This window comes from Schistocerca americana, chromosome 4 (assembly GCF_021461395.2).
Source record: "Schistocerca americana isolate TAMUIC-IGC-003095 chromosome 4, iqSchAmer2.1, whole genome shotgun sequence".
Classification (NCBI taxonomy): domain Eukaryota; kingdom Metazoa; phylum Arthropoda; class Insecta; order Orthoptera; family Acrididae; genus Schistocerca; species Schistocerca americana.
Window position 1 is genome coordinate 484,930,049 of NC_060122.1, and position 72,089 is coordinate 485,002,137.

Below are 72,089 nucleotides of genomic sequence, written 5' to 3' on the forward strand. Positions count from 1 at the left end.
ATGACAATGCCAAACCACACATGAGTGCTGCGACATCTGCAACAGTCTGATGCCTTGGGTTCTCTGTCAACAATGATCCTCCATATAGTCTAGAATTGGTAGCACCTGATTTTCTTCTGTTTTTGAAACTTAAAGAACACCTTTGAGGAATTCACTTTTATAGTGAGAATAGGGGTCAGGTTGTGGCTACATCAACAAAGTCAGACATTCTGCAGTGATGGTATCAACAAACTGCTCTGTTGTTGGGAGGAATGTGTTCATCAGGGTGACTACATTGAGAAATAAATATGTAGATATGAAGAGTAACAATGTAGAATATTAATAACATTTGCTTTATTTGAAAAGCTTTAAGAATTTTCATACACAAAATCTGAAGGTATTACCTTTCAGCATGGCCTTCTAGTATTTACTTTATTTTACATGCACAAATTTAAAATGCATGATAATGAACAAATTAGTTCAGAGAAAAAACATATGGAAGATTTAATTATAAAATAATGAATGCAACTCAGAATTATAACCTTTTATTGGCATTTTATATTCATGAATAATTTGTACTATAATAACAGATATGAAACAGCATAGCTGCATACATCTGTATGATGAACAAAACAACAGTAAGTAAACATACTGTTATCCTTCCACCTTTCACTTCCATATGACTACATAATATTTGCTGCAGTAAAATATTTTCTCCAACTTGATTAAGTACAAAGAAATATTCACATGCATCATTTATCAATAATGTAAAGTATCACAGATGCTTGCAACAGTTTTGTGTAATAACTTAGGATAGTAATATTCTAATTATTCGAGAATAACATCGAAAATGCAGTATCATTGGCACATGTTACAGTACTAGACAACATTATTCACAGCCTTATTATTTCTGTTTTGGTTTATATGGAGCACAATACAGATGCCTTCTGTGTTTATAGAGGTAACTCCCCTGAGAATAAGTTGTAGTTTATTGGAATTCTGGATGATTTCATTCTAAGCAAATGCCATTTACAGTTACATTCAAACAGGAAAAGCAGGATTGACATCTGTGACTGAATCACCTCTACTAATGTATGAAGTTTGTTTTGTTTAATTAATTTTGATATAAATAAAAGTATTTTTGGGAGCAGTAAAACAATTAATTATTGGTAGAGTCCTTGAAAATGCAGTCTTCACTGGTTGAGTGGTGTGCTGAAAGGACTTCAACTTGAGCATCCTTTGCCTTGATACTCAAACTGTTTTCCAGCTTCCTGTCAAGCTTAAAGCCAGACATATTTCCAAGCCTCTCCAAGTTTCTCCAGGATGACAAAATTGTTTGAAGTGTTTCGACTTTAATGTTTGGTGCTTCATTTAAGAACAAGCACCGCAAGGCTGGTGCAGGTGGCAATGAAGTGAGCCTGAGGTCAGGGCAGCGATGAGCATGAAGACACTGCAGCTGAGATGCATGCAACAATAGCTGGGACACTGCATTTTCTGATACATCAGAACCAAGCTGTGCTGTTATGATGTCCAGTGAAAGGGGCACTTTTTTATTACTATCTGTCCACCGCACTGATGCACCTTCAATGCACAGTGTTCGTAAGAGGGGACACGTTATAAATATGTATGCCAAGTCTACAACTGGAGGCTCTGCATTCCATGAGAAGTGTACACTCAGCTTATACAATTCAGGAGCACCATTTAATGATGCTGCAAGAACAGTAGTGTCACCAGCTAGATCTTCAATATGGCATGGAGCTGCAATAAGAAACATACAAAATTGTTCATTAAAAAGCAAAGAAAAAAATGAGCAATAAACATTTTTATGATTGGAGAAGAGTATGTGGTTACTAGCTGCCAAAAGACAAACAACTGAGCAATTGGAGAACAGTTGAAGGTGTGGGAGAATCTATAGATTAGAACAGAGAGAGAGAGAGAGAGAGAGAGAGAGAGAGAGAGAGAGAGAGAGAGAGAGAAAGAAAGAGAGAGAGAGAGGAAAAAAGGAAGCTTTTTTGAACCATGAGCAATTTCTCTATCATTCAGTGGATGTGCATGCATCACTTTTCATTCATACTGCCTACCTATCATATTTTATCTTAATAAAATAATTAAGAAAGAAATGGAACTTACCTAAAATAAATGTCATGCAATAAAAACAGTGGGAGAGTACACCGTTCTCTTAAAAATATAGCATAAATGATATCTTTAAATTACAATATTCATTTCACATTATTTACAAGACAATTAACCATTTGACTTCTGTGGAACTCTCTACATATTCTGCTACATCTTTACCCAAGTACTGATTTTCTTGCTATTGCCAATCTGTATTTTACATCCTCTCTACTTCAGCCATCACCAGTTATTTTGCTGCCCAAATAGCAAAACTCATCTACTCTCATTTCCTAATCCAATTCCTTCAGCATTGCCTGCTGTGATTTCTTTTTAAAAAATACAAACATTTTTTAATTGAACTGGAAGTAGACATAATTAAAGTCATTTCAGATCAGTATAGTCAATTAATTGAGCTACAGAATAAGAAAACAGAAACTGGGACTGTAATTGTAGAGCAAACACTGACAAATGCTGGAAATCTCAAATATTAGAAATGTTACTCAGATAAGAAGACCTGAAAGTTGTATATAACAATGATCTGGAAGAAAGCTGGAAAAGTGTCATATCAACCATAAGTCATCACATAAACATAGCTTGTTGAAAAGTCTGTAGAAGGATAAATGCAAGAGGTAGTAACAAATGTATCACCACAGAGATCTTTAATGTTAGAATAGACTTAAAAGATTTGTTTGAAATATATCAGAAATGTAACAATCAAGCAGTCTGTGAACTTGCAGTCACAAGAAGAAACAATACAGCAGGATATTACAGCAAATAATACTCTAACATCAGATTGGAAACCTGTCAGATATTTCAAAGATAGTCACACACAAATAAGAACAGGAACAAATCAAAGCAGACAGACAGTGGGAACAGTACTTACTGCTCAAGGGAAAGAACTGATGGACCAATGTGAAGAGTGTTCCACTTTACAGCAGTATTATGTAAATATAGTTCATAAGCTAATGAAACAGAGTGAAACTTTGGCCTTAAAAAAAAGTACAGTTTCACCAGAAACAAAAAAAAAGCTTGTTTCTTTCTCCAAGAGATGAAACAGAAGTAAAAAGTATAATTATATCAGTGAAAAACAAAGAAACAGAGTGCATAGATGGAATATCTATAACAGCAATCAAATATTGCTCATGGCATCTAGCAAAGCCTCTGACATTCCTAGTAAACTTGGTAACTGAGAAGTCTATTTTCAGGATGTCTGAAAAAGATTAAAGCAGTGTCAACTTATAAAGTTAGTAACAAGAGGGATCCTGGAAACTACTAACCTATAATGATTACACCCATCCAAGGAAAGGAAAGTCAACAAAAGCAGCAACAGCAAGCTTCATGACATACATAATCATAACATTATAAGAACAGGAGAAAGTATGTAGAGTACGTCTGGCTTTCTCAAAAGCCATTGGCTGTGTATGTCACACTACTCTCTTTGATAAACTACATAGATATACACTACTGGCCATTAAAATTGGTACACCATGAAGATGACGTGCTACAGATGCAAAATTTAACCGACAAGAAGAAGATGCTGTGATATGCAAATGATTAGCTTTTCAGAGCATTCACACAAGGTTGGTGCCGGTGGCAACACCTACAATGTGCTGACATGAGGACATTTTCCAACCAATTTCTCATACACAAACAGCAGTTGACCGGCATTGCATGGTGAAACATTGTTGTGATGCCTCGTGCAAGGAGGAAAAATGCGTAGCATCACGTTTCCGACTTTGATAAAGGTCAGATTGTAGCCTATCGCGATTGCGATTTATCGTATGGCGACATTGCTGCTCGCGTTGGTTGAGATCCAATGACTGTTATCAGAATATGGAATTGGTGGGTTCAGGAGGTTAATACGGAACACCGTGCTGGATCCCAATGGCCTCGTATCACTAGCAGTCGAGATGACAGGCATCTTATCCACATGGCTGTAACGGATCGTGTAGCCACGTCTCGATCCCTGAGTCAACAGATGGGACGTTTGCAAGACAACAACCATTTGCACAAACAGTTGGATGATGTTTGCAGCAGCATGGACTATCAGCTCGGAGACCATGGCTGCGGCTACCCTTGACACTGCATCACAGACAGGAGCACCTGGGTGGTGTACTCAACGACGAACCTGAGTGCATGAATGGCAAAACGTCATTTTTTCGGATGAATCCAGGTTTTGTTTACAGCATCATGATGGTCGCATCCGTGATTGGTGACATCGCGATGAACGCACATAGGAAGCGTGTATTCGTCATCGCCATACTGGCGTATCACCCGGCGTGATGGTATGGGGTGCCATTGGTTACACATCTCGGTCACCTCTTGTTCACATTGACTGCACTTTGAACAGTGGACATTATATTTCAGATGTGTTACGACCCGTGGCTCTATCGTTCATTTGATCCCTGCAAAACCCTACATTTCAGCAGGATAATGCACGACCGCATGTTGCAGGTCCTGTACAGGCCTTTCTGGATAAAGAAAATGTTTGATTACTGCCCTGGCCAGCACATTCTCCAGATCTCTCACCAATTGAAAACGTCTGATCAATGGTGGCTGAGCAACTGGCTCATCACAATACATCAGTCACTACTCTTGATGAACCGAAGTATCGTGTTGAAGCTGCATGGGCAGCTGTACCTGTACATGCCATCCAAGCTCTGTTTGACTCAATGCCCAGACGTATCAAGGCCACTATTACGGCCAGAGGTGGTTGTTCGGGTACTGATTTCTCAGGATATATGCACCCAAATTGCGTGAAAATGTAATCACATGTCAGTTCTAGTATAATATATTTGTCCAATGAATACCCATTTATCATCTGCATTTCTTCTTGCTGTAGCAATTTTAATGGCCAGTAGTGTACATAGATATGGTATCAGGGCACATGGCCAGTCTTAGAAACTCACTTGTATAAAACAGAGAACACAATGTAGAATTGATATATTTTATACTGCATGTGAATCGTATGGCAGCGACAGTACCACAGAAGAAAATGTAGTCATATGTGCAGATCATATGGCACTCATTGTAAGTAGTGTCTCAATACACGACTTCAAAATAAGAGCAACCGTAGACATAGTAAGTGTAAATGACTATGTAAGTGAAAACAAACTCTCTATAAATAGAAAGGAAACAACCCATATGAAAAAACTTCCAAAGAGAATGACAAATTAAGAGAAAAACTAAATATAATACTAAAGTGCTAACTGCTTCCTAAAATTGAAAATTTTTCTTGGTGGATGAAGATTCATTTCAAACGAAGAATTGATAACTGGAGTTGACAACTATTTTGCAGGTCTGGAGGAAACTCATTTTCAAGATGGGATCAAGGCAATGGAACATTGTTGGACCAAATTCATTAATCTACAAGGAGACTAAAGTTTCAGTGATGTAAGTACTTTTTTTCTATTCCATTCCAAGAAGTTTTCAAACCACTCTGTATTTTGAAAAGTTCCTAATTTAACAATGCTACACAGTAAATAACATATAACAACATCATATTACATATTCATGGAGTACTCTTTCCTAACTATACTGGCATAATTTTCTTTCCAAGAGAGCTTTGATGAGCAACCCTCAACACAGAATTAACAACACTGAGGAAAATCAATCCTATTTTAACAGGAAAATGTGAATGATAGACTTATGCATCATTCACTGCACCACATCAACACTGCAACAAGTCAGTCTATCAACATGTAGCAGCATTGTTGGGACAGTTGAGGCTACTGCCATGATGGATACATACTACGAGTGAAGGTCAACAATGCATCAGCAAAAACAAGTAATGAAGAATGCTGCCAGGAAGCAGATTCTGGATTAAGTTGTGCATTTAATTAGTTTTTAAGAGGAAAGGCCAGCATTATGGATGTACTGTTTCTGGGTGACATGATATTCATTGATTACATTGTTATATTGGGCGTTGAAGAACAGACCTTCAGAAATTTACAAGCAGTTCCTCAAGTCGATATAATTACAATGTTCAGATGAATGTATGTCCAAAAATACTTCATTTATAAGCCATCTGCCCTAGTTGGCTTTTGAATGAAGATGAAATTGGTGTAACATTATATCATCGTACTTGTTACTTTACTAAATATTGAAGAAAATAAACATAACTAATACTAGAAATATCAGTGTCAGAAGCAATCTATCTTTAACACTAATGGATTTACTCACAGTAGTATTTAGGGTGGCAATTTTGGGTCCAGTTATCAAACCTACGACAGAAAAATATCACCAATACTGGTCTCTCAGCTCTAACAGAAACACTCACCCTGCTGTTTGTCAATGCTTCTGACATTTGCTCTTGCAAGACTTTCAAACATTTACTTGCAAGGAACAATCAGACAGTAACTGGCAGCAAAAATTCACCCCTTGTGTAAACAGTTTTGTGAGTACTATCCGAGAGTACCAAATTGTCCAAAAGCAAAAGACTTTCACATGATGCCCCTTTTTAATTTACTTAAAATATATACAAAATAAAAACAATGTTCTTCATGGTAATTTTGAAAAATAAAATTAATATTAGTTTTTTATTCTTCCTTTTCCACCCCAGAGAATTTCTGCCACCAGAAATGGAGGGTGAAACTTTAACAAAGCCAGCCACTCAGACCAGCAAAGCACCAGGAAAATTGTTAAATATTAGGTGAAGATTCCAAGACAGACACCAACAGGCAATAAGCCAAGTACAATATGTATTTGGGAAGATATAAATACATACATACTTTCTCAATTTAACAATAGTTATAAACAAAAATATAAATTAATTGTGTGCTTGAAGTGTGTATGATTATTTCCAAACAGTGTTCCGATACATAAATTGTTCAGCTCTGAGGTGTTTTATTTCATTTTTGCTAAAAATTATTGTGCTAATATAGATTAACAGGAAAGACATAAGTCATTGGACAGAAATGATAGGAAAAAATCACTGTTTGGAAGAGTGATCAGGTATAGAAAGTCATTTCCAGTGCATAAAACATGTGTTTTAATGCCTATTGATATGCCACAAAAAAAGGCTGGCAAGAGACATTTACACAGCATCCTCTGAATGTGAACTTGGGCTTGCTTTTTTGTAGTTCAAGTCAAACTGACTTACTGAGGACCATGGGAGGCATTAAGTCACTTGTGACATAGGCTACTAGACTTGTGTGGATAACTGCTGAAGGAAAAAATGTAGAAACAAAAAGAAAGACGAAAAAGTAATCTTAAAAACCATATGTATTTACCAGCACAATAATGCATCTACAGAGAATTTGTAAGCATTCAAATAGCTTGTGCAGTACAATATTTATTTTATCTTTGTTTGAAAAAGACTCTGAGCAACAGAGAGAATCATATCTCCAGTAACACATAAGTACTCAGATCAGGGTGGTACCGCCTACAGGATAGTTCAGTACCAAGTAGTGGCCCACTCAGTGCACATAAAGGGATTAGGCACTAGTAAGTCGAAACCAAGTACAACATTTAGCATTCACATTTCCACAAGTCACAAGGTTAATAAAACAAACGTCATAAAAATACGTGGTCTCAGCCTACTATATCTGTAATGTAACATACATGGCTCATGAATATTACACAGAGAAACATTCTTTTACTACAGTGTATACAGCACATTGTCTTATTATGGAAAACATTCAGAGTACATCACAGCACCAGCAAATCATTGCTGGCATGAGATGATGGATGTTTCATCTATGTCTCTCACATTAGTAAAAACATTTAACTTGGTTTCACTCTGGCCAACCTGCTTCCATCAGTGCATTAATGAGTCTCCATGCATCTAGAGTTATGGCATGGAAGCACTGTTGCAGTTTATGGGTCACAACAGAAGTGTGTGTTACAACACAATGATGCTTCATGACTGGAAATGAATAGTATATTATTAATCTTGGGTAAGCTAATCAAATGGCCATCTCAGGCATGTTGACTTTGCCAGATACAAAGTAGCTGGGTTTTACAGATCTGAATGTAATGAAAGTGGTAGCTTTTGAAAAAGTCTTCATTCCCTCAATTCACAGCTGTTGTAGTCCAGAGGAGAATGAATGTTGTGTCAGGGACAGATTGCACCATTCTATGTCAACATGCTATAGTCAATAGTAACAGGGCTAGTGAGTATTTGAGGAGACCATACAGTAACAGCAGTAGCCAACTTTACTCCTGATGGAAAGGACAGAAATAATCATAAAAAAAAAGAAAAAAGGCCACGACTTCTTGCATCATATGGTTACAGAATTCCCTGTAATAAGTCTCCTACTGTTTGTCTTTGAGTCTGTTCTATTTTATTTTCCATTTTCTAAGAACTGTTTTACATAATGTTTATTATAGATTACATTTGCTATTAATTTTCTTTTTTGAAACAGGAAAAGGGGGAAAAGACAGATAATAGTTTTACTTACAGCGTCTACCATCAATTGTTGGATCCCTGTAGGTATAAAAATCAGACATGGCAGCATTGCTGTGGTAAAAACGTAACTGCAGCTCATGGAGTGGCAGCTTTGACAGAACGCGAGTGAGATCTGCAGACGCTGTGTTCATGATGCGAGGCTGCACCAACCGCAACCTCTGTATGTGTGGGCAAGCATCGGTGACTGCAGCAATCTGTGAGATTGAAGGCCTCACCAGTGTTGCTTCTGTCAGCTAAAGAACAGAAACATTTCATTTGGGCATGACTACTTTGGATCATAAATCTATAAGGGCAAATAATTTAAGTAACATGCACATGGACGATAAATAGTTTGGACAAGAAGAGAATAGAAGCTTTCAAAATGTGGTGCTACAGAAGAATGTTGAATATTAGGTGGGTAGATCACATAACTAATGATGAAGTATTGAATATAATTGGGGAGAAGAGGAGTATGTGGCACAACTTGACAAAAAGAAGGGACCGGTTAGTAGGACATGTACTGAGGCATCAAGGGATCACAAATTTAGCATTGGAGGGCAGCGTGGAGGGTAAAAATCGTAGAGGGAGACCAAGAGATGAATACACTAAGCAGATTCAGAAGGATGTGGGTTGCAGTAAGTACTGGCAGATAAAGAAGCTTGCACAGGATAGGGTAGCATGGAGAGCTGCATCAAACCAGTCTCAGGACTGAAGACCACAACAACAACAACATGCAGCTACTTAAGATCTTTGTGACAATAAATAAATAAATAAAGCAACATTAATCACAAGAGTAAAGTACTTAACCATGCTATGCCAAATGTTACATTTACAGCTTGTTGTAGTACCAAACAATAATGGTTCACAGTGCCTTGTAAACTGGAGACTGTTTAAGTTTTTATTATTAGTACAGGATTTTGTAGTACTTCTGCAAAAACAATAAATATATAAGTTAAATATTTTATGAATGATAAACAATCATTTGTCAACATTTCAGTTTTCCATTACCTACACAGATATTGGAATGAAAACTTCATCTTCAGGATTTATAAGTTTCAATTGAGGCTTTCTGTCATGACCAGGTAAAGTAGTCACATCTGAATTTTCCAAGAATTTGCTTAACTGTTGGTCCATAATGAAACTGCTCCATTTTGTTTGAATTTTATTATATACACATCAACATGTTGTATACAATGAAGATAAAACAACACAGAGGAATTTCACCATAGACAAATCCAGAATCCAGTTCTGGTAAAATTTAGGTGCAGCAGTTTTTCCAGGCCATGATTAAAACACTTGATTGAAACTTGTACACCCTGAACACAAAGCTTTCACTCCAAAATATGTATTGATGAATAAAAATACAAAATTGAATCAAGTCACAGACATTTATCCATAAAATTTACAGCCAGCTAGCACTGTCTGTCTGCACCAAGGGAAGTCATTACGGTTTTTCAAGACCTTGTAATCAAACTCTAGTGCATCTCTCCCTCTCACATGACAATGTAAGTTCATGGTACAAAATATTAGTCACCACTTTGAAATAGCAAATTGGTCACTTTAGAGCATTGTTGGTGGTGTAGAATTGATGCGTTGTGATCCTCCACCATTGATGTAACTGCTGGCTGTAAACTGGTGTGTATGTGCCAGTTGGTTATATAGAATCAATAGAAGTAGCACAGAAAAATGGACTGGCAGGGATACATGACAGAACGGAAGAAAGAAGTTATGGTTGGACATGCTATAATAGTTGTTGCCTGATTCATTGGTGTATCAACATGGACTATCTGATGTATCTTCAAGCAATTGTGTATCTCTCACAACCATGTAACATGGTTTAACTGACAATGACCAGAGATGACTGTCACATCGTTTCAATCACATTTGGTTTCAGCTCTGACAGCAAATTACAGCTCTCAGTGAAGGCAGGTCAGTCCTCACCAGTATCCAAGCAAACATTCTACATCAACTTCTACACACATACTCTGCAAGCCACCATATGGTGCATGGCGGAGGGTACACTCCTAGTCATTTCCTTTTCTGTTCCACTCACAAAAAGAGTACGGAGATAATGACTGGCTGTATGACTCCATATGAGGCCTAATTTCTCTTATCTTTGTGGTCCTTACATTAAATATACATTGGCAACAGCTGAATCATTTTTCAGTCAGCTTAAAATGCCAGTTCTCTAAATTTTCTCAATAGTTTTCCTCAAAAAGAACATTCCAGAGATTCCCATTTGAGTTCCCAAAGCATCTCTCTAATATCTGCATGTTATTCAAATTTACTGGTAACAAATCTAGCAGCCCACCTCTGAATTGCTTCAATGTCTTCCTTTAATCTGGCATGGTGTAGATCCCAAACACTCAATCAGTACTCAAGAACAGGTCACACTAGTGTCCTACGGACAAACCACACTTTCTTAAAATTCTCTCAATAAACTAAAGTTGACCACTCACCTTCCCTACTTCAATCCTTACATGGTTGTTGCATTTCATATCGCTTTGCAGCATTACATCCAGATATTTAAATGATGTAACTGTGTCAAGCAGCCTATTACTAATGCAGTATTCAAAAATTATGGATTTGTTTTTCCTACTCCTCTGCATTAACATTTTTCTATGTTTAGAGCTACCTGCCACTCATCACACCAGCTATAAATTTTGTCTAAGTAATCTCGTATTCTCCTACAATCACTCAACAACACAACTTCCCATACACCATAGCATTATCAGCAAACAGTAACAGCTTACAGAGGGATTGCATGCAATGGACATACGTAGTCAGGTGCCTCACAAAAGGCCATTGCTAACAGCAGAATATAAAGTTGCACATTTCAAACATATGAACTGGACAGGAGGAGAGTAATATGGTCAGCACAGGCACTAGTTTGCCCTTTTCAAATATGAAAAGTGCTGAGTGTGCCGATGGCACAATGCGGCATTTAACAGCACCATGTGGAGGGTGTAGTTCAGGATGAACTAGGGCTCAGTCATTCAAGTTACTGTATACATGAATCTGGATATTTATTTTGGCAATCTCAGTAACTAAATGTTGTCCTTTCTTCTACATCTTCATGATGCTGTGGACTGCTGTAGATAGCAACTCAGAGAGTGAGACTATGTATTTGCTGCTCCACATACTTGCACCAATACAACAATGGGCTGTAGATGACTCCTTCTTGCCATATCATGTCATGTGGCTTGTTTGCATGGTCTCTGGAATGGAACAAAGCTGCTCGTTCAACTCAGTGTTGTATTTATCCCTGCGTAATTACCAGACATGCACCAGCTATGTTTCTGTTTATTTCCGATGCTTTGAACTTGGACTGTGTTTGCCATTTTCTCTGGGTGGATTTCTCATAGCATTATAATGGACTTATGCTTTATGCAAGGACCTTCAATATTTTGCATAGTCCACCCTTTGTGTAGTCACTGCCACCTAGTGCCTGTCACTGTGCAACAAACTCATAACTTGCAATTTCTTTCTGAGCTGTGTCAGCTCCCTTTGCCCACATTGCCTGCATGAGTTTAGAGCCACAGTACAGAGTGCACTGTTTATCTAGTGGGCATGGTGGTGGTGATGTCATGATCAGGGAAGTGAGGCACTATCATGAGGAGTAGTGAGCTGGGACTGGTGATGCTTGGGTAGTGACGTCCTCCTCTCTCGGTGGCAAGGGGGACACATGGCTCAAATTTGTGGTGAGGCATACTGATTCTTGGCACTGAGAAGTTTGTGTGTGTACAACAGCTTTCATAGTGTAGAGGACACTCAAGTCTTCCATAACTGATTAATTTGTCATGTGGTGATCTAGTTGTGCTTGGAAGCTGATTCATGGCCACAGAATTAAGCACCCTTGTTGCTTGTTTGCCTAGTGTGAACTCCCACTCCAAAAATCCCACTTCTTTTCTGAAAGAGAAGATCGAACCTTTACAAGTTCCAGGCATGTAAGTGCCTCACTGCCTTGCCTGTCTTGTTCCTGGCACCTTTGTAAATCAGAGAGGAGCAATGCAAAGTTGGAAATTTCTGTCTGTTTACATCTTTTAGTCCATGCTCAGCAGTACTTGTGGATTTATTCTTTTATCCTCCTAGCATCTTTCATGATATTTACTGTGCTGAGCACTGTAACTGCAGCAGTATTGAGCATGTAGTGATGTCCCGGACTTAAACGCACCTTTAGTCTGTTCCAGTGTGACAGACAGTGTGGTATGCTGCCTTAAGGGACACTTGGGCTGGAGTGCCTTCACAGCTGTACTTCTACATGCCATGCCAGCCTGCACAATATTAACCGAGGAGCTGCTGCTTGCCAAGTTATGTAATTGTAATCTGGTAACTGTTTTATGTAACTGCAGTTTTCCTCATTCTAGAGGCCTAAGTGATCAGTAGAAGTCACCACCCAAAAAATTTTTGTAATTGTAATCTAGTAGCTCTTTTATATAACTGCTGTTCTCTTCATTCTAAGGGGCCTAAGTAACCAGTTATTCTATGCCAGTTTGATATCCCTTGTTTTAACAGTGTAATATATTTTTAAACTTGACCAAGTTTTTTTAATTACTATGGGAATATACTACTGTTATAAACTCCTCATTCTTTTGGTTTGTAGTTTATTTAATGTGGCAGTCCCTGGTCCCTATTTTTTTCTTTTTAATGTTTGGGGCTGTAATGGCACATGCCTTAGGGACATTGTATTTGATTTGGTCACAGTTGACTGTATTTCATAGGCACAATGCCTAGATGCATACAGATTGTTTTTAGATATTCCTTACATTGCTAGGTCATCCATCTGATGGGTTCTGTTTATTATTTTTGATGTTACCAGTCAATCTTGTAAGAGAAAAAGTGTATTATCTGCATTTCGTGGTTTAAACCTCGTGCTTAGGGGATTTCTCTCTGCCAAACATTTTGGTGATTCATTGCTATCTTTGACCAATCTAGCACAGTTAGAATTCTTTGATGCTAAACATTTTCCTTTTTTTACAAAAAAGCATGGGAAAAGAAAGGGCCACAGTCCCAAATATGAAATTTGTTTCTTCACTCATTGAATTCTAAGGTTAGCTACAGTGTTGGAATGTTTTCCTCACTGGAGATATAGAGGCAGTGTCTAGATTTCAGTGCACCACTGAGCTGATTCAACATTTAAATAACTAAGGCTAAGCCATAACAGACTGAATTTTAGAATTAAAAGAAAATTGGTATGAAATGTCAGAACGAGAGAAACAATTTCTGATATCAGCAACATTCTCTTCAAACAGCAATTAAAAAGGGAGCAACAGTTTGGATACAAACAACAGTTTAAAGATGGTGTCTTTTATCAAATTATAACTTTTTATAGACAAGTTCATAAACTGGAAATCTTTAACTACAAAACATGACCAAATGTTATGATCATTTAAACCACAGACTGTATATATTTTAACAAAGGGCACAGCTTGGGAAAACACGAACAGGCAGAAGTAAGTTAAATACAATTTTCCATTACTTTTGACAGGAACATTACAAACTTGCCCAACTGGGCTGATTCAACATTTAAACAATCATGAAGCTAAGGCTCAATGGCTGGAATTTTATAATTAAAAATAAAACATGAAATGTTAGGACTAGATGGTGCCTCTATATCTCCAGTGAGAAAATAATTCTGGTGCTATAGTTAACCTTAGAATTCAAAGAGTGAAGAAAAAAAAATTCATATTTTGGTGCTCTGGCTTTTTCTTTTCCCATTATTTAATTTCGTTTTTAAAAAAGGAACATCTTCAGTATCTAGGAATTCAATCCTGTGCAAGCTCTGTCACAGTTAACAATGAACGGCCAAAATGTTTGGCAGACATAAATCCCTTAAGCATGAGGTTTAAGCCACACAGCACAGTAGTAATGTGCTGGTGATGTCATGGCTGTGGCCTACGGAGGCCACTGGATAACCACAGCTGGCCATCAGGACTGTAGCGCACCTACACAGCATCTTCTCACCAGGATTGAAGCTGCCACCCATATGTTCAGTGTGAGCCAGGGTCAACAGAGTGAGGCATGTTTTGCCTTTCTGAGCTGTGACAAATCATGAACTGAAGTTGAACAAAGCATTCTTTACTGTCAGCAGTGTTTCCACTGAGTCCTCCAGCCTGTCACAACCACCACCACCACCACCAACACCACTCACACCACAAAGTGCATCTACACTCTTCAAAATAATGGGAATGGCAATCACATTCCAACATGGATATTCCCATGTTCTAAGACAACAACAATTGTACTCACTAGACAGAACATATACGTTCCTGGTTTGATGAAGCCTCAGGCATCCTATCACACCTCGATTGGCCCTCTAAATCACCCAAACCTAACCCCATGTAAGATTTCTGGCACTAATTGGAATAGTGCAGGAAACTTAGATAACAGTGTACCAGCAGTCTGGTAAGGGATCTTGTCATCAATGAGTGGCTTCAGCTGGAAACTTGTGGACTCTCTTCCATGCTGGACTGACACCATTATCAAGGCCAGAGGCAGGTATTAGCATAATGTCTGCAGCACTGCTGTTCTGCTCACTAATGAACCAATTGGACCCAACTGAGTGCTGTGTCATCCTTAGCCAATGGTGCCACCGAGAAGCAGTACAAAAGGTCACAGGGTCAGCATGGCACTTTCTCAGATGTTGTCCAGTTAGCTGCAACTGCTCTGTCAAGTACTTCCTCATTTGGCATGATGACGGTTAGTGCAACCCTTCCCATTCCTTCTAGCAAGGAAAAATCCCTGGCACTACCAGGAACCGAACCCGGGTCTTCAGTGTGGCAGTCAAGTCACTGACCATTCAGCTACAAGGCAGACTGATGTATCTTGGGGGGTGCCTGATATTTGTCACGTGTACTTAGTATACCTGACTCCTTTCCTTGCCAAATGGCATGTATCAAAGATACAGAGAGTGTCACATGTTGTCAGAGTGATTTCTATTGGAGGTGACTAATTTTTTTATCTGATTTGGTTATTTCATGTGAGTGTGTCCCTCACCGCCAGTGGTAGCTGCGGCATGGTTGGCAGCCCTGCGTGCGTCAGTGGCAGTGGCAGTGCGCCCAGTGAACGCAGGCGGGGTGCATGGCGCAGTGCCATGACAGCGCCAGCGGCTGTCACCGCCGTGTTGTCCAGTAGCAGCTGGCGCAGTGAGGCACAAAGTGGCGACTCCTCCTCCCTCAGCAGCAGCAGCAGCGGCGGCTGCTTGCCTGCGCCTTTACCCACCGACTTGCGCTTTCTGCGCAGCCAGCCCAGGAGGCCTCGACTGCGTCCTGCAATCCAGAACAAATCCATGTGTAAATAACCACCCACTCAAAAAATAGTCAAAATGGTGTCATAAAAACACATGAAGAGAAAATGGGAATAATACTATACCAATGAAGCACTATGTGACTCAAATTTCCTGGATACCCATTACTGTTCATTTTAAATATGCCAGACCTACAGGGGGATTCAGCTGCCCTTACTTATGAGTTTTACACAACCCACAATACCTTCAAAAACCACACACAAGATTTTCACATTCTCTCCCTCACTATGTGCAAACTGTTAGTTCTACAGAAAAAATGAACAGGACCCTTTTGTAGGAAATTTAATGTGGTTAAATTTTATACTGGGATATGTTTTTGTTAGAGGCCATAGTCAAAGTCTATTCAAGAAAAACATACAAAAGGAATCTTCAAATGTGTTTTTATTGAATAACTCTATAACCGTGGCCTAGACTGAAAACGTATCCCAGTACAAAATTTAACCACATTGCATTTTCCACAAAAAGATTGTGTTTATTTTTTTTCTGTATTACTATTTGTCCATGTGTAGCAAGCAAGAGAATACAAAAATCTCATACACAGTTTCTGAAGGTGTTGTGGATTGTTTAATGCCCTTTGGTAGGGACAGCTGAGTCACCTTGTATATTGCTAAATGGCTAACATGATTCATGGCACTCAGTCTCAGTTGCAAGCTGCTGATCTAATGGCCTCCACATGCAACAAAATTTTAATTTTTCAATGTTTCGCATAATTATTGACTGAATTTAAAAATTTTAAATGCTGTCGTAAGCTACTCATTAAGAATCTAAAGTCTTATCTTAAGGGTTAAACGCAGTAAGGCAAGTTTACAGATAGAAACAGTGTACATATATCTTAAGGCAGCAGAACTCTCATTGCACAAATACCCACACTATAACTGTGTAGTGTTCGAGAATGAGAGCATTTAGCAACTTCCAAAAACTCTTTACACATAATAGTAGTAGTATGATATTCCGCCTTACGGCAGGTCTTGTCATGAGTTAAGCCTCTTACACTTTTGTCTGTCCATAGCCAATCTTTTCATTTCTGAATATTTGTCTCCTTTGATATTGTCCAGCATTTGATATCTTCTTTTTCCTCTTCCCCTTTTTCCCTCCACCATTCCTTCTGTTCCTACCTCCAATAAAAAGTCCCTCCTCAAACAATGTCTAATCCAGTTCTGTTTTCTCTTTCTGATGACTTTCAGCATTTTCCTTTCTTCTCTAACTCTTCTTAATACTTCTTCATTCCTTACTCGGTCTTCCCATCTCACTTTTTCCACTCTTCTCCATATCCACATCTCTAGTGCCTCCAATCTTCTTTCATCTTCCTTCCTCAATGTCCAGGTCTCCGCACCATACAGTGCAACATTCCAGATGTAACATTTGGCATGTCTTTTCCTCAGATCTTTGTTTAGTGGTCCACAAAGTAATTTCTGTTTCCTGTTTGAATTCTTCTTTTGCCATTGCAATTCTTTTCCTAATTTCTGTTGAGCAATACATATCATCCATTATTACACTTCTCAAGTAATTAAAGTTATTCACGTGCTCTATTTCCTCTCCCCCTATTTTCATAAGGCCTTTTTTGTCCCCTTTCCTCCAATTACCATGCTTTTCATTTTCTTCTTGTTAATCTTCATTCTGTATTCTTATAATTTTGTGTTTAGATCATCTAACATTTGTTCCATCTCTCTTGCACTCTCTGCCATCACAACCATGTCGTCTGCAGATCTTATACACTCCACTCTCTGACCACCTATACAAACTCCTCTCCTTCCATCAAAACTTTCATTAATAATGTTGCTCCAGATAGATATTGAACAGTGTTGGTGATAAACAACAACCTTGTCTTACACCTCTTCCCAGTTCAATTTCTTCACTCATCACGCCTCCTGTTCTTACTCTTGCTCTGTGGTTCAAATATGAATTTCTAATTAGCCATCTATCCCTCCAGTCAACTCCATGTTTCCTTAGGATACATAGACATAATAAACACATACAAAATTTTTTCCTGCTGACACATCCCACAAAATTAAAGAAAGATAGTTTATTGCTTACCAACATTTTTTGCAGTTTACGCAGTAAAAGTTCAACATCAGGCATAACAATTTAATTTAATGCTTCTTTTCTACCAGCTCTATTAACAATAGATTTTGCAGAGAGTATCAACATACACCACTGAATGGATCTGCAAAATTATATCAATATATGACACACAGTTCAGGAGATATAACACTCTAAACATTGAGATATGTGGAAAACTAGCTTTTGCTTAAAATGGAGCACAAATCAACCAGACTATTCTCATTCAGTGTTTGATCATGTGAGCACTTAGCGACTTCCAACAAACGTTAGACATAATTTAAAATCTTTACTAAGCTGTTTCTCGATTCTATCTCTAAGGTCAGATATGGAATGCTTTAACTCATTTGTAAAGTATTCAGAACTTTTAAGCTGTTTATATACATGGGAGTTCGATTCTTTAAAGAACTGGGAGCTAACTGGGTATGTAACTAACAGTGTGTCAGTTCGATACTGTACTTAGGATCAGAGTTGTGGGGGAAAAGGAGTGGGGGTGAAGGAGCAACTCATATTAGTTCCACTGTGAATGATGAAAAAGATTTCATTCAGATTTCATGACAAATGGCTCTGGGTACGTGCTATGTGAAAATACCCACTACATATTCTGGTTTTCTTCAGTTTAATACTGAATTGATATGTCTGTCTGTCTGGCATGGGAATATTTTTTCTATAACAGGGATTTGGGAGGGGGGAGAAGGGGGGATGGTGCCCTCCATTGTACCTCTCTGAGTATGCCCTTGTCCCATTTGCGGCTGTTACAGATACCATGGGAAAATCAATTCACAAAAGACTGTGACTACTATTCTCACAAATCCAGTAGATGGAGCACCTGCTCTTACAGCCAGATACCAATGATCAAAGCCAAGTTACTCATTCATTTGAAGTGACTTCAGTTCCCAATCAAGGTTTTGTTTGCAATAACAATAAACAAGGCTCAAGGTCAGAGAGGGAAGGAACAGGAGGTGGACAGAGAGGGGGGAGGGAAGGAAGTGAGCAGAGAGAGAGGGGGGAGAGAGGGGGTAGGGAGAGGGAGGAGGGAGAGAGGGGGAAGGAGGGAGAGGGTGAGGGAGGGAGGGAGGGAGAGACGCTGAAAAGAGAGGGGGGAGGTTAACAGAGAGGGTGGAGGATGTGATGGACAGAGAAAGGGGGAGATGGAGATTAGGGTGTGCATCTTCATCATCATCATTCATCTCCATTACGGTCGAAGGAAAGCAATGGCAAACCACTTCCACTAGGACCTTGCCTAGTATGGTGGTGATGGTGTCCCGCATCATTCCCCTATGCTCTGTCTAGGAGTATGGGACGACATCATCATCATCATCATCATCATCATCATCCAATTCTCACACATTTTTAGCAATTGTGAAGCATTGCTGGGTTCACTAGTATCGTATACTTGTATGAGCATTTGCCTATTCATGTATTTTAAGCAAATTGCAAGAGAAAATTCAAACTGTATAGGACATGTGTCAGGAATGGTAAATGGTAAACAGAAAGAAGTGCATGGCTATCGAGAATTTTGACAAAATTGTAGAATTTGAAAGGGGAAACATATTTAGGTGGCAAGTGCGCAGGTGAATATGGGACACACAAGGGTCTTTTGCAAGTATCAGATAATGGGAAGGTGTCATCCACATGTTCAGTTATTTTAATAGCATTTCAGTAGCCATATTTCACGTTCATGTAGGATGATTAGTGGGTGGAGTTCAATGAATATTTAGGGGTTGACGATTAATCCAGGCACTTTACTGTGCTAGTAAGACTTATGGCTGAATGTAGTGAGATAGACATCTGGGAGTGATAGAAGGTGTGCTGTGTAATTAATATGTGGGTTCTTCTGGAATTGAGCTTAAGGTTCAACAGGTTACTCACAATGGGATATTGCTGAGTAAGGTGAAACAGTAGTTAGGATATGAGAGTGAGATGCGTTCGATGCTGGAGGGTAAGAAGCACTTGCGGTCTAGTCAAAAAATAATCTCAACACCAACCTGAAGTAATTTGAAGAATCCACGATAAACCTAAATCAGGCAGAACTGACCAGAGTTTCAAATTCACTCCTCTCAAACAAGAGTTCACTGCTCCATCTCACTCAGTGTCTGGCATTATTGTTGTAGAGGAAGTGGTATGATGTTGCAGGTTTATTGCATGTGAGAGCATACATTTTCCAAAATTATAAACCTCAGCATACCTCATTGCAGTCTCACTTTTGGTCTCTTCAGAGAACAGATTACATCTGTTTTTATCAAAAACAGAGTTCACTGTGTTGTCCTGACAGAGTATAAAAAGTTTTAAGTGGGTCGAATATCACTATGTGAAAATAGTGAAGCTAGTTTTTGAACATAGGTATTTACTTTTAGATTTCCCATTTCAGACAAAAATTACAAATAAAAGTTATTTCTGATGACAACGTCTAACTTTTTATCTGTGAATGAGCAAAGGTACCTGGCATGAGATGCTGTCCAGCACACAGTTTCCCCCACCAGGCTGTTTCAGATTGGCGCACACTTTGCTGCAGAGCAAAAATTTATTCTGGAAACAATCCCCTAGGTTCTGACTAAGCCACTTCACTGCAGTATCCTTTCTTCCTTGAGTGATAGTCCCATAAGGTATGCAGCAGAACTTCTGAGATGTTTGGAAGGTAGGAGAAGAGGTGTTAAATGAAGTAATGCTGTGGGGGCAGGTCATAAGTTTCTTTGCTCGTGTTTGGGAAAAAAAATGAAATTATTGGTTACATATCTAAAAAATTTTACACTGTAACGAATAGTGACAATAGAGATAATCTTTTCAAAAATAATTTAGCTTCATGACAGCCACAACTGAACTGACGTAACTTTAACGCTAAGAAAATTTCATTTTACCCGTGAGGGAGAAATTACTTTTGATAAAGCACTGATCATCTAAGATTTCTGTATTTGAAGCACTCATCTTGATGGTAGAATTTTCAGTTTTCAGGTTAAGCTTTAGCACTTATCCTCAATCAACACAGGGTTGTTCTGTGACCCATGGCTCTGATTAATGAATGCTCCAAATTGAAAGCATCCGGAAAAATGCGACTGTATAGCAAAATATTTTTTTATGTGTGTAGACTGAAGCAGCAAGTGAAAATTTCTACCAAGGTCAGGAATCGAACCTAGGTTCTGAGCTTACTAGGCAGGTGCGATAGCCACTAAACCACCTTGGCACAGCAGTTCACACAACTGCATGGATTACCCTGGCACCCCTCCCTCCTCGATCCAATTCTCACTGCCACCCCAGTCTACTTTAAATTCCCCCTAACACATGAGCAGAATTTCTAAGGCTCTCCATGTCCTGGAATAGCACCTCAGCATCAAACGTAAACGGGGGATCCAGCCTTATGCCCAGGTGTAGGTACTTATACAAATGAAATGACACAATTTTGGAAACTTTACTAGTCTCATACAAACATAGAGCGCACACTACATATTCAGCTTACAGGTCTATAGAACCTAAGTACGGCCCTGTAACTAGGTATCGTAATTTTTTATTTATGAAAATGCTACTTTTCTAGAAATTGTTGGATGATTTTGTAGCCCATATTTCCCAAATATTGAACATAAATGCAATATTCTACAATTTTCAAAGATGGCATTTGACTGCAAGGTCTTTGCTATTATGAATAATCTACAAAATGCAGTAAAAAAAAGAAAAGGACACACTTTGTTATTCTCTATGGATACAGCATGCAGTAAACATCTGTAAGTTTTGTTACTGTAAACCTTATTCGAAGTTCAGTGTGAGGCATTGTCTAATGGAACCAGGCTGTGTTAAGTTTGTGAAATGTTTTTACATTGCAGTTTTATCTTTGCATAATGGAAACTTCTTATTCCTCATGGGAAATGGCAGACATGATTTTCTGTGATGACCTGGCAAATTCAAGCAATTGTCGAGCCTGTGACCTGTATGCTGAAGAACATCCACAATGCTGGATACTATCTGCATAATTATTCAGGTGTCTTTCCCAGTGACTAGCAGACTATAGGGCACATCGTGGCTCAGCTCACACCATTTGTACCACTATTGTGGAGGAACAGTTTTACAACAAGTTTAAGAAGACCCTGAAACTAGTGTTCATAGAATTTCAGCACCTATTGGGGTCAGTCCTCTTCTAGTCTGGTTGATCCTACATGAACAGTTGCTCTACACATACCATGTACACCATGTCAAAGCCCTTCAGCTACAAGATCAGCCTGCCAGAAAGCAGTTCCGAGAGTGGCTATTGCAAAGGCGTGGTTAGGTCCACTTTTCACTCAGAGATTGTTTATGGATGAGGCTAATTTCATGCCAGACGGGACTCTCAATTTTCGTAAGTAATATGTGCATACTGTTGCAAATCCTTAAGCAGCTGAAAAAGTGAGACATCAGCACTGATTGTCATTTAATACTTCAGCAGAAATTATTGGTGAAAGATTAACAGGACCTTGCATACTACCAAAGAGGTTCACTGGTGCAAGGTATTGTCCATTCATAACAAACAACTTGCCTATCCCGCAAGAGGAGGTCCCATTCCAAAAACAGCAGGAGATATGGTTCATGCATGATGGAGCACCAGCCAGTTTCCTCCGAAATGCTCGAGAATGCCTCACACACAAACATTTAACGGGCAATAGATTGGTCAGGAAGGTTCAATACAGCTCATCCCTCCAATTTTAATCCCTTGAATTTTTGTTTGTGGTGATACTTGAACTCTTTGGTGTATGCAAGACCCATTAATGATGTACAAACACTGCAGGAACACGTCATCAATGCCTGCCAGCACATCCATGACCAACTTGAAGTTTTTAGAGAGTGCGTGATTCCCTAAGATGTTGGACAAAAGCATGCCTTACTATGGAAGGACACCTTATTGAGCACTTTCTTTAGTGATGATTCACAAGTTCAGGGTGTATGTAATAGCAAGCAGATTACATTATAAGCTCAACAGAATGTTGTGTTCTGCTTTGAATACTCATTTATTTACAGCATTCTGCAGGTAGTTTCTAACCCAAAGAGCTTTCAGTAGAACAGATGTGTTTGATAGTAGAACAAATGAACATGTGTTAATAGCTTTTAAGACATATCTTTTAAAGCTCTTGTTTACTAGTCTTTTTTCCTTGTTTTGTTCCATCCTACGAAGGGCTGTGAAATATGAACTAGAATTTAAATCTGGCAGCTGTGTTAGTGGATGGAAACTGGAGAGACTTTTACAAGATGTTAGTGAGGATGTCTGGAATAGCACTGTGATGCAGCAGTTAGTGTGAAGCAACTACTAGAGTCCGGCCACCACGTGCGAGTAAGATGTATAGTCTGTTGCTCAGTGTATAATCATCAAGTTTTACACAAAAGTTGGCACCAAACTTGAGGTAATGAGTAGGCTCCATGATGGTTTGAGGTAAGAATCCTTTTAAAGCCCCAAGTTTATGAATGGCATAAAACGTTTGTGGCAGGACGGGTAGCTGTGGAAAACATACACCACCAAAGATGATCATGGACTAGCATCACACCAAATAATGTTAGTACCATACAGGACCTTATTGCCAAAGATCAGCATGTCAACCTTTCAGCTGTAGGAATAAGCTGTGGAAGTGCACAAGCCACAGTCATTGATAATGATTCTTCTGCATAACAATGCAAGGCGGCACTCTGCTGCTTTAACGAGGGAGAAACTGGAGGATGTTCATTGGACAACCCTGGAACATCCTTCTTATAGCCCAGATTTATCGCTCTGAGAATACTGAAAGAAGAATTTAAAGGACATCAATTTGTTGAAAATGCAGCAGGAGATGAGTTTGTGTGCAAGTGGCTGTGTGCGCGTCCCTCTTATTTCTTCGAAATGGCATCAAAAAGTTGGCAATTCAACAGAAAAAAAATTGTGCAGCAAACTCAAGATCCTATGTAGAAATCTGAAGTGGATGTAATTTTTGTTTTGGTTGGTATAATGAACTTTACACAAAACAATTCCAGTTCATACAGGATTTCCACTCATACCATCTCTCAAGATATGGAATACTTTATTTTTAACACACTATGTTTGGCTTGGGTTACAAGCCTTCCACGTGGTTCATTCCAGTTTGACACAGTTTACTCTTCTGTGACAGTCTCTTCATCTCCGAGTAGCACATTCTGCCAATGTCTACACCTATAGGGTGACAATTATTGAACTATGTATAAAATAAAATCGTCCTAACTTCTGAACGATGTGCGTTAGAACGTTAAAACTGCACAGTTGACTGTGGGGCATGATGGGGATTAGCATGCGCATCATGGTTTGGTTTGGTGACGAAGCCCATTTGGGGGACACTGAATCCGCATTTCATGATCGAGCAGTCTCTTCAACCTCAACGGGTGACTGTGTCGTGTGCAATGTCCAGTCACAGAATAATTGGCGCGATATTCCTCGGTGTCACAGTGACTACCAAATGGTACGTGAAGCTTTTGCCAGATGATTTCATCCACATTATCCAAAGTGACCCTGATTTCAACAAGACATGGTTCACACAAGGTGGAGCTCGACCCCGTCGAAGCAGGAGAGTGTTTGATGTCCTATAGGAGCACTTTGGGGATAATATTCTGGCTCTGGGGTACCCAGAGGCCGCTGGCACAGGCTTCGATTGGCCACCATATTTTCCAGGTCTGAAAACATGCGACCCCGATTTGTACAGCTGTATTACAGATGAAGTGAGCAACAATAACCCCAAAACAATTGATGAGCTGAAAACAGCCATTCAGGACGTCTTAGACAGCACCAATGTTGCGACACTTCAGTGGGTCACGCAGAATTTCGCTATTAGTGTGTGCCATGTCATCGCCAATGACGGCAGGCATATCGGACATGTCAGATTAGATTATATTAGTACTTGTTCCATAGATCATGAATACGACACTTTGTAATGATACGGAAGTGTCAGGTTAATAAAAGGTGTCTATACAAGATATTACATTAGACAAAATATTACATGACACTCAATATTTTAATTTTTTTTGTATTTTGTATTTTTTTTTATTTTTAGTGGGGGTTGGGAAATTACCCACTCACTATATCGAAAATTCATCTAATGAGTAGAAAGAGTTGCCATTAAGAAATTCTTTTAATTTCCTTTTAAATGCTATATGGCTATCTGTCAGACTTTTGACGCTATTAGGTAAGTGACGAAAGACTTTTGTGGCAGCATAATTTACCCCCTTCTGAGCCAAAGTTAGATTTAACCTTGAGTAGTGAAAATCATCCTTTCTCCTAGTGTAGCCATGTAGACTGCTATTACTTTTGAATTCATTTGGATTGTTAATAACAAATTTCATAAGTGAATATATATATTGTGAGCCTACAGTGAAGATTTCTAGCTCTTTAAATAAGTGTCTGCAGGATGATCTTGGATGAGCTCCAGCAATTATTCTGATTAAACGCTTTTGTGCAATGAATACTCTTTTACTCAATGATGAGTTACCCCAGAATATGATACCATACGAAAGCAGAGAATGAAAATAGGTGTGGTAAGCTAATTTACTCAGATGTATATCGCCAAAATTTGCAATGACACTAATAGCATAAGTAGCTGAACTCAAACGTTTCAGCAGGTCCTCAGTACGTTTTTCCAGTTCAACCCCTCATTAATGCACACACCTAGAAATTTTGAATATTCTATCTTAGCCATCGATTTCTGATCGAAGTCTATATTTATTAATGGTGTCATTCCATTTACTGTGTGGAACTGTATATACTGTGTTTTGTGAAAGTTTAATGAGAGCCCATTTGCAGAGAAACGCTTAATGATTTTCTGAAAAACATCGTTTACAATTTCACCAGTTAATTCTTGTCTGTCGGGTGTGATAGCTATACTTGTATCATCAGCAAAAAGTACCAGCTTTGCATCTTCGTGAATATAGAATGGCAAGTCATGAATATATATTAAGAACAGCAGAGGACCCAAGACCGAACCTTGTGGCACATCTTTCTTGATTGTTCCCCAGTTTGAGAAATCACCAGTTTTTTTAATATTATGTGAAGTGTTTATTTCAACTTTCTGCACTCTTCCAGTTAGGTATGATCTAAACCATTTGAGCACTGTCCCATTCATACCACAGTACTTGAGCTTATCTAGAAGTATTCCACGATTTACACAATCAAAAGCCTTCGATAGATCACAAAACATCCCAACGGGTGACTTCCGGTTACTCAGAGCATTTAATGTTTCATTAGTGAAAGTATATATAGCATTTTACGTTGTCATAACCTAAATACGAATATCTCTAGTAACGTTTAGATGTTGAATAAAGTGTGTGCACGCTGTAGTTTGTAACTAATTTACGTTTTTTTTTTTATTGCCGCCCTGTACTCGTGTACTGTGCATAACTATGAAGTGTGCAGGAGAGGCTACTTCCCATTCTACCACACACTAGGGATTCTTCGTGTTCTATTCGTTTGCAGAGTGCAGGAAGAAGACTGATCGAATGCCTCTGCACGCGTAATAATCATTATGATCTCATTTTGCCGCTTGTACGGTAGAGTGGTAACTCGCCGCTGGTCAGAGTGCCGCGTGCCGGGCGCGCGCAGTACCTTTGGCCTTGGGCGGGAAGTCGTCGCAGATGAGCTTGTCGGTGATGTGGGCGCGCTGCACGAGCAGCGAGCGCACGCCCGCGTCGGTGACGAGGCGCGAGCCGCGCACGTCGAGCAGCGCGAGCAGCGGGCACGAGCCGCCCACCGCCTCCAGCACGCCGTCGCACGCCACCTTGGCGAGCCGCAGCTCGCGCAGCCGCGACATCTGGCCCAGCGCCGCGGTCAGCCGCGCCAGGTCGAGCCGCAGCAGCGACGGCCGCGTCAGCTGGCCGCAGGCAACAAGCACACTAGTGAGTCCGCGCGCGCCACCACAACTCACCGCACACTGCAGTACGAACTACCAACGCCGTACAGTGCACATAAAATACACTGAAACGCCAAAGAAACTGGTATAGGAATCCATATTCAAATACAGAGATATGTAAATGTTGTGTACATAGTTCCGCATAGTCAGCGCGTACACAACTTTCCCACTAGAGCGCGCCCCACTGAGCACAACAGCGCAGGCGCAGCGCTCGTCCGTCTCCGCACTACGAGATGGTGCTGCCATAGAGACGGACCAAATTCTGCTTCCGCCAATCCGTGTATTAATATGTAACGCAGCCAATGAGATTGCTGCTAACGTAGAACCTTTTCACCTCGCGGATCACACTCGCGCAGTGATACATGAACGCGCGAGGTATTATAACGAGTGTACAGACCTCCGATTAGCCAGTCTACATCAGTCTGTACCAGTCTGCATTACTCTGTACCAGTCTGTACGACTTCTACATTTGTCTGTACCAGTCTATAGTCAAGTGTCAGTCTGCACCTAATAAGATTACCATATTCCTGTACATAGCCATGAAGATAATTGTATAGACACTTTTGTCAAGTATCAGAGAGATATGTGAGAATAAGATTAACGTACCAATACCAAAGGAACTTCAGACTGTCAATTGTAAATAGCACCCAAAACCAAGTTAAGTAATTTTTATGCTTGTTATTATTTTAATAAATGTGTGTGAAAATTGATCAAGTTCTGTTTAAAGTTGGTCACCGTCAATCTGTTACTCTAAGTGTGCAACTGGCATTTCTATCGTCTGACCTAATGGCAGAAGATAAACACGCCACAATGAGACCACGAGACATATTGCTGACACTCACCTACTTCGTTAGAGTGACAAGTCAATTAATCTGATGGTGTGTATACTGAAGGTCTTACAGTACGCACACCACAGTAAAGAGGCAGAATGTGGCGCTGCGGTTGGCAACGCCTGTACAGGGTGGTCCAGTGATATTGACCGGGCCAAATATCTCACGAAATAAGCATCAAACGAAAAAAAACTACAAAGAACGAAACTCGTCAAGCTTGAAGTGGGTAACCAGATGGCGCTATGGTTGGCCCGCTAGATGGCGCTGCCATAGGTCAACCGGATGTTAACTGCATTTTTAAAAAATAGGAACCCCCATTTTTTATTACATATTCGTGTAGTACGTAAAGAAATATGAATGTTTTAGTTGGACCACTTTTTTCGCTTTGTGATAGATGGCACTGTAATAGTCACAAATGTATAAGTACGTGGTATCACATAACATTCCGCCAGTGCGGACGGTATTTACTTCGAGATACATTACCCCTGTTAAAATGGACCGTTTACCAAGTGTGGAAAAGGTCGATATTGTGTTGATGTATGGCTATTGTCATCAAATTGCCCAACGGGCGTGTGCTGTGTATGCTGCTCAGTATCCTGGACGACATCATCCAAGTGTCCGGACTGTTCGCTGGATAGTTACGTTATTTAAGGAAACAGGAAGTGTTCAGCCACATGTGAAATGTCATCCACGACCTGCAACAAATGATGATGCCCAAGTAGGTGTTTCAGCTGCTGTCACAGTTAATCCACACATCAGTAGCAGACAGATTCGGCGAGAATCGTGATCTCAAAAACGTGTGTTGAGAATGCTACATCGACATCAGTTGCACCTGTACCATATTTCTATGCACCAGGAATTGCATGGCGACGACTTTGAATGTCGTGTACAGTTCTGCCACGGGGCACAAGAGAAATTATGGGACGATGACAGATTTTTTGCATGCGTTCTATTTAGCGACAAAGCGTCATTCACCAACAGTGGTAACATAAACCGGCGTAATATGCATTATTGGGGAACGGAAAATCCATGATGGCTGCAACAAGTGGAACATCAGCGACCTTGACAGGTTAATGTATGGTGCGGCGTTACGGAAGGAAGATAATTGGCTCCCATTTTATCGGTGGCAATCCAAATGGTCCAATGTATGCTGATTTCCTACGTAATGTTCTACCGATGTTACTACAAGATGTTTCACTGCATGACAGAATGGCGATGTACTTCGAACATGATGGATGTCTGGCACATAGCTCGCGTGCAGTTGAAGTGGTATTGATTAGCATATTTCATGACAGGTGGATTGGTCTTCGAAGCACCATACCATGGACCGCACTTTCACCGGATCTGACGTCCCCGGATTTCTTTCTGTAGGGAAAGTTGAAGGATATTTGCTAACGTGATCTACCGACAATGCCTGACAGCATGCGTCAGCGCATTGTCAGTGCATGTGCGAACATTAAGGAAGGTGAACTACTCGCTGTTGAAAGGAATGTCGTTACACGTATTGTCAAATGCATTGAGGTTGACAGAAATCATTTTTAGAATTTATTGCATTAATGTAGTATTTACAGCTAATCATGCTGTAACAGCATGCATTCTCAGAAATGATAAGTTCATAAAGGTACATGTATCACATTAGAACAACCAAAATAAAATGTTCAAACGTACCTACATTCTGTATTTTAATTTAAAGATCCTACCTGTTACCAGACATTCGTCTAAAATTGTGAGCCATATGTTTGTGACTATTACAGCACCATCTACCACAAAGCAAAAAAAGTGGTTCAACTAAAACATTCATATTTCTTTATGTACTACACAAATATGTAATAAAAATGGTGGTTCCTATTTAAAAAAAAACGCAGTTGGTATTCGTTTGACCTATGGCAGCGCCATCTAGCGGGCCAACCATAGCGCCATCTGGTTTCCCCCTTCAAGCTAGACAAGTTTCGTTCTTTGTAGTTTTTTCGTTTGACGCTTATTTCGTGAGAGATTTGGCCCGGTCACGATCAGTGAACCACCATGTATAAGACAACAAATGTCTGGCACAGTTGTTAGATCGGTTACTGCTGCTACAATGGCACGTTATGAAGATTTAAGTGATTTCAATGTGGTGTTGTAGTCTGTGCACGAGCAATGGCACACAGTATCTCTGAAATAGCAATGAAGTGGGAATATTCCCATATGACCATGTCACGAGTGTACCTTGAATACCTGGAATCTGGCAAATATTAAATCTCTGACATCACTGCAGTCGGAAAAAGATCCTGCAAGAACGTGACCAATGATGACTGAAGAGAATCATTCAACATGAGAATAGTGCAACCCTGCCGCAAATTGCTGCAGGTTTCAATGCTGTGCCATCAACAAGTGTCAGGGTGCATACCATTCAACAAAACATCATCGATATGGGCTTTCAGAGCTGAAGGCCCACTCATATACCCTTGATGACTTCATGACACAAAGCTTTACACCTCGCCTAGGCCTGTCAACACCAACATTGGACTGTTGATGAATGGAAACATGCTGCCTGGTCAGAGGAGTCTCGTTTCAAGTTGTATCGAGTGGATGGGCATGTACGGATATGGAGACAATCTCATGAATCCATGGACCCTGCATTTCAGCAGTGGACTGTTCAAGCTGGTGGAGGCTCTGTAATGGTGTGGGGCATCTGTGGGCAGTTGGAGTGATATGGGGCTGCTGATACATCTAGATACAACTGTGACAGGTCACACGTATGTAAGAATCGTGTCTGATCACCTGCATCCATTTGAGTCCATTGTGCATTCCGATGGACTTGGGCTATAGCAGCAGGACAACGCGACATCTCAGAACTGCTATAGAGTGGCCCTAGGAATTCTCTTCTCAGTTTGAACACTTCTGCTGGCCACCAAATTTCCCAGACCCTGAGCATATCTGGGATGCCTTGCAACATACTATAAGGAAGAGATCTCCATCCCCTCATACTCTTACGGATTTATGAACAACCCTGAAGGATTTGTGGTGTCAGTTCCCTCCAGCACTACTTCAAACCTTAGACGATTCCATGCTACATCATGTTGTGGCACTTCATCGTGTTCACGGGGGCTCTACATGATATTAGGCAGGTGTACCAGTTTCTTTGGCTCTACTGTGTAACTTGGCCCACACGTGCACAGATGGTGCAATAGGGGAGGCGATAACAGTAGTAGTGGGGGCTCCATTGTGTACGATCACTGTATGGGAGGTGCAGTTCGACAGCTGAAGCCCATGCACAAATGTGTAAGTTGTAAGCTACAGCTAGTGAGTCTGCGAGCAGTTACATTAACAAGTTATGTCAATATGATCGATGATAATTCGACAAATGCAGACATTCACAAAGTCAGTAGGTTCTCACTAGAGTACCAGTAAACATATAGCCACATAAACAAAGGATCAACCAAAGCGAAACAAGCCTGACAGTGCACTGTCAGAAGGACAGGTGAAAAAAAAATGTAGCATAGCTGGCAATGTCACTTTCTGCAGTACTGACAATTCGAAATAAATAACAAGCCTCACATGGATTTTGTGCTTCCCGTGACAGCCTGTTCATCAATGTTACCTAAATACAACATTTTGTTATCTTCCTTCCCCATCTTTCCTGAAGAGAGAAGTCTTGGGAAGCATTTGTAACTTGCACTATTTCTATAACTAGCAATTCCTGCAACCTTCTCAAGAAAACTTCTAATAATATTTTTGATTTCTCATTTGCGTCTTCCAACACGAATATAATGGCACTGCATGTAATCACATATGCCTGATTATAAAGAGCATTCCCTGAAGCTATGGTGCATGAAGATTACGGTCCCATGATATGTAGTATGAAGATAGCAACGAGTAAACTCAAAGTGTACACATCAGCAGGTAACAGCTCGTGATGAGAATGTCCCTGCCAGTGCCATGTTAGTGCAAGCTCCAACAACAGGAAGATGTTTGCTGCAAGGATTTCATAATCTGTGCTGTGCATGCACACACTGCACTTTCCCCTTACTCAGACACTCTCCTCCCTGTTAGTAAACACCTCTAGGTGTGACTGTAGTACAGCTTTATCACGCAGCAACTGCCATACACTCAACAGTCTATAGTACATAACATTGCCCCAGTGTTAAGTCAATAGTCTTCAGCCTGCAGTCAAGTTTTAGGGCCACTGCATCTAGATCATGGAGTCCTTATCTCAGTTCCCAGGTGGACTGGAGATTTTCTTCACTCGGGGACTGAGTGTTGTGTTGTTCTAATCATTTAATCTCATCTTCATCAACATCTAAGTTGCAAAGCATATCACAGTAGCACTGGCAAGTCACACTGCACGTCTTTGGTCCTTGAGCGCCAACTTGTCCAAAAAGGAATGGGCCAATGATGAACGTAGCCACGAAGCTACACCATACGGTGACAACTTCACCATACACAGGAACTTCATGCACAGTGAATGGAGGTGAGAATCCCCACACTCGGCTATTCTGCATGTTCACCTCACCCATCAGAGAAAAATGAACTTTGTCCATCTATAGGCTGGTCCAGACCAGCCAACGTCAACTTCAATCCCTGTGAGAAAGAATTCAACATGTCGTTGTGCGTCCTGCGGTGCAAGCTGCTGTATGATATGGCACTTGCATGGATATAATTTGAGAATGGTTCGAAGCACCTTGGGTACAGTGGACCACAGGATGTTCAACTGTGCTGTTGTGATACAGAATGTGCACTGTCTGACAATCAGGAATTGCGCACAGTGTTGTATGTCACAGCAACAGTGATTTCATCAACCACCTGTGGTGTAACCAGTTGTCAGTCTCTTCCCAGAGTGACGCCCAGTTCTCCAGTTGATCCTAACTTCTACATCATGCTCTGCACAGCAGGTGGAGAAAGAGGACCCTTCCACAATCCTTTCAGCTGGCGATATTCTCGAAGTGCAGCTGCAACATTATTGTTGTTTTGATAATAGAGGTTCACCAATAATGCCCTGCTCCTTTTGCCCAAGCTCATGTTGACACATTAACAAGTGCACTGCGACTGGCCAGGTTTGCGAGACTGTGAATCACGATGACTGATCACAGCACCTGGTGGCCATAGTTGGAACTGGACGGTGGCACTGTGATGCCTGGAAATCATGCACCTCGTTCGCTGGACATTAATGTTACCACATTAGGTATTTGCATGGTAATTAGTTTCTGTGTTATAACATGTTAAATACGATAAGTTTAGTTATAACCAGCCAGTACAAGAGACAGGATAGATTAGGATCAACAGCAACAACTTTAGCACAGACATGGGGTACACATTTAGTAGGGAGGAATTTGGATATCAAAAGGAAGCAAGGACAGATGCTTGACACTGGCAGGGAAGCAAGAGAGGCAGTTTCACATGTGACGCTGGCCCCTCCCGGCACATGATGCTACTCAGTTCTGCAGTGGGCTGTAGCTGCTATGACCACCCAACGCACCTTTCGTGCACGGATCATTTCAGCCCTATCTGATTGGTGCCAGAGGCCGCACTCATGGCTATATAGGAAGAAAGCCGTGTAAGTCCTGGCAGTCAGTGGTTTTACTCCTCACGATGACAGTAGAGATAGCCATTTTTTAAATTGTTATTTCACTCCCCAAAATGGGGCAGGCTGGCAGCAGCACAATATGCCGCTCTTCAGCCAAGAGAGATACAGAAGAAACATGGTCAAATGAGAAAGTAACACTTAACATAGAATGGTATAAAGTGATGAATAAACAAGAACAAAAAGAGATGAGTATAAACGGTAGATTTAAAAACAACGTAGACGAGAGCCACACACCCATGCAGAGAATGAACACTGTGAGTCGACAGGAAAACAAAGAAACACCACAGTGGGAACACAAATGAATGATACTGGCGACACTGCTGGTGCTGGTGGAACGTAGCACTGCACACGGCACTGGAGTAACACTGACAGCACAACGAAAACGTTAAAAATCACTGCACCGAAGGGGACCTACCACCTGGTGAAGGGAGGAGGGGGCGAAGAAATGGGGGGAGAGACAGTAGGGGGGAAACCAGGAGGGGGGCAGTGGAGGGCTGGAAGGAGGGGTAGATGGAAGGCACAAGGACATCATCTGGGAGGAGGAGTTGCCGGAAGCCACCTTGGGTGAGATGCCATATTCCTTGACTTCCGGAAAGTGTTTGACTCGGTGCCCCACTGCAGACTCGTAACTAAGGTACGAGCATATGGGTTGGTTCCCAAGTATGTGAGTGGCTCGAAGACTTCTTAAGTAATAGAACCCAGTACGTTGTCCTTGATGGTGAGTGTTCATCGGAGGTGATGGTATCATCTGGAGTGCCTCAGGGAAGTGTGGTAGGTCCGCTGTTGTTTTCTGTCTGTATAAATGATCTTTTATATAGGGTGGATAGCAATGTGCGGCTGTTTGCTGATGATGCTGTGGTGTACGGGAAGGTGTCGTCATTGCGTGACTGTAGGAGGATACAAGTTGACTTGGACAGGATTTGTAATTGGTGTAAAGAATGGCAGCTAACTATAAATATAGATAAATGTAAATTAATGCAGACGAATAGGAAAAAGAATCCTGTAATGTTTGAATACTCCATTAGTAGTGTAGCGCTTGACACAGTCACATCGATTAAATATTTGGGCGTAAAATTGCAGAGTGATATGAAGTGGGACAAGCATGTAATGGCAGTTGTGGGGAAGGCGGATAGTCGTCTTCGGTTCATTGGTAGAATTTTGGGAAGATGTGGTTCATCTGGAAAGGAGACCACTTATAAAGGACTAATACGACCTATTCTTGAGTACTGCTTGAGGCGTTTGGGATCCCTATCAGGTCGGATTGAGGGAGGACATAGAAGCAATTCAGAGGCGGGCTGCTAGATTTGTTACTGGTAGGTTTGATCATTATGAGAAAGTTACGGAAATGCTTCAGGAACTCGGGTGGGAGTCTCTAGGGGAAAGGAGGCGTTCTTTTCGTGAATCGCTGCTGAGGAAATTTAGAGAACCAGCATTTGAGGCTGACTGCAGTACAATTTTACTGCCACCAACTTACATTTCGCAGAAAGACCACAATGATAAGATAAGAGAGATTAGGGATCATACAGAGGCATATAGGCAGTCATTTTTACCTCGTTCTGTTTGGGAGAGGAACAGGGAGAGAAGATGTTAGTTGTGGTACGAGGTACCCTCCGCCACACACCGTATAGTGGATTGCGGAGTATGTATGTATATGTAGATGTAGATACAGATGTACGGAGCGTGTGGAGATTGAGACCAGGCGGGAATCTGTGGTACAGGTGCGGCAGTGGGCTAGGGTGGGAGAGGACGGGGGAAACCAAAGGATGGGGGCTCCAGTTTTTGGGAGACATAAAGGATCCATATTCGTTCTAGGAACAGGAGGAGATGGGGGAAGGGAATTAGATCATAAAGGATCCACATGGGGAACAGGAGACAGATGGGATAACTGAGGCGGAGTGCACGGGGCTCACGGATTTGGAGGGATTTGTAGTAGGTGAGGGGGGGGGGGGGCGGAGATCCAAGTGGGGTGGGCATGACATAGGATGGGGCGGATGAGGGACTTATATGTATGTAGGATAGTGGAAGGGTCTAATCCCCACGTTCGACCAGAGAGGAGTCTGAGGGCACGAAGACGGTTACGTGCCTCGGCCGACAGCCATCGAATACTCGAGAATTTTATTCGAATGTACGCAGCTTGCAAACTGAGAAGATTTTATTCAGAAATGCCGCCGCTGAAGATTCCGAGGACACGTGGTATGGAAAGTTATTGAATTTAGTGTTTTGCAAGAACAGTTGTGTCTTCTGGTCCGAGAGCATCAGAAACAGCTTGTAATCCGTAGCGGCAAGCTACAGCGACTGGAGCGGTACCTCGAGCTCGCGGAGTCCGGCGCCGCGCTCGGCGAGCAGCCGCAGCAGCTCGCTCTGGCCGCGGCAGCCGTAGTAGCAGCAGAGGTGGGCGCGCAGGCGCGGCACGTCGGGCCCGAGCAGCAGCGCGACGGCGAGCAGCGGCTCGGCCAGCTGGCGCACCGTGTCCTCGAGCAGCAGCGTGCGCACCGGGCCGGCCAGCTGCGCGCACAGCCAGCCGCGCAGCCGGCGCGCCTCGGCCAGCGCCGCGGGCAGCGCCTGCGAGTCCTGCAGCCGCCGGCACACCGCCGCCAGCGCGCCCGACACCTGCCGCACGCACAGGGCCTGCAGCGACGCCGGCTCGCGCTGCCTCGCCATTGCGCTGCAACACCACACCGCAGCACTTACAGTCCACTGTGGCTTTTCGTAGCCCGAAACTTACTACACGCTGGTCAAAATTAAAAGGGTGTTCCTGAAAGCAGGTCGATATTATTCAGGATTGCAATACACCATATGCACTGAAGCGCCAAAGAAACTGGTATAGGCACACGTATTCAAATACAAAGATACGTAAACTGGCAGCATACGGCGCTGCAGTCGACAACGCCTGTACAACACACCACTTGTCCAGCGCATTTGCTAGATAGGTTGCTGCTGCTACAATGGCAGGTTGTCAAGATTATAGAGAGTTTGAACATGGTGTCATAGACGGCGCAAGCCCATTTTGAGCACCTTTAGTGTGAGTTGCAAACTTGAAGAGATGCCCCGTCCACTAACGTGTGTTTGTTGTCAATGTATCTTGTAGTTTTTGCGCGGTCGTTTTTTGAAATCATGGAGGTACATGTAAACAGTCCTGTATATCTTACCCCCCACCCTCCCAATCCCTTGTAAAACGAAAGGCGAAATATTCTTTTCCTATTGTTAATTCTGAATAAGACATTAATTAAAATAACCATACCTTGATGTTTTTGAAATGAAATTTGTGCTCAAAGGGTTAAGAGGTAAATAATACAGGGCGAACCAGAACCCAACCGACAAACTTTCAGAAGTTGTACAGGGATACTTCTGAGTATTTTGCTATAAGGCACCCACGGTCTCCGACGGATCGTTACAAAGTAACAATGTAATTATGATTTATTCAGTTTGTTAGCAAGCCCTTGTTGTCTTACATACGCGTTGCCTCCTGCAGCGACGTATTCTGTCTGTTCACATATCTCTATATTTGAATACGCATGCATATACCAGTTTCTTTGGCGCTTCAGTGTACTTAGCTGAGAAAAAGCCTGCAATATGCACTAACCAAATGTACAACACAAAAAAAGTAATGCAACAATCCTCAGACAGATACAAAAGTGCTGTGATATGATTGCTGTCGATGGCAGAGCAGCTAAGCATACGATCGTTGTGCTGCTCTTACACGAAAGGTGTATATTGGCCATCTTTTCATCAGCAAACATATCCATAGTACTGTTGTGTACCACTGTTAACGCACAACTAACATTGCCGGTAAACAAAATCCTAGACAGAACCGAGCAGCACTGAATGTGAACTTGAAGGCAATAATGTTTGCAACGACCCATGGAGTTGCCACCGCCGCACTCTGATTTACCTTTACGCAAATACTATTTATGGCACTCCCTAGGTTGGTTTCCATATCGCTTGAGTGACGGGATACCTCACCTATGAACGAAGTCGTCAGTTAATCTAATGGAGGGAAGTCGTGTGTGCCATTTGTCTGTAATCGTTTAAACTATGACCCGTATGTTAACGTATTTAAATCTTTGTACATCGTATTTTCTAAGCAGCACGTTGAGGACAATTCCCATTTCCCTAAACGAACACCGAAAACCGATAAAAAATGGCATTCAAGGTGGCCATTGTACCAAACCAAAGGATATTAATCAGTCACGTGAATTTGATCCGGGTCTGGCGCGCCTCCGTGTCTTGTGTGCTAATGTGCTGTATATCAATATATATGAAAAGGTCATATATAAGGTCACCAGTCTTGTGGCTGGTCTGTCGCAGGCCGCCATTGCTTTCTTTCTAGATTCGTTATATTCGTCTGATACGAGCACTTTTACTCAACTTCGTCACTAATTTGTTTCATATGTTCTAATCTCTTTCGTATTCTCAAGGGAACACATAAAGAATGCAACTTCTGAGATGCCCTCCATTTTGGTTCGAGTAAGTTGGCAGCATTGAACGTTGCCCGATTTACATCTGTTTCCCTTGTGGTTAGTAATTGAGCGCTTCGCAGCGTGTTGTCGGAGCCAAACTATGTTACAAGTGTGTTGAATGATGTGCAGAGACTGTTCGCGAAATCCGTGGAATGTTTTATCAACGTAAGGCACCAAAAAGTCGACTGTGATGACACTGGTCGCTAAATTTGAGAAAACCGGTTCAGTTGTCAACATTAAATTCTCGAGGCAAACATCGACACTGTGAGTGATAATGTTTCCGTTGTCCAGCGAAATCTGTTTGCCGACGTTCGCAACTATTTGATATTCCCAGGCTCGGCATGCAGTGAATTATCAAAAAAGATCTGCCTCTAAAATCCAACTGACACAAGAACTGAAGCCAAACGATCACCAGAAGCGCCGAGCATTTCTGCAATGGTGCTCTCGACACAAAGAGCGGACAAAGATTTCATTACGAAAAGAGTGTTCACTGATTGAATGGCTTCCTCAACATGCAAAATTGCAGGATTTGCGACACATAAAACCCTCTAGTAATAATGGAGAACCCTTGACATCGACAACGAGCTACTATGTGCTGCGACATTTGGGCTGAGGGCGTATTTGGCATTGGAAACGCATTAACGGTGCGCGGAAAACGCTGCTCCAATACGAGTATGTTAAGAGAGTTTTTTTTTGTCTGAACTGTATCGTGTGAATACTGAAGACGTTTGGTTTTAACAAGATAACAAACCTTCCACACACTGATTTCAGCAGTAGAACTGTTACGAGAGAGATTCCCTAAGCGTGTCGTTTCTCGCAATGATGACTTGGACAGAATAACATCGGGGATAGGCTACAACCCTGTACGTGTCTCGCGCAGTTGTTAGATCGGTTACTGCTGCTTCAATGGCAGGTTATAAAGATTTAAATCAGTTTGAACGTGGTGCTATAGTCGGCGCATGAGTGATGGGACACAGCATCTCCGAGGTAGCGATGAAGTGGAGATTTTCCAGTACGACCATTTCACAGGTGTACCGTGAATATCAGGAATCCGGTAAAACATCAAATCTCCGACATCACTACAGCCAGAAAAAGATCCTACAAGAACGGGACCAATGACGACTGAAGAGAATCGTTCAACGTGACAGAAGTGCAGTCGTTCCGCAAATTGCTGCAGATTTCAATGCTAGGCCATCAACAAGTGACAGAGTGCAAACCATTCAACGAAACGTCTTTCGGAGCCGAAGGCGCGCTCGTGTACCCTTGATGGCTGCACGACACGCCTCTCCTGGGTCCGTCAACAACGACATTGGACTGTTAATGACTGGAAACACGTTGCCTGGTCAGACGAGTCTCGTTTCAAATTGTATCGAAAATTCAAATGGCTACAAGCGCTATGGGACTTAACATCTGAGGTCATCAATCCCCTAGACTTAGAACTACTTAAACCTAACTAAGATAAAGACATCACACACATCCATGGCCGAGGCAGGATTCGAACCTGCGACCGTAGCAGCCGCGTGGTTCTGGACTGAAGCGCAAAGAACCGCTCGACCAAAGCGGCCGGTCAAATTGTATCGAACGGATGGACGTGAACGCGTTGCGACACCCCACACGTCCAGAATTGCTACAGAATGGCTCCAGGAAGACTCTTCTAAGTTTGAACACTTCCACTGGCTACCAAACCCCCCAGACATGACATTATTGAGCGTATCTTGGATGTCTTGCAACGAGCTGTGCAGAAGAGGTCTCCACCCCCTCGTACTCTTACGGATTTATGGACAGTCCTACAGGATTCATGGTGTCAATTGCCTCCAGCACTACTTCAGAAATTAGTCGAATCCATGCCACGTCGTGTTGCGGCACTTCTGCGTGCTCGCGCGGGACCTACACGATATCAGACAGCTGTACCAGTTTCTTTGGCTCTTCAGTGTATAACCTTTCGTTACCTGTATTTTATCCCTGCTGTCTACAGAGGGTATTCAGGTCAACAGCGTCAAGAACTTTCTCTAAAGCTTAAAGCTAAATGTTTAATGCTACAACAGTCTTATTCCATCAATTCTTATTTTAACAAACAGACACCTTCCAAATCAAAGTTCAGGCTATGTTACAGAATAGTCTAGCACCACCACCTACATTTAAAAAGTATAGAAACATAAAAATTGGTAGTGTTTATTTTTATCTGGACCGTATTCAAAGTTACAAATATGTACAAGCATCAGCTGTGTAATGGAAAGACGACTATGGAAACGTGTGCCGAACTGGAATTTGAACCTGTATTTCCCGCTCATCGTGAACGGTCGCCTTACTATTTGGCTATTCGAGCACCACTCACGGTCAAACCCAAATTTCCATATGTCGTCAAGCACGTGTCTACAACCTGTATTCGTATAACCATTAGGAAAATTCTCATACATGGAAGACATTTTACTTGAAAGTTGCTAGTCCGGTGTAGGCGGATAAATATGATATTACAGTCCGAAGGAACCTTGCAGCGTATATCGGGTCAAGAAGCACTGCAATATTGTAAATATCTTATCACATCGTGTTCAATTAAAATGTCTCCCCTGTACGGGAATATAAACAACGGATGCACGAGTGCCGGTTGTCGACACATGGTTGACAACATAAGGAAGCGTGGGTCTGGTCTTTGTGCGGATAGCCCAATGGAAAGACGCCCGTTCGGTACAAGCGGGAAATCCGGGTTCGAGTCCCGGACCGGCACAGATTTTCATTTTCGTCATTACATTACACAGCTGGTGGTTGTCCGTATTCCTACTGCGAAAACATTTCACGTTATTTCAAAAAATGGTTCAAATGGCTCTGAGCACTATGGGACTTAACATCTGTGATCATCAGCCCCCAAGAAACTAGAACTACTTAAACCTAACTAACCTAAGGACATCACACACAACCATGCCCGAGGCAGGATTCGAACCTGCGACCGTAGCGGTCACGCGGTTCCAGACTGTAGCTTCGATGTTATACACACAACACAATTTGTGCAGTGAATTACGTTGGCAATCAGTGACAAAATATAAAATGCAATAGTGTAATGTCAAATAGCTCCGCCATTACACCAGTGATGCAAGTGAAGCAACAAGACGATGAAATTGCTGTGATATACATAGTGAACCACAAAGAAGAAAACCAGCAGAAGATATCACTGATTTCGATTTCTAGCCATACACTGCCCCCCTCCTTCCCCCCAAATGCCACACCAGCAGCTACAGTAAAAAACAATGGACAAAGTGTTCTAGATTGATCTAGTTTAAGACTGTTTATTTTTAAGTAACATTTCTCTATGTATGTATGTATGAACGCCTGAAGATGAACAGATCATGTTCGAAACGCGTTGCATTATGTTAGATTAAGCATAAAATAAAAAGTGACTGGTAGCAGAAACTTGAAATAAATAATTATCTGTCCGTAGCTCGTGGTCGTGCGGTAGCGTTCTCGCTTCCCGCGCCCGGGTTCCCCGGTTCGATTCCCGGCGGGGTCAGGGATTTTCTCTGTCTCGTGATGACTGGGTGTTGTGTGATGTCCTTAGGTTAGTTAGGTCTAAGTAGTTCTAAGTTCTAGGGGCCTGATGACCATAGATGTCAGTCCCATGGTGCTCAGAGCCATTTTTAAATAATTACCCCACACAGTCACGGTTCACAAACATAGCCATTATGGCCGAAAATAGTAAACATTTCACGTATTTCGTAACGGCTTAGTCGCTGCAGTACGTGATCCTTTGGCCATGCATGCATGTCGAGAGCGACATTGCATCGTGATTCAGAACAAAATACGCACTGCAATATCGTACATATCTCTACATCAGGATTGAAACCTGACGTCCGATACCGTAGGTCTGAGCCTCTAGCCTAGACATTGGCTTCTCGCCTCGGCTGGCTAACTGAGCATCGGACTTGCTCCATCAGTGGCGACCCAGATATTGGAAGCACGTCTAAAATGGAAACCAGCCGCATTGTGAGACGTTGGCAGGCCTGCTGAGCAAGCTGTGAGCATGCGACGCGCGTGTGGCGTGCTGCGTGCGGCCGCACAAACACTACGCACAGTGCGAGGGCAGGCACAGCTGGCGGGGAGCCAGGCAGCCTTCTCAGCGGTGGTACCGGCGCCAGACGCCAGACGGGAAGGCGGCTGGGGCATCTCACGCTGACAAGCGGCTGCAGGCAAGCATTTAGCGCTGACGAGTCAGTGTCGCGGCCGGTTTGCAGTAAGCTGACATCATTTACTCCCACTGAATACGCAGTTCTGAGCGAGCGTTGGCTCACTGCAAACAATGTGACCTGTCAGCACAGGTGTGGTTTTCTTTATCTCGCACTGAAGGAGAAGCAGGCAAGGTTGTAACATATCATTCTCAGCTCTGTACAAAAAGAGCTTTTGTGTACTCCCCTGCCAGAGAGTGCCACGGGTTACCCAAAAGTACACTACTGTCCATTAAAATTGCTTAACCAAGAAGAAATGCAGGCGATAAACGGGTATTCATTGGACAAATATATTATACTAGAACCGACATGTGATTACATTTTCACGCAATTTGGGTGCATAGATCCTGAGAAATCAGTACCCAGAACAACCACCTCTGGCCTAATAACGGCCTTGATACGCCTGGGCATTAAGTGAAACAGAGCTTGGATGGCGTGTGCAGGTACAGCTACCCATGCAGCTTCAACACGATACCACAGTTCATCAAGAGTAGTGACTGGCTTATTGTGACGAGCCAGTTGCTCGGCCACCATTGAACAGACGTTTTCAGTTGGTGAGAGATCTGGAGAATGTGCTGGCCAGGGCAGCAGTCGAATATTTTCTGTATCCAGAAATGTAACGTCCACTGTTCAAAGTGCCGTCAACGCGAACAAGAGGTGACCGAGACGTGTAACCAATGGCACCCCATACCATCACGCCGGGTGGTACGCCAGTATCGCGATGACGAATACACGCTTCCAATGTGCGTTCACCGTGATGTCGCCAACATGGATGCGACCATCATGATGCTGTAAACAGAACCTGGATTCATCCGAAAAAATGACGTTTTGCCATTCGTTCACCCAGGATCGTCGTTGAGTACACCATCACAGGCGCTCCTGTCTGTGATGCAGCGTTAAGGGTAACCGCAGCCATGGTCTCCGAGCTGATAGTGCGTGCTGCTGCAAACGTCGTCTAACTGTTCGTGCAGGTGGTTGCTGTGTTTTAAACGTCCCCATCTGTTGAGTCAGGGATCAAGACGTGGCTGCACGATCCGTTACAGCCATGCGGATAAAAATCCTGTCATCTCGACTGCTAGTGATACGAGGCCGTTGGGATCCAGCACGGCGTTCCGTATTACCCTCCTGAACCCACCGATTCCATATTCTGCTAACAGTCATTGGATCTCGACCAACGCGAGCAGCAATGTCGCGATACGATAAACCGCAATCGCGATAGGCTACAATCCGACCTTTATCAAAGTCGGAAACGTGATTGTACGCATTTCTCCACCTTACACGAGGCATCACAACTATGTTTCACTAGGCAACGCCGGTCAACTGCTGTTTGTGTATGAGAAATCGGTTGGAAACGATCCTCATGTCCGCACGTTGTAGGTGTCGCCACCGGCGCCAACCTTGTGTGAATGCTCTGAAAAGCTAATGATTTGCATATCACAGCATCTTCTTCCTGTCGGTTAAATTTCGCCTCTGTAGCACGTCATCTTCGTGGTGTAGCAATTTTAATGGCCAGTAGTGTAGCACAAGAAAGGTGGTTTCATAAGTCTGATAAAAAAGCAAGAAAAATATTTGTTTCGTAAACAACTCACTTTACTTCTCGACAGAGTTTTCTTTGAGAGAGAAGCATTGGTCCGGTGATTCTCCAACTTTCGGAAAAATTGGTTCTTTCACACCCTGCAAAATTCTCATCGACTGGAACTATCACTTCGTCATTTAATGAAAATTACTTCCCAGCAAGCCAAAGTTTCAAGTTAGGGAACAGGAAGAAGTCACCTGTGGGCTAACTCTGCTGAGCAGAGTGGATGAGGAAGCAATTCAAAGCAGAATTCATGCAACTGCGCCATTGTTATCGCTCATGTGTGGGATGGTGCATTATCCTGCTGAAAGAGCACTTTCTTGCGTGCCGACCTTTGTTTTCTTTCAGCCAAAGCAAATTTCAAATGGTCCAACAATGAAGCACAATAGAGTCCAGTTGTGACTCTGCCTGTTTTCAATTAATCTATGAGGATTACTCCTTGGGAATCCCAGAGAACAGTGGCCATCACCTTACTAGCTGAGAAAATGGTCCTTGTCTTCTTCGGTATACTTTCACTTGCCTTTGTCCACGTTTAGACTGCCTCTGGTGTGTAATAATGGGTTCAGCATTTATCAACTGTCACAAATCGGTGCAAAAAGTCTTGCGGATTGCGGTTAATCATGGCCAGACATTGTGTTGAAATGTTGTGCCGGATGCGCTTTTGGTCGACTGTGAGCAATCGCGCCGATATTATGCGCTCGCTCAGTTGAGATGCCTAAAGCCGGCCGGTGTGGCCGTGCGGTTAAAGGCGCTTCAGTCTGGAACCGCGTGACCGCTACGGTCGCAGGTTCGAATCCTGCCTCGGGCATGGATGTGTGTGATGTCCTTAGGTTAGTTAGGTTTAACTAGTTCTAAGTTCTAGGCGACTGATGACCTCAGAAGTTGAGTCGCATAGTGCTCAGAGCCAGCCAGCCAGATGCCTAAAGTCTCAGCAGTGTCACGAGTCTTTATTTCTATTTCTTGCATTGCCACATTACGGATTTTGTCAATGGTTTCCTTTGTGGTGACCTCAATCGATCGGCCGGAGCTCGCTTCGTTTACGGTGCTTGTCCGACCGCGTTTTAATTCATTAACCCAGAAGTAAATGGTCTTCAATGATGGTGTAGAGTCCGTGCCAACTCCATCCAGTTCAGTTTTGATGTGTGCGCCAGTCCATCCCTTCAAATGAAAATATTAAGTAACAGCACGAAACTCTGTTTTCTGCATTTTCAGTCGCAGTCGACGCACTGACCAATTCACACGGCTGTCAACAATAAACCGTAAGCTGAACATTGTTGAAATTTTTTATTCGATTCTTGGAATAATCATTGTTACCAACCATGAAGGCGCAACAAAAATTCTCCGTCCTTTCATGGAAATTTACCAGATTTAACACACAACTCTCATGCAGTACATCCTTCCTTAATTAAGTGACCTAAATCCACCTGATGGGAATATAATCCCCTAAAGCACGTATTGGAAAGTATAATATGATAAATATGCCTGATACTGCCATTCCCATTTTCAACTGACGTGCCGAACAACAGGACGAGAGTAGGTGTAGGAAACATGGGTATGACAGTTGTAAATTGTCGTGCCTGTGTTGGGAAAGAACCAGAGCTCCAAGTGCTCATACGAAGCACTGAATCAAAAATAGTTGTAGGTGCTTAAAGCTGGCTGAAGCCGAAGATAAGTTCAGTTCTTACGAAGGATCTAACGGCGTTCTGAAAGGACAGATTAAGTTCAATTGGTGGTGGCGTGTTTGTTGGTGTTACCAGTAGTTTATGTTGTACTGAAATTGAAGTAGATTGTGTTGCAGTGAACTAGTACATGGGAAGAAGTTATACTCGAAAACCGGAATAAATTAATAATTGGTTCCTCCACAGGTCTGACCATTCAGATGATATAGTTGCTGCCGGCCGAAGTGGCCGTGCGGTTAAAGGCGCTGCAGTCTGGAACCGCAAGACCGCTACGGTCACAGGTTCGAATCCTGCCTCGGGCATGGATGTTTGTGATGTCCTTAGGTTAGTTAGGTTTAACTAGTTCTAAGTTCTAGGGGACTAATGACCTCAGCAGTTGAGTCCCATAGTGCTCAGAGCCATTTGATATAGTTGCTGAGAGGTTCATGGAAAACTCGTTTCATTTGAAATAGGTGCTCACACACTAATAACTGCTGGTGACTTCAATATACCCTTCATATGTTAGCGGAATTACATGGTTCAAGTCGGTGGTAGATACAAAACGTCGACCAAAATGGTATTAATGCTTTCTGCGAAAATGGTTTTGAGCAGTAACTTCAGCAAATCACATGAAGTGTAAATGGTTGCGATAACATGCTAGACCTCTCAGTGACAAAAGGTCCTGAGCAAATAGCATTATGGCGGATACAGGTACTAACGTTCATAAGGTCCTTGTAGCGAGGCTATATACCGTAATATCCAAAGTCATCAAGAATAAAAGAAAATACATCTACGTATGTAAAAAAGCAGATTAAAAATTAGATTGAAGCCTTTCCAAGAGAGACATCCTTTTCATGCTGACTATGTAAGGCACCAAAAGTAAATTTTATACAAAATATAATAATTAAAGACAAAACGGATTCCACGTTGTATACTAAGCAGAATGGGACGGTGTTGCAAAAACAAAACCATGCCCGATTGTAAGGAAAGCAATATTGCAGTTACGAACAATTTCAATCGGAACCATCACATATAAAATGTGGTGAGGGCGTACCAAATACTGCTACTTACTGCCAGAAGAGTTAGAATATGCAGCAAACCTACCAAAGAGTCCTTGTCGATCCTCTTCTGGAATATTGCTGCATGGTGTGGGATCCTTACGAAACAGGATTGACTGAGGACACTAAAAAGTTTAACGAAGGACAGCTCGTTTTGTATTATCTCGAAACCGGGAGAGAGTGTCACGTATATGATGAACGAGTTGGGGTGTCACTCATTAAAACAAAAACATTTTTCGTTCTGGCGAGATCTTTTCATACAACAAATTTCTCCTCCAAATGCTAAAACATTTTGTTGACGCCCACTCATAGCGAGATGGCCATTATAATAAAACGAGAGAAATCAGGGCTCACACAGAAATATTTAGGTGTTTATTGATCCCACTTCCTACTCGATAGTGGAGCGATCGAGAAATAGTCTGCAAGTTGTTTTGATGAAAGATCTGCCAAACGACAAATGGTTCAAATGGCTCTGAGCACCATGGGACTCAACTTCTGAGGTCATCAGTCCCCTAGAACTTAGAAATACTTAAACCTAACTAACCTAAGGACATCACACACACCCATGCCCGAGGCAGGATTCGAACCTGCGACCCTAGCGATAGCGCGGTTCCAGACTGTAGCGCCTAGAACCCCTCGGCCACCCCGGCCGGCGATCTGGCAAACGCTTTGACTTGCAGAGTAGTCATACACAGCGTATCTCTACGAAGAGCCGTCAGGCGCGCTTTCTGTAGTGTGCAGGGCCTTTATGGCGAAGTGCAACCGGAGTCAGCCTAAACATGCCTGTGACCCATTAAAAACAAAATGATTTTTAAATCGAAATTTTACTTGCCCTTTCGACACAGAGCTCCCAATTTGGTCTAGGGCGATATTCATTTTATCGACATGTATTATCAGGAACAGTAAATCACTGGGTGGGCAAAATCAAACCAGAACTCCACAAGAGACAGCACCGTCCTGGCCCGCGCTAACTGCTACCGCCATGCAGAAGCGATGCTCAGTTGCTGCTGGAGTACCACGTTATTCTTCGTGTTTTACTGTCCCTGATAATACATAAAGATAAATTAAATATCGCATTAGACTAATTTTGAGGCGCGCTGTTGAATGCGAATGTAAAATTCCGATCTCAAAATAATTTCGTTTGTAATAAGAAGCAAACCGGTGATTTCTGTCGAAGCTGGGTGTCGCACGAGACACGTAAAGAGCGGTATTTGTTTGGGCTGACTCCAGTTACACTTCGCGAAAACGAAAATGCAAATATCTCCTGAAACATCACAGAAAAATCGATTGACGACCCATGGGAAAGACACCTGGTACTGGGTGGGCAAAATACAAGGGGTCCGGAAAATTTATCATTCACCTGAACCCTTCATACGAGGGTAATTCCAAAAGTAAGATCTCCTATTTTTTTATAAGTACAGAACTCTGTGTGACAGTTGGTCACGTTATTATGAAGAGTGCTTCACGCGCTGAGTGTAAACACGCGCACGCCGCGCTGAGGCGCTCAGCCTTGGCTTGGCAGCCGTTCAGAATGGAGCTACCGCTGGATGTTACCGCGCATTTATTCGGTTTTTGAACGCGAAGGGCACTGCACCGATTGAAATCCATCGCTAATTGACGGAAGTGTATCGCGATTCGTGCATGGATGTCAAAAATGTTCGTAAGCGGTGTAGAGAGTTTGCAGCTGGTCGGGCCGAAATTCACGACGAACAGAGGAGCGGGAGACCGTCAGTTTTTGAGGAAACAGTGCTGAAGGTTGAGCAAAGAATGCGTGAAGATGGGCGGATTACCCTGGATGATCTCTGCACGTTGTTTCCTGAGGTTTCCCGAAGCACCGCTCACAGAATTTTAACGGAAACATTGAACTACCGGAAGCTGTGCGCACGATGGGTGGCACGCATGCTGATTGAGGACCACATGCGGCAACGAGTTGATGCTTCCCGCGCATTTCTTCACCGCCTTGCAGCTGAACAGGTCAACTTTCTGGACTCAATTGTCACGTGTGAAGAAACCTGGGCGTACTACTTTACACCCGAGACCACGCAACAATCGCGCCAGTGGCGGCATCCTTCTTCGCCAAAGCCGCGGAAATTCAAACAAACACAATTTGCCGGTAAAGTCATGACAACCGTTTTTTGGGATCGGAAAGGGGTATTGTTGGTCGACTTTATGCCCACTGGGACCACAATTAACGCTGACAGGTACAGTGTGACTCTGAAAAAACTCAAACGGGCAATTCAGAACCAGAGAAGAGGAATGTTTAGCAAGGGCGTACACATTCTCCATGACAACGCTCGCCCACACATCGCTCGGCAAACCGTTGCACTCCTGCAACTGTTTCAGTGGAACATAATCACCCACCCGCCCTATAGTCCTGACTTGGTGCCCGGTGACCACCACCTGTTCCCTAAGTTAAAAAAACATTTGGCCGGAAAGCGATTCAGCTCCGACGACGAGATGAAAGAAGAGGTTTATAACTTTCTGAACAGCATGGCGGCGAGCTGGTATGACATGGGCATACAAAAACTGCCACAGCGTCTACAAAAATGGTGATTATCTCGAAAAATAGCTAGATATTCAAGCTGTAAACTGATGGAAACTACTGTAGAAATAAACAGGTCTATGTACTTATAAAAAAGTAGGAGACCTTACTTTTGGGATTAGCCTCGTATATTATTTCCACCGCGGCCTGATATTGTAAACTGGTTTGGGTATCTTATGGTGCATCAAATACACTGCCGGAAGAAACATTATTACACCTGGGAAGACGATGTCGATTTTGACCAGAAGACGGCATACGCCACGTAGGGGTAGTAGTGTACTGATGGTTCCGGTGTCGTGCGCCAACAGATGGCGTGGTGGTTTAGCTTCCAGAGCTCCATCAGCGTCTCCCCTTTGATATGGAATGCTCATAGCCAGAAGGCTCTGAGTAGTACAAAAGTGAGAACCACTGAGGCAACCACGCCACGAGACGCATTCGTGCTTTTTTCAGCCAACTAAGCCCGTTTGAAAGCGGTCAATATGTGGCCTTCCGAGTGGCGGGATGGTCCTTTCGGAGAAATGCCACACAAGTGGAACGTGCTGCGTCAGTTGTATAACGATGCTGGTATCACTGATTAAACCCGTAGAGGAGATTCTGGACGACCGCACAGCACAGATGCACGCCGGGATCGTCGTATTGTAAGGGCAGCAGTGGCAGATCGTACAGCTACTACAGCACAGATGAGAGGGATTATGAGCCCAGACGTGTCAACATGCAATGTTACAAACTGTTTATTAGCAAAGAGATTATGGGCATGCACACCTCTAGTCCGTCTTTCACTTCCACCGGCGTGCACGCTTCGACTGGTGGCCTCAGAGGACCACTTGGAAGATGGAACGGCGCGCCGTGGTGTTCGGCAATGAAAGTAGATTCTGTCTGGACGCAACTGGTGGTCGTTTGTGCGCACGACATAGACTACTGTCTCATACACTGCATTGGTGCAAGTCGCACTGGCCACATCCCGGACCTTATGGCTTGAGATGCGGTGTGCTACAAATCTCGTTCACCTTTTGTGGTTCTGGAGAGGACTCTAAGTAGCGCTCGGTACGTGCAGAATGTTGTTAGGCTTGTTCTTTTGACGTTCTTGCAACAGGAAGGGGATACGTTGTTCCAACAGGATAGTGATCACCATGAAACTCGTGCTCTGAAAGACGTACAGCAACTTCCCTGGCCAGCACGATCTCCGCACTTGTCTCCAATCGAGCACGTTTGGGACATGATGGGACGAGAAGTGAGTCGTGCGACTCGTCAGCCAACGACTCTTACTGACCTATGTGAGCAGGTCGAGCAGGCGTGGCATAACGTATCCCAGGACAGTATTCGCCATCTGTGGGGTCGACTGAATGCCAGAGTCAGCGCCCTTGGAGGCTATACCATGTACTGATATGGGAGACCCAGCATGGGTTGATATATGCTACCTCAGAACCGCTTGTGCTATTTATCTGTAAATGTGATCACTTCATGTACTTCATATGCACTGTTGCATCAATGAATCTTGAGTGAAGTGGAAACCTCTAAAAATGTATACTAACTTTTTTTCCCGGCTGTGTACTATCTGGGACAGTTATTTTGTCCACCCTGCAATCATAGATGTCAATGTGGAAGCAGTTGTGACAGTGACAAAATATTCAGGTAGAAAATAAGGGAAATCTTATGAATAGTCCCTAGTTAAATTTGGTTGTAGGCGCTTTCTTTCCGTGATACGTGGCGCTCACGAGGGCCGATGTCTACCGCCTGCCGCCAGGCTGCGCATAGCTGCCTAGTGCCAACACCCCCCCCCCCCCTTCATCACCACCCCCACTCCCTTCTCCACATACCACATACACATGCATCGTAAGAGGCAGGCTCGCTATTTGTGTTCCGTGTTTACGCACGCGCGTGCAAACAAACGAGACGAGCTGCGAACCGACGATTCTATCCTCTACGCCCACCCCGTCGGTTTCTACACAGAGCCCGCTCTGTTTACACACTGGTATCCGGCCTCCGCAGGTGACTGCCACCTGGCTCCTCACCTTGAGGAATGCCGCCCGCGGCTAACTCACACCAGTCTAGTAGATATCGCTGGAGCAAAAAGGGGTGCCAGGCGAGTGGGAAAAACAAGCGCAGCTCATTGCCATTTTTTTCAAAAAGCTTCACTGGACAGATGCTCTGCATCGGAGATGTCAATACGTTGTACAATTACGGAACAGATTTGTTTGTCACGCATTATGACCTCTATGGAGAAGGAGGAGCTACTCCGTAGGATTCAAAATGGATACCGTAAAGAGGCTTCTTGCGAAACTCTGTTCGCCTTGTTCGTCCATGAGATTCAGAGCACTGTAAACAACGCCACTGAGGTTGTGCCGTGTTTCTTGACAGCTGGGAGGCATTCGATATAATGTCGCTCTCTTGTTAAGTGAACTAAGTATGAGCTTGTCGAGTGTCGAACCGGTTTTGTCATTGGATTCAGGAGTTCCTTGCAGACAGAAGCAGCGCATGCCGATCCACCGTGCGTTTCGACAGCTTGGGAGGTGGGAAAGGAGGGCGCACATTCCAGCTTACCCAAAGAGAATATTAAGAGGCGTTACTGTATAGACAGACACACACACACACACACACACACACACACACACACACACACACACAAACTGGCGAGTCAAAACATGACTACTGGCACAGCAAGATCCAATGCAGCCTGTTGCAGAACTATACCGGGTGGTCAGAAAAAGACTGACAAGCTTGTAAGGGTGTTGCAGTGTAGGTTGCCCTGAGAAATAATCGTTAAGACAAAAATTCGATACGTTGGCCGTTTCCGAGTTATTTAGCGTTGAAGTCAGACGATCAGGTCGTTGCGGGTGGAAACTCAGGCACTTGCAGCCGCTAACATGCAATAATGCACAGATATTTGTGGTTCAGCGACTTACCATCTGCCCAAATGCTCATTACCTGTTAAAATGTGCGTTTTTCGGAAGTGATAAATTTAAGCTAGGTGGGCAAAAGCTACATTTGTTCCGTTTGTGGAAACCAAAAGAAGAACACGTTTGGTGACACACTCTCTGCCAGGTTGCTTGAATTTGCACGACGACCTGATTGGCTATTTCAGTGCCAAATAGCTCTGAAACGGTGAAATGTATCGATTTTTCCTTAACAGTTATTTCTCAGCACAACCGCCCCCTGCAATACCCTTATAAGCTTTTAAGACTGTTTCTGGCCGCCCTGCATAACCGGAGTAGAGAAGAATACGGAATTGTTCCAGTGACGATACGTGTCGCAGGTGGGGAATTCCACTGAAATAAACAGCTTTGACGGAGGGAAGATTGTTACGACCGGGAACCTAGGAAAGAGCATGCAGGAAATAGTGAAACTGGTCACCTGTTCGCATCCTACCATCTTCAGGATCTACGGAGTGTGTGACGAACGGTGAGATTACGAATAGGCGACAGAGCGTTGGATGTCCATGTCTCACCACGGAAAGTGGATGTAGGAGGCTTGCCGCTCTGTAAAAGAGGGTAGACGAAGATCAGTACACAGTACAATAGCGGTGCACTCTCAAGGGTTTCAGGGAACACCGTTCGGTGCAAATTGTTGACCATGGGGCTCCGCAACGGACGACCCCTACGTGTTCACACGTTTGTCCAATAACATCGTCATACCGGTACCAGTTGTGTTCGGGTATGTCGTCATCCTGGTGAAAGACTTCTCGGAACATGCACCTTGCTATGGATGCAGGACGGCGGGGGCCGTGGTTTGTTATGTGGGACATTTACCTGAGCTTGCATGGGTCCTGTGGCAGCGACCGACGGCACCACGACCGCTGTGGACTACGTGAACATTATTGCGGTCCTTCAAGCTTGATGTCTTCCCCGACAGCGATGGCATCTTCCAGAAGGATAACAGTCCATATCAAAATTCCAGGAGTGTGCAAAGTTGGTTCGAGGACCATGACAGTGGTCTTACATTAGCATCTTTGCCTTCAGATTCGCCTGATCTGAACCCAACAGAACATATCTGGGACGATATTGGGTGCCAGCCCCGCATCCAAAAACTATCGGCCCGTAATTTATAAGAAGTTTAACCTACGAGTAGACATTTTGTGCCACATACGTCCCGAAACCTTCCAAGGATTGGTCGGATCCACGGCATGCAGAATCATTGTTGCATTGAGTTCCAAAGGTGGATCAACACGCTATTACACATGTGGTTATTACGTAATACACAGGCTGTTAGGGATAGAAGTTCAGATATTTCTACGGGTGACTGAGGGTGGTCTGTTGAACAGATCGGTACTTATTTCAGTGATATACTATAATTACAGCTGTTAGGAGTGGTATGTTTTTACCTTGGTTGCTACCTCCAAGAACATGTGGCAATAGCAAGCCATTAATACTTATTCTCCCCTGGGCAGCACGTCTGGCATTGAAATGTGAATGCGTGGACGTAACCCAGTTGGTCTATACAAAGGGATGTAGTCCACTTAATGACGTAGTTGTAACTGCGCAGAAAACACCAGGTTGTAATGTTTATGCTGTGTTTGTGAGAAGACTGTTCGACGAAGGGGAAGAAACAATCAACACACCGACGTGAGTACTTATAAAAGCTCCATACATAAAAATAACTGCACTTATACTCTTTGCATTTATATGTGACATGCCGCCGAAGAATGCTGAAGATTAGAGGGGTAGATTGAATAACTAATGAGGAGGTATCGAAACAGATTGGGGAAATAAAGAAATTAATTGTACTTCTGGACTAAAACAGGGGATCGGTTCATTGAGGAATCCTCCAGTAATTTGGAAATTTAGGGAAGTGTGTGGTGTAAAAATCGTAGAGTGGTGGTGGTGGGGGGGGGGGGGGGGGGGGGTAAAGACTAACGACAGTAAATAGGTTTACGTACATGTAGGTTGCAGTTCTTATGCAGACACAACGAGGCTTCCACAGGATAATTGCCGTTGACAGATGCATCAAATAAATTTTCAGACTGAAGACCACAACAAAATTACATACATATACGAAGACACCATATAAGTATTTAGTTCTGGCAACACCGGCCATGACCTTCTTCTTCTGTGCGGATGCACACATATTCCCCGAACTCTTACAGGACTTGGTAAGAATGTCTTCCACGAGTAATGAGTGTGATGGGGTGGGACACTACAATGTAGTGTGTGGACATACAAGGTGAGAATGTGGGTCTCGCGGGAGGCGTGCGCGAGATAGTCTCTGCAGTCGCTGTCGGTGGCTCAGATGGATAGAGCGTCTGCCACGTAAGCAGACGATCCCAGGTTCGAGTCCCGGTTGGGGCACACATTTTCACCTTTCCCCGTTGATATATATCAAGGCCCGTCAGCAACTGAAGGTATTAATATAATTCTAACAACAAAATTAAGTGATCTAGTGGATAATTTCGGAAACTCCAGATATAGACTTTGAATGCCAAACTATTGAAAAACAAAGTTGTACAGTACATAATGGAGAAATGAGCGTGTTGTTTCCACAGGGAGAAGGAAAAAAAAAAACAAATAAATAAGGAAACAGACAGTACCGATAGACGTAATTACGAGTGTAATGAAAATGAAATGGAGGTTGGCGTGACGCGAACCGAGTGAATGGATGATACATAGACTAAAGAAGTTCTTTACTGATTTCTGTGCGACGAGAAGACAACAAGAGAACGACCAACTGAACGTCGGTAGATAACGTTGTAAAATACGCTGCAGCAGCAGCATGGATGCGTATTTCTGGAAACCATTAGGTATGGAAAAGTCTAGAGGTAGCCTTTAATCAGCAGTCGATGTAAAATGTGGAACGGTGACCAAGATGATGATGATGATGTGCATAGAAACAGAAACAAATAGCACAGGAAGTGGAAATTGATTCAAGAAACATGAGGCAAAGGTGGTTCTTTCTAGTTAAAAAGAAAATTCGACGCCTTATCAGATTTAATAACCGAAAATAAAGCGTGAAGTCTTTTGAATTTTTTTGAGTTCCCAATAACTTTTTGCTTTGGTTGAATTAAAGCATCGTAATTAGATAAGCTGCAACGAGACTTTCTGTAACTTTTCTCGTTTTCTGAATCTGGGATTCTTCCGTCCCACGCCGCTACTGGCGTACAGTTAAGACTTGGCACGTCGGTGCATGCTGTATGAGCAAGCTTGCCGCTCTGCGAGCAACTCGCCAAGTAGTGCGTCTACAGACAATTGATGGACAATCACCAACTGCCGCAGTGTGGCGCCGGCCCCATATCATCATGCCTAATTAATCTCTTTTGCTTAGATGAAGAGCTACTAAACGCTGGAGAGATAGAAAACAGATCAAGAGAGGACTGTTAACAAAATGGCTCCGAGCACTATGGGACTTAACACCTATCGTCATCAGTCCTCTAGAACTTAGAACTACTTAAACCTAACTAACCTAAGGACATCACACAACACCCAGTCATCACGAGGCAGAGAAAGGGACAGTTAACAATGCTGGTCCATAAGCCAGTGAACTTCATCGTAGTATTTGATGAATACTACACACTTAGTATCTGAAAGAAATTTAAGCCCCGTAAATTATTTATATCCCAAATATACTAACAAGGAGATAGTACGAATTTCCCCTCACCGATATGATTCATACTGACGGGGTGTGTAGCGCACGACCACGACTTTAACGTATGTAAAACGGAAGACACAAATTTGGGCCGTTTTCAAGAAAATCGAGTTTGAATGTTGTAGGCTTCTATATTTTGTACAGCCGCTTGTGTTCAAAGAGCCCGCAGCCCAGCGTGTAAGCTCTTACTTTTATAAACGCGAGGTCTCTGGATAGAATCTCGCTGTCGATACATTTTCTCTATTCTCACGTAATTTCAACAAAAAATTTATTATGACGTCGCAAATTATCAGTATTCAGTAATTCATTATTATTTTGCTAGTCTCTATGCTGAAAAAGGAAAAGGTTTATTCTTAGAGAGATTGGAAACAAAAAAGTATACACTTGAGCTTTCAATCAGATCAGTATAGTCCTTTATGGCAATTATAATGTGTAACCTACGGTGCACTGCACGAATCAGGGTGATAATGTTCGTAGAAACATTGGAGACAATAATTATTGCGACATACAGCACATGTAATGAATCCCGAATTTTTGCATTTGCATGGTTATTTCAATGTGTCTGTTGCAAAACAAACTTGGTTTACATTCATAAACGGTTCTCGGTCGTCTCACAATTTCGCGGCGTACCGCGCATACCGAAGCGTATCATCGGATATCGGTGCAGACAGCTCACCAAATTAAAAAGTTCCTCGGGCAGTGAGATTCGATTCAGAGATCTAGCGCAATGAAACTAAGCGTTAGTCGCTTGCCAGCGGCCTCCTTGCATGTTAATTATAATAGCGAAAGGTAAAACTATATAGGCGCCACTAAAATTTTCTCGAAGACGGTTGAGAGGTGCGACTTCCTGCTTACGTATGTAAGTTCTAGTCGTGCCCTACACATCCTGTCTATATGAATCATATGGGTGAGGGGAATCTGGTACGCTCCTTATAGTAAGTAAACCAACCATCACTCCGATTACTGGTCGTAGTCCTGTTGGAGGTGATGGAGATAGTTTGCCGTTGCCTTCCTCCAACCTTTGAACTAACTTACCCAGTCAGTTATAGGGGGGCCACACTTAAACGTGGATTCCGAACCACGGTACAACTCGCCATTTTTCACATTAACAGACATTGCCAGACGTGAAAGAAGTGGAAAGTGATAGATAAAAACATTAGGATTGACCGGTGATTGAATCCGAGACTTTTGTGGTTTTCTGGTTGGCTCTTAACCGCCGAGTTACAACGACAAAATCCCATTCTTGTATGTGCAGTAAAAAGTTTCGCGACAGTTCAGAAAGTAGAATGTAAAATTAGCAGCACGAGTCCTTGATACGCAGGTGACCGCAGAAGGACAGCGCAAGGTCAGTCTTGCTTAATATGTTACACCTTCCCGTCTAACCAGGTTTGGCGCTTGTGGCGGTATTGCTTCACTTTCGCACATCCTGTTTGCGCAGAGCTGGAAAGAGCGAGATATGCGCCGCAGGTATGAAAGAGGAGAGACATAAAAACAACAGGTGGAACGCTTCGAAGGTCACTGAACTTAGATTCGTGGCAAGCCAGTCTTAGACCTGAACAAATCTTCAGAGATTTTCTGTAGATTCTGTTTCGTCAGTCATCCTGAAACAGTGGGCGCACGTGTCATCTTTTATTCGTGTTGTACACTGTGCTCATAATGGCAGGATCACATGCCTATGGACAGATCGTCTTGGACAACAATTTCAGTAACTTACATTGCATCCTCTATATGCAGTACAGTCCAGCAGCCAGATGAAGAGATTATCATATAGATTCGTCGCAATTTACCAGGACGTCCACCGATAATGTAGACCGCACCAGGTGCCTTCACATCATGCTCCACTCATGTTTAATAGGAACTGGTCAGGTGATCGGGCTCGCCGAAGTAGCTGGTCAACATACATCATCTTGGAAGTCACACTGGTGTTGTCCTGCACAGAGAAAGCATCTCCCTGAACGGTAACAGAATGGTCTGAATAACCCATCTCGACAAACGCCAGGGGTCCGTCTTTTATGTCGCTGACTTAAACGCTTTGCTAGTCCTCCATCTACATCTATATTCAGCAAGCTGTCTTACGGAATGTGATGGAGCGTACTTCTGGCACCTTTCCCTCTTCCCCGTTCACTGTTCCATACATGAAAGGTACGCCGAAAGAACGACTGTCGACAAACCTCAGCAATAGCCCTAATTTCTGATTTTCTCTTCGTGGCCATTTCGTGGGACGTATGTTGGCGGAAGAAATATGTTGCCCGAATCTCCTTAGAACATAAGCTCTCTAAATTTCAATAGTACATATCTCCCTGAAGCACAACGCCACTCTTGTAGCGTCTGCCACTGTCGTTTCTTGAGGAAGGCAGTAACGCTCTCGCACCGACTAAATGACCCCGCGACATAATGCGCATCTGTTTGCTGGATCTCCTTCATCTCTTCTAGTAATCCAGCTCTCAACAACACTCATGAATCAATCGAATGAGAGTTTCTTTAGCCACTTCTTTCGTGGCTGAATTACGAGGGTTGCCCAGAAAGTAATGCACTGATTTTTTTCCCCTCTCAGCCGAAAACAATGCTACAAACGTTGCGTAAGTATTATTTGAAGTCTCCTAAGAGAGCGCGTCAAGTTTCTGTCACTTCCGACAGATAGCGTAGCTGCAGGACAGTTTCAAAATGACGTCTTTTTAAGTGATGTACATTACAAGCAACGTGCTCTCATTGAATTTCTCACAGCAGAGAAAGAAACTGTGGGGAATATTCACAAGCGCTTGTGCAAAGTCTACGGAGTATCTGCTACCGACAGAAGTACATTTACTCCCTGGGTACTAAGGGTGAGGTCATCAGAAGGCGGTTCGGCGGAGCTCCACGATTTGCAGCGGTCGGGGAGACTATCACACCTGACAGGTTGCAGCGAACTGATGTTGCCATTCACGGACTTCCACTTGATTGGGCCATTAAAGGATGTCATTCGTGGAAGACATTTTGAGGACGATGAGGAGGTGATTTACACAGGGAAGTACTGGCTCCGCCACCATAATTGGTACCTACAGGGCATACACGCCCTTGTTTCGCGGTGGTGGAAGGCCATAGAACGGGATGGAGGTAACGTGGAAATATAGGATGTGTAGATAAAACACAATTCTTTCGAGTGTATAATTCTCATTATGTTCAATAAAGAATTGCTGAAGAAAAAAAAGTGCATTACTTTCTGGGCAACCCTCCTATTTTCCCTTAAGATTCTCCCAGTGAATCACTCTGGCAGCTGCTTTTCTTACAATTCGTTTTATGTGGACATTCCACTTTTGGGTCGCTTCGGACGATACCTTCTAGGTATTATACGGGTTTACTGCTCCAGTGATTTACGAATCTCATCGCCTACTTATTTGCTATGCGTTACATTTATTTACGTCAAGGATCAACAGACAGTTCCCGCTGCAAAATACCATCGTCGGTTGGGAATACATCAAGCATAAAGCGATGCAGGTGGGCCGTAATAATGTTCACGTAGTCCATAGCCGTCATGGTGCTTTCAACTACCACCGCAGGTCCCACTACAGCTCACGTAAATCTACCGAATAGCATAATACTGCCACCATTGCTCTACATCCGTGGCGCAGGCGTTCATATAGATGACGGCGTAACCGGACACGGCCAAAGCCTTGGTGTAACAATTAGCGTGATTAATTCATCCAGACGACACGTTTGCATTGATCCACGTTCCAGTCTCGTTAACCCCATGCCCACTGCAATCTTAATTGATGACGTCATTGTGCCAACATGGGAACATGTGGGCGACGTCTCCTATGGAGTCCCATGTTCAAAACGTGTGCCGACAGCAGGGATGGGAAAACCCGCCGGTTAAAACTGATACCGGTATTATAGTTATGAACAACTGGTATTTTTTGGTATTTGTTTGGTCTGGATTATAATAAGTATTTTAATTTTTTCAGCTAACTGGGTACAAAACCGATACATCCATTTCCCGTAGCAGTGGTGCTAAAATTTTCCTTTTTAAATAAAACTGTTTTTAAAATGAGTTTGGTAAGAAGTTCTGTTGTTTCTGAAAGACAGGCATTGTCTCTGAATGATACTGATGAAAGGAGTCAACCTAGAGATCAACACATTGTTTATAGGATTATTTATGAATAGATTGGACAATAAATGTTGTCCATTTTGTTGAATCATTATTGAAATTTTAACTATTGTCATGTAATTGTTCCTGGTAAATGCTATATTTTGTCTACTCTCTAAATTGTTCATTTGAATTTCATGAAAGTGTATATTTCGTCTTGTCAGTACGAAATCAATCTTATCCAAATTTGCATTAAAAAGTATATATATATATATATATATATATATATATATATATATATATATATATATATATATATATGACTACAAACGATTTCTTCATGCGAAAGAATTAAAGAAAAAGAACGCTAGAAATTTTACACAAAAGCTTACTGTTTGTCTGTTATTTCTACGAAATAATAAAAGAGAAGGGAAGGTAACAGTAATCAATTAGAAACTTCACAATTCATTCACAGTATACAGTAAAAATAGAATGTCGATGATATGCTGTCTGTGTCGACGTAATATGCCTTTATCTGCCTGTAGCCCTTAGAAATGGCGAACTTTGGACGAAAAATTTTTCACTCTTTAGCACTGACTATTCATAAAGTCCTGTCAGTGATATCGCCGTAGATTACAACACGCTGTTTGAGCAGGGACGTAAAAAAAAAATAGAATCAGTAGGAGGACACTGGAGATCCTTTTGTGGTATTCAACCCCTCAGTACTTTCGAGACAATGCGCGAACGGTGGACGGACTGATTTTTCTTGTATTTACTTTTTTATTTCGTGTTTTGATTCTTTGTATATAAAGCAAATGTCTCAGTGAGTCTTAGAATTTTTTAATCTTTGTTCGAAATCTACGTTTATTTATGGAAGTAACAGCAATAAAATACCGAACATCGGTTATTTCAGAAACGGTTATTTTGAGCGGTTTTAACAGCCAAGTTAAACTGGAGATAAAAAAAGACCTGTAACAGATAGCCGTCTGTCGTACTTTACAGAATGGGAAATCCTTCGACCTCCACGTTTCGCGATGAGGCGCGAACGTCCGACACCTTCCCGCCTACTTGCCGTTTTCTAGATGTTCGTCTCCAGGCGCCGTGCCATAAACAGTCTGCCCTTTGTCAGAGTCATTAATGTCAGGGGATTTCCCCATTTGCGACCCGTGTCGCCGCTAGAATGATTCCCCATTTGTCTCAGCTTCGCTTTATTTCCTTTACCGTCTCACGTGTCCGCAACACCAACAGACGGCACTTAATTTCGCGACTGGCAGAGATCATGTTCTGTTGGCACACAACTGCTCTCTTAACGTTTACTGCTATTTTTAGCAGCTTATTCAGTTCATAATATGCTACACCTCACTGCTGAGTAGCTAACTGCTGCTGCCCCAACATTCGTTTGGGTCTGGTGCGCACACACTTACCCATTTTGGCAGGAAATGGGGGCACTGGAACAACGAGGCTAGAGGTATCTTACGATCTAGGACTACAGATGATGTCCTGATGCGGCAGTCAGGGAGAGAATTAAGTCCAATCAAAATGCGAAGAGATAAAGAGATAAACAGGATATAAAATGAAAAGGATGGTTCAGTGGAGAGTCTTGCATACGTGTGTTTCTTGCAGAACTACCGAAGAAAAAAATTTGACACAAAATGAGAATCTATTAAGGCAAAAGATAAAGAAAGTAAATTAGTGGCATTTTCGACAGTCAAAGGTGTAACCTTAGTTTTGATGATGGAAATTAAGTGGCTAAATAAACGTAACCAATCAACAATTACATGTTAATATTGTCTTATTTTTTCCGATATGTTATTGAGTACGAAGTTGCAGTACACACTGCAGTGTACACTGATGTGACGAAACTTATGGGATGGCAATATGCACATATAAAGACGGCGATTGCATTGCGCACACGAGGTATGAAAGAGCTGTACATCGGCGGAGCTGTAATTTGTACTCAAGTGATACGTGTGTAAAGGTTTCCGACGTAATAATGACCGCACCACGGAAATTAATAGACTCTGAAGGCGGGATGGTAGTTGGACCTAGATCCATCTACATCTACATCTACATCCACACTCCGCAAGCCACCCGATGGTGTGTGGCGGAGGGTGCATTGAGCACCTCTATCGGTTCTCCTCTCTATTCCAGTCTTGTATTATTCGTGGAAAGAAAGACTGTCGGTATGCCTCTGTGTGGACTCTAATCTCTGATTTTATCCTCATGGTCTCTTCGCGAGATATACGTAGGAGGGAGCAATATACTGCTTGACTCCTCGGTGAAGGTATGTTCTCGAAACTTCAACAAAAGCCCGTACAGAGCTACTGAGCGTCTCTCCTGCAGAGTCTTCCACTGGATTTTATCTATCATCTCCGTAACGCTTTCGCGATTACTAAATGATCCTGTAACGAAGCGCGCTGCTCTCCGTTGGATCTTCTCTCTCTTCTATCAACCCTATCTGGTACGGATCCCACACCAGTGAGCAGTATTCAAGCAGTGGGCGAACAAGCGTACTGTAACCTACTTCCTTTGTTTTCGGACTGCATTTCCTTAGGATTCTTCCAATGAATCTCTGTCTGGCATCTGCTTTACCGACGATTAATTTTATATGGTCATTCCATTTTAAATCACTCCGAATGCCTACCCCCAGATACTTTATGGAATTAACTGCTTCCAGTTAGCGACCTGCTATATTGTAGGTAAATGATAAAGGATCTTTCTTTCTATGTATTCGCAGCACATTACACTTGTCTACATTGAGATCCAATTGCCATTCCCTGCACCATGCGTCAATTCGTTACAGATCATCCTGCATTTCAGTACAATTTTCCGTTGTTACAACCTCTCGATGTACTACAACATCATCCGCAAAAAGCCTCACTGAACTTCCGATGTTATCCACAAGCTCATTTATATATATTGTGAATAGCAACGGTCCTACGACGCTCCCCTGCGGCACACGTGAAATCACTCTAACATCGGAAGAATGACATGCTGCGTTCTGTTGTTTAGTAACTCTTCAATCCAATCACACAGTTGGTCTGATAGTCCATATGCTCTTACTTTGTTCATTAAACGACTATGGGGAACTGTATCAAACGCCTTGCGGAAGTCAAGAAACACGGCATCTACCTGGGAACCCGTGTCTATGGCCCTCCGAGTCCTGTTGGAGAATAGCGCGAGCTGGGTTTCACACGATCGTCTTTTTCGAAACCCATGCTGATTCCTACAGAGTAGATTTCCAGTCTTCAGAAAAGTCATTATACTCGAGCATAATACGTGTTCCAAAATTCTACAACTGATCGACGTTAGAGATAAAGATCCATAGTTTTGCACATCTTTTGGACGTCCCTTCTTGAAAACGGGGATGACCTGTGCTCTTTTCCAATCTTTTGGAACGCTACGCTCTTCTAGAGACCTACGGTACACCGCTGCAAGAAGGGAGGCAAGTTCCTTCATTTCGAAAATAGTTAGGGAATTCAATAGTCCCAAATTCACAGTGTGAAGAGTGTGCCGAGAATACCAAATTTCGGGCATTACCTCTCACAACGAACAACTCAGTGGCCGACAGCCTTCACTTAACGCCCGAGAGCAGCGTCATTTGCGTGGAGTTGTCACACGAGCAACACTGCATGAAATAGCCGCACAAATCAACGCGGGTCGTATGACGACCGTATCCGTTAGTACAGTGTATTGGGCTACGGCAGTAGACGACCGCCGCGAGTGCCTTTGCTAACAGCACGTCATCGCCGGCAGCTCCTCTCGCGGGCTCGTGACCGTATCGGTTGGACCCTACACCACTGGAAAACAGTGTGCTGGTCAGATGAGTCCCGATTTCAGTTGGAAACATCTGGTTGCAGGGTTCGAGTGTGGCGCAGTCCCCACCTAAGTTATCGACAAGGCGCTGTGAAAGCTGTTGGTGGGTACATAATGCTGTGGGCTGTATTTACATGCAATGGACTGCGTACTCTGGTTCAGCTCAACCGACTGGAAATTGTTATGCTGAGCCACATGGAGAGCATCTGCAGCCACTCAAGTTCCCAAATAACGATGCAATTTATATGGCTGGCAATGCGCCATTTCATCGGGCCACAACTGTTCGCTAATGGTTTCAAGGCCATTCTGGACAGTTCGAGTGAATGATTTGGCCGTCCAGATCGTCCGACATGATCCTATCAAATATTTATGGTAAATAAAAGACAGGTCGTTCGTGTACAGAAATCTATACCGGCAACTCTTTCGTAATTATGGACAGCTATAGAGGCAGTGTGACTCGATATTTCTGCAGTAGACTTCCAACGACTTGTGGAGTCCATGCCACGTAAAGTTGCTGCACTAAAAAAAAAAAAGTTCAAATGGTTCTAAGAGGCGGCGCGGGATTAGCCGAGCGGTCTAGGGCGCTGCAGTCATGGACTGTGCGGCTGGTACCCTCGGGAATGGGTGTGTGTGTTTGTCCTTAGGATAATTTAGGTTAAGTAGTGTGTAAGCTTAGGGACTTTTTTTTTGGCTCTAAGCACTATGGGACTTAACATCTGAGGTCATGAGTCCCCTAGACTTAGAACTATGTAAACCTAACTAAACTAAGGACATCACACGCATCCATGTCCGAAGCAGGATTCGAACCTGCGACCGTAGCAGCCGCGTGGTTCCGGACTGAAGCGCCTGGAAACGCTCGGCTACAGCGGCCGGCTGCTGCACTACACGGGGCAAAAGGTGGTCCGATACGATACTAGGAGGTATCCCATGACTTTTGTCGCTTCAGTGTATACTACTTCATAAATTCGCGATTCGATAACAATACTAACTATACATATCAGTAGACGTCGTCCGGTGTTGATGTATGCCCTGCGTATAAAAATATGGCCATATATCAGTCGCTTCCGATGATAAGGTCGGCGTTGAGCGTCCGTAAGCTCATTCCTACCAGGCTATCTGGCTGTTGGTCGCCTCTACAGTACTGTATCAGGCGACCTGCAAGTGGTGTCTTGGCCAATAGCTGAGAACTGCGTCAGAGCGAGTGGTCATGAACCAGAGGTGGCATAGGCTAAAAGCTTCATCGATATCACTTTGGCTCTCCTTGACAAGCTGTTAGCGCCCATCAACAGTTCAAGAACCAGCGAGTCTGGGGCCTTTATCGTTTGTCACGATATCACTTTAAAAGAGTGCCATGGAAGCTGGCACCAGCTATTTATGATCCAATAAGCGTGCAGATGCAAGTTATTCAAATACGAGGTCAGGGCAGAATATAGCCGAACATTTTGAAGCACGTGTCAACGGAGATGTTTACTGATATGCGGTTACCAGCACTGTCTTGCGGATTACCTCCTTTGTAGCCACCTGTTTTTGAAGTTTTATTTTCTGTGAGATCGTCATTTGAATAAAATGTGTTTAAGCGTTAGTGGCGATTTGTGAAATGTGCGATATTTTGAGCGGCGACGTAATGTAAAATTTGCCCTGAAACTGGGAAAAACTTTTACAGATACGTTTCAGCTTTGGAAACAAGCATATGGAGATGATGCTCTGGATCGTACGCAATGTTACAAACGGTTTTCACGATTTAAAATGATCGTCAGTCAATTGAAGATGATCTTGAGCAGGAAGGCCTTCCACTTCAACTGATGACACACACATTCAGAAACTCGACGGTCTGCTGCTTTCATATCCCCGATTGACTATTTTACACAACGCTTATGTGGAAAAATCTGCAAAAAGACACTAGAAGTGTGGCGAGACAACTCGTTGTTCTTGCACCACGACATAATTGCTCGCACATTTGGCTATATCAATTCGCCAGCAGTCAGATGACTTTCCTCCCACAGAATCCTTACTCGCCAGGCCTTGCTCCTTGCGATTTCTTCTTATTCCCGAAATTTAAATCAGTGCTGCAAGGACACCATTTTCAGGGTATTGACGACATAAAAGCAAATTTATTGGAGGCATTAAATGCCATCTCAATTGAAGCTATCTGGGATTGCTTCGCGAAATGCAAACACCGCTGGGAAAATTATGTGAATGGGAGAAGCAGAGTACTTTGAACGGGACAAGAACCAGTAATCTGTAAAATTAATAGTAAGGGTAAAAAATGAAGTTCGTTTATTTTCTCAACAGACCTCGTACTAACATTCTGCTGTCCGCCTATGCGCTAGGCAAGAACAATGGACGATTAAGATCGATAAAACCTCTCGGTTAAAAAACGAATTCTCAGATGTACGTAAATATCACAGAAGGTTAGTCCTGCTCAGACAACGCAGCACTTTGCGTGTTAAAGCTGCTTTTAATAATTATTTCGTCCAACAACACAAACGGTTCCTGAAAAAGATAATCGTATTGCAATTGTTAGACTATTACCTGCCTTAAAGTTATGTCCGTCGTGATTACGAATACTTTATCGTCATAACCACTGAAATGAAGTATTTTTGCAGTCATGTTAGTAAAAGGCCATGACGCCTTGACTAAACCAGGAGAGGACGTATCACATGCGCAAGTGGAAGATGGGATGGTTCCCTTCATTATGCCATTATCTGATGGAACGAGAAAGGTGGCTCAGTGGTTTAGGTGCAGAATTCATGATAGAGAGGACCAGATAGATTTAGGCTTCCCATTGATACCCAGAATCGGTTACTGCGAATGCTGGGATGGCTCCTTTGAAAACGGCCAAGTTTTTCTCCATACTTGGTCAGTCCGAGCTTGTGCTTCGTCTCTAAGGACTTAGCTGTCGAGGGGACGTTATATCTTGATCTTTCTTATGCTTTTTATGTGATTCGTTGTTTTTGATGATTAAAGTATCTAAGTGACAGTAATTACTCACAAAGAAACAATGCATACCACATCATACAATGTAGTATTACGAGGCCATTGTTTACTTCAGTTAAAATATCTGGGCTGAGAAGCCGTTGTCTGTATGCAGTACGGGCAATGTGAAATTGGCCCGGAAAATACTTATAAGTAGACGGATGCGGGATACACTCTTGCTGCAGATAGTTAACGCTTTTATTCGCCACAGAGTCAGTTTAGTGCCAATTTACCACTAAGTTTTGCATTGCATACTTTACAGGAAGTTTTGCCAAAACATTTCCAGTCTTCTGGAAACAATTCCACGAATTGTGCTTGGCACAACACTCGACGAAAAACATCTGTTTTCTTATCCTGAGCACCTTTTTGTGTTGCATTCAACTGGTAACTAAACACGTCTGCTCCTCTCAGTCAACCCTTTGATGATTCCCAATAGCGTAAAAAAATAATTTTAAAAATTTTCACAAAATTAACCTTTATTATCATGGTAAGCAACGAGTACAAGAAGGCATTGACAAAAAGTAAACAATAAACGGTTTTAAAGAGTTGGTTTAACTTTGTAACCACTGAGACATACAATTTTCAAGCACCCATCATATGACGAGATATGTTTGAAAGCAATTTCTCATTTTTCCTAGGTACAATCACACATCTCAAAACTTCCATGAACTTATAATGCCTAAAATAAATTATAGTCCTCAATAACAAGCAAAAATGGACCAAAAATTTAATAGATTAATGTCAAAATTAAGTACTTCTCCAGTGGTTTCATTTCAAAACCACTCATACAAGCAGTTGGACAAACTCAAATTTACATTATAGATATACTTATTTTCACTGCCAGTGAACCTCTCAGTATGATCAAAATAAGAAAAACCACATGTCACAATCTCCTACAGTCAAGTAGCACAATATGCACGCCGACCGTTGCTTTGAACGCTTTTAATTAACTGCTATAATGCACTACATTCGTAGAAGTACATCAGTTTACCTCTAGATGTCTCTGTTTTGCAATACCATCAGTGATTTCATGCGAAAGGTACTGGTACTTAAAAAAAAATTAATGAAATACGGTTTCAGGCAGAAACGACAGGTACGCAAAGGGTTAAACGTAAGTACTTAGGACAAAGCATGCGGGAGATGAGCGTGCGCAGACATATCACGCGATTGATCCATCGACATCACGGATTCCAGCATTTTCTCCTGTTTATGTTAACAAGGGTCATTTTCGCGTCAGTCTTATAAATGAAACTTCCTGGCAGATTAAAACTGTGTGCCGGACCGAGACTCGAACTCGGCACTTGCCCGCGAAAGGCAAAGGTCCCGAGTTCGAGTCTCGGTCCGGCACACAGTTTTAATCTGCCAGGAAGTTTCATATCAGCGCACACTCCGCTACAGAGGGAAAATCTCGTTCTTGAAGTCTTGTAAATGTTTTATTTATATTATTTATTCAATGAAACTTCTTGACAGATTAAATCTGTGTGTGCGTGACCGACACTAGACCTCGGGACCTATGGCTTTCGCTGCCAAGTGCTCTACCGGCTGACATACCCAAGGACGACTCAGGACCAGTGCTCACAGCTTTAGATCAGCCAGTACCTCATCTCCTAACTTTCAACTTCGTTTCGTATCAGCGCATACTCTTTTGGAGAGTGAAACTCTCATTCTGTATGTATAAAAATATTTCGTTACGTCATAGAATCATCGATCGCGTCGGGAAAGTGTTGGTTACTTATAGGGTTGGAATGATCCTTAGACTCGCCAAGAAAATGAAAGAATACTTAACAACGGCAAGAGATAGGGTATACAAGTTCTGTGGAGTTGTGGGCAAGTATACATTAGAATCACAAAACAACTGGTAACACCGGTATAGGCGAGCACAAAAGAAAACACCTGCTGGAACAAACTGGCAAATCGGCTCCACTGGAACGTGCATTCAGAGATGAAACCATGAAACAAAATTCAGTGAGACTTAGGTATTAGCAAAGACAATGCATTACTATGGGCGCATAAAAGCAGTGGCGATAGAAATTTATGAACACCATAATAAGTTCAACAGCACAGAAGAGGGAGTTAAAAATAAAATATGGATCCCAACTTTGCATCTACAGAATTACAACTGATTACTTTTGATCGAAAACTATGATGACGTACAGGATAATTAAGCATTCACTGTTACTTGACGAATGGTGGCGCCTTCTACAAAGCTCTGTAAATTCACCCGAAGGGACCTCTGAATCTCATGGATGAACAAAGCGAGCTGTTTCGGAGGATCTCAGTTGGCTGAATCCATGTTGATGTTTACAGAGGAGATTTTCGTTCCGAAAAAAACTCATAATACGTGTGCATGAAACACGTTCCATAATTCAGCGACAAACTGACATCAATGATGGAGGCCTACAATAACGTGTATCCATATTACGAGCCTTCTTGAGAATGGGTGTGGCCTGCTGTTCTTTCCAGGCGCTAAGCGACCTTCGTTGCACCAGTGACCTACGATGAACAACTTCTAAAAGAGCGAGCCCTTGATCTAGTTGCCCATGTACGTGCTAAGATGTATCCTGAGGCCCGAGACGAAACGTCAGGAAATATCGATCACGGCCTCTCGGCCCAGAAGTTTCAAGTGAAATTTAGTTTTATTTATTTAGTTATTTATTATTTAGCCTGACAAGATTAGGACTATCGGGCCCTCTCTTTTATCTAGCCAGGTATTCTACATATTTTACCGTACAGAGATTACAATAGCCACATTACACTATACTTAGAAATTAAAAATTGGAGTAATACAGATTAAACATAATTTATGTTCGCACATGATAAGTGCAAGCACAAACAGAAATTACGGGAAGGTAGATCTAACTATGAGCGCTAGCAGCAATGGGCACTAGAGAAAGGGATGAAAGAGGGAGAGAAAGCAAAACTTGGTAACATACAGCTAATGACTGTGGGGGAAAAGAAAGTGGCATGACTCATAGAGACAGGAAAGCGTAATTGCGAGAAGGTTTTACAGAGGGAATAATGCCCACATACACTCGAAGAAGAAGAAGAAGAAGAAGAAGAAGAAGAAAAGCGGACCAGGAAAGAATTAAACTAATGGGGCGGAAATTGGCCGGTGTGATGTACATATACAGACAAACAGAACATTATAATTTCAGATAAATTGGATGGTCGAAAAAGCTTCACAAACTGAGGAAGTCAATAACGCGTTGGTCCACCTCTAGCCCTAATGCAAGCAGTTATGTGACTTTGTATTGGTAGAGATGTTAGATTCATTCTTGAGCGATATCGTGCCAACTTCAGTCCAATCGGCTCGTTAGAGCCTCAAAATCCAGAGCTGATTGCTGGGCCCTGCCCGTAATTCGGCAAACGTTCACAATTGAGGAGAGGTCCCGCACCGTTGCTGGTCAAGGTGGGGTCTGAGAAGCATGAAGGCAAGCAGTAGAAACTCTCGCCGTGTGCGGACGGACATTATCTTGCTGAAATTTAAGTCGAGGATTACTTGACGTGAGGGGCAACGAAACGCCCCATATAATATCGTCGACGTACCGCTGTGATGTAAGAGTGTGGCGGATGACAACAAAAGGGGTCTTGCTATGACATGAAATGGCACCGCAGACTATACTATCACAAGTGGTTGTCGCGCCGCATGGCGGTTGACAGTCAGGTTGGTATCCCGCCGCTCTCCAGGGCGTCTCGAGACAGGTCTTCGGCTTGGAATCTCCTTGACTGAGTAGAGTTGTCTTCATTTATGAATTCCACTTCGAAACGAGCCCCGATGACCAGAAAAGACGTGTCTGGAAACGTCCCAGAGAGCAGTGGGGTATTAGCCTGAGTGTCGTCCGCCATACGGCCCTGCAACCATGGATGATGGACTGGGGTACCATTTCATAGCACGACCCCTTTGGCTGTCATTAGCGAAACCCTTCCAGCACAGTGGTACGTCAGTGATACTGTACACCCCGTTTTGTTGCCCTTCATGGCAAGCCATCCTGGGCTTCAGCAAGATAATTCCCGCCCGCACACGGCGAAAGTTTCTACTGCTTGTCTTCGTGCTTCTCAGATCCTACCTTGGCCAGCAACATCGCCGGATCTCTTCCTAACTGAGAACGTTCGGAGTATTATTCGGCTGGCCCCTCCAACTAGCTCGGGATTTAGACCATCTAACGCGCCAATTGGACAGAATTTGGAGCGATATCCCTCAGGAGAACATCAGAAAACACTGTCAATCAATGCCAAGCCGAATAATTGCTTGCATAAGAGAGAGATGGCCAAAGCGTTATTGACTTGCTCAGTTTGTGAAGCTCTTTCTCTTAAACGCACTGAAGCGCCAAAGACACTGGTATAGGTATGTGAATTCAAATACAAAGATATGTAAACAGGCAGAATAATGCGCTGCGGTCGGAAACGCCTATATAAGGTAACAAGTGTATGGCGCAGTTGTTAGATCGGTTATTGCTGCTACAATCGCAGGTTATAAGATTTAAGTGAGTTTGAACGTGGTGTTATAGTCGGTACACGAGCGACGGGATGCAGGTAACGATGAAGTGGGGATTTTCCGGCACGACCAATTCACGAGTGTATCGTGAACATCAGGAATCCGGATAAAACATCAAATCCCCGACATCACTGCGGCCGGAAATAGATCCTGGAAGAATTGGACCAAAGACGACTGAAGAGCAACCCTTCCGGAAACTGCTACAGATTTCAATGCTGACAAGTGTCAGAGTGCGAACCATTCGACGAAACGTCATCGATGTGGGCTTTCGGAGCCGAAGGCCCACTCGTGTACCTTTGATTACTGCATGAGACACGGCTTTCGCTTCGCCTGGGCCCGTCAACACCGACATTTGACTGTTGATGACTGGAAAATGGTGTCTGGTCGGACGAGTCTCGTTTCAAATTGTATCGAGCGGACGGACGTGTACGTGTATGGAGACAACCTCATGAATCCATGGACCCTGCATGTCAGCAGGGGACTGTTCAAATGTGTGTGAAATCTTATGGGACTTAACTGCTAAGGTCATCAGTCCCTAAGCTTACACGCTACGTAACCTAAATTATCCTGAGGACAAACACACACATCCATGCCCGAGGGAGGACTCGAACCTCCGCCGGGACCAGTCGCACTGTCCATGACTGCAGCGCCCTAGACCGCTCGGCTAATCCCGCGCAGCTGGACTGTTCGAGCTAGGTGAGGCTCCATAATGGTGTGCGGCGTGTACAATTCGAGTGATATGGGACCCCTGATACATCTAGATACGACTGACAGGTGACACGTGCATAAGCATCCTGTCGGACCACCTGCATCCATTCGTGTCCATTGTGCATTCCGACGGACTTGGGCAATCCCAGCAGGACAGTGCGACACCCCACACGTCCAGAATTGCTACAGCGTGGCTCCAGGAACACTATTCTGAGTGTAAACACTTTTGCTGGCCACCAAACATGAACATATTGAACACATCTGGGATGCCCTACAACATGCTGTTCAGAAGAGATCTCCACCGCCTCGTATTCTTACGGATTTATGGACAGCCCTGCAGGATTCATGGTGTCAATTCCCTCCAATACTACTTCAGACGTTAGTCGAGTCCTTGCAACGTCGTGTTTCGGCACTTCTGCCTGCTCGCGGGGGCCCTACGCGATGCTAGGCAGGTGTACCAGTTTCTTTGGCCCTTCAGTCTAAATTACCCAATTGTTCTGAAATTGTAATCATTTGTTTGTCTGTACATGTACATCACATCTAATGATTACCGTCTCATTCGGGTAATTCTTTCATTCAGCGTCGTTTCCTTTTGTCTTAGAGTGCACTTCAATTTTTGGGGAAAGATTATGGGGACAGAAGGAAGTGCTTCAGCCTCATCTTAAAAGCGAGTAGGTACTGAATTGAGCGCAGAGTGCAGTCTGCTTGTTCCAGGGCGGATAGGTAAGAAGTCTGTTAACGTTTTATGAATAGGCACAGCTAGAATACTAGGTAATTGAGACGTTGTTTGATTATGATGAGATGACTGGTATGTATTCTCATATGTGGGGCAATAGGGTTCCTGCGGACTGAGGAG

The 72,089-nt window shown here is 42.9% G+C and overlaps 1 protein-coding gene across 1 annotated transcript; it reads right to left on the reverse strand.

Annotated features, from left to right (window-relative positions):
- Nucleotides 1-502: 502 nt before the first annotated feature.
- Nucleotides 503-35,755, reverse strand: LOC124613569. The gene is made up of 5 exons (XM_047142284.1): nt 35,402-35,755; nt 26,398-26,662; nt 15,479-15,750; nt 8,496-8,736; nt 503-1,737 (listed from the first exon to the last, which is right to left on the reverse strand). Exons 1-5 carry the CDS (start codon nt 35,753-35,755, stop codon nt 1,139-1,141), a joined length of 1,731 nt encoding a protein of 576 aa, XP_046998240.1. The 3' UTR covers nt 503-1,138.
- Nucleotides 35,756-72,089: the final 36,334 nt, after the last annotated feature.

Bases quoted from the DNA above. Each gene is read 5' to 3' on its own strand.
- LOC124613569 (XM_047142284.1), bottom strand. From the start codon at position 35,755: ATGGCGAGGCAGCGCGAGCCGGCGTCGCTGCAGGCCCTGTGCGTGCGG. The intron at 26,663-35,401 runs GTACCGCTCCAG...GCCTGCGGCCAG, and splicing joins CCGGACTCCGCGAGCTCGAG to CTGACGCGGCCGTCGCTGCT. The intron at 15,751-26,397 runs GTACTGCGCGCG...TCTGGATTGCAG, and splicing joins CTTCCCGCCCAAGGCCAAAG to GACGCAGTCGAGGCCTCCTG.